Source organism: Phragmites australis, chromosome 10 (genome assembly GCF_958298935.1).
Source record: "Phragmites australis chromosome 10, lpPhrAust1.1, whole genome shotgun sequence".
NCBI classification, from domain to species: domain Eukaryota; kingdom Viridiplantae; phylum Streptophyta; class Magnoliopsida; order Poales; family Poaceae; genus Phragmites; species Phragmites australis.
The window spans coordinates 25,651,679-25,723,590 of record NC_084930.1 but is presented as its reverse complement, the minus strand read 5'-3'; the positions used below and the strand labels follow the sequence as shown (position 1 = coordinate 25,723,590).

Here is a 71,912-nt window from a genome sequence, read left to right as displayed (position 1 = left end):
ACATGATGACCCGTGGCAAGCACGGGTTCTGGCAGCCCGTAGATTGGATCAATCTGCATGTGGTTGCCCCCTCCCCTCTACCACGGACATACCATGACACCCTTAATGATGAGCATTGGCGTCTCGCCATGCAAGATGAGTTTGTTGCTTTGTGCAGAACAACACATGGGAGCTCGTTCCACGTCCGACAAGTGCTAACCTTGTCATCGACAAGTGGATTTTCTGACACAAGTTGAAGTCTGATGGCTCCTTGGATCGGTACAAGGCACACTAGGTGCTCCGTGGATTCTCTCAACGCCCATGCGTTGACTTCGACGAGACCTTCAGTCTGGTCGTCAAACCGGCCACCGTGCGCACCATGCTCACCATCACGCTATCAAACGGTTGGCCGGTTCACCGGCTAGACGTCAACAATGCCTTCCTTAACGACACTCTCGCCGAGACAGTCTACTGTTAACAACTATCCGGTTTCATCGACACCGAGTGCCCAACGCACGTCTGCTGCCTCAACAAGTGACTCTACAACCTCAAACAGGTGTCTCGCATCTAGTTTTGCCACATCTCCACCTTCCTCACATCCATCGGCTTCCTTGCCTCCAAGGTCGATCTGTCACTATTCATCTATCGACGAGGCACGGACATGGCGTACTTGCTCCTGTACGTTGATGACATTGTACTCACGGCCTCCTCCACAACTCTCCAACGCCAGGTTATCGAGTTCCTCTGCCATGAGTTCTCCCTCAAGGATCTCGTGACTTGCATTACTTTCTCGGCATCTCCGTCCAGCGTACCAACATCGTCCTCTTCTTCTTCCAGCGGTAGTACACCGGGGAGGTCCTTGCTCACGCTGGCATGCTCAACTGCAAGCCTTGCAGCATGCCCGTCGATATGTGTGCCAAACTCCCCTCCACCTGTGCACCCATCGACAATGCCATATACTACCGCAACATCACCAGTGCCCTCTAGTACCTGACGTTCACACGTTCGGACATCACCTATGCGGTTCAACAAGCATGTCTTCACATGTACGACCTACGCGAGCCTCACGCCAACCTTCTCAAGCACATTCTATGCTATCTGAAGGGCACCATCGACTACGTCTTGCAACAACACCACACCGCTTCATCGTCCCTCATGGCATACATGGACGCTGACCGGGCCAGCTTCCCCGACACTCGTAAGTCCACCTCGGGCTACGACATCTTCCTTGGTGGCAATCTCATCTCTTGTTCCTCCAAGAGGCAGCAGACAGTCTCATGTTCCAGCGCCAAAGTAGAGTATCGCGCTGTCACCAACGCCATTGCCGATACCTGTTGGCTCCAGAAACTCCTCACCGAGCTGCACTGCTTGCTCTAGAGCGCCACCATCGTCTTCTGCGATAACATTAGTGTGGTATATCTCTCGACAAACCCCATCTAGCATCAACAAACAAAACATGTCGAGATTGATCTGCACTTCATTCGCGAGCGTGTTGCGCTTGGCGAGGTCCACATTCTCCATGTCCTAATGACCTCGCAGTACGCTGACCTCTTCACCAAAGGGCTGCTCATCGCACTATTCAATGACTTCTATTCCAGTTTAAACGTCCGCCCCACTCCCGTTCCATCTATGAGGGTGTTAGAGGAACAATACCATGCTCGATCACATGCATGTGTACGTCGCGCTCTCGCTTGACTTCTCGAGGACTCTGCCGTCTGCAATCATGGCTAAAAGTGCATCTAGTCCTCCTATGTGGGTTTTGAATAATTGATGACAAACGATTAAGGGACTAATGAGTTTATTGAGATTATGAACATGTTTTAGTCCCATTAAAGTGTTGAAAGACGTTGGCATCCCTCAAAAAGAAAAGAGAAGCGCACATAGTTACTCAATAGATTTAAATTGATTTTATTTTTGAATTTGACTTTAGGTGTGTCGTACTATCAAGAGGGATGCGTATAAATTGACTTGAAGATGTCTCGGTGCTGAAAGTAATCTTTTAGACCAAAGATGAGAGACATAAGACTCCCCACGAACACCAGAAAGTTCTATGTTTTGAGTCTGTACCCAAATGTTCCGGGCTGACCTGGATACTCTGGGTTGCCGGAATCTCCGTGCTCAGCTCCAGGCAGGGGTGCTCGGTTTGGCGTTTTTAGTCCAACCCGTTGTTTTCGGGTTGGACCGGATACTCCGGGTTACGGGAGTATCCGGACTTAGCTCTGACAGAGGGTGCTCGGTTAAAGTGATGTTTTACCCGGAGTCTCCTGGTTAGACCAGATACTCTGAGATCTGGTGTTCTGTCTGGACTCTCCGAGTGGGGTTCTGACCGAGGCTTTCGGTTTCGCGTTCAAGTGCCAACCTGGAGTCTCCGAGTTGAACCCATATACTCCGGGTCAGTACAAAAGGTACCGTAACGACTAGTTTTTAGAGGATGAGTTTAAATACCCCCTCATCCCCTCCTTTATTTGTTGCTTAACCAATTTGAGAAAAAAGCATTCAAAGCCTCTTTAGAGCCCTTCCACTCCTCTGGTGTATTAAATCTTGCAAGGATTTGAGAGTTGAGTTGGGAAAGTGAGATCGAGTGCTAGTGAGCAAAATTTCATCCTTTGAGCACTTGAGTTCATCATCAAGCCATCGATTCGCGTTCATTACTCTTGGAGCTCCGAGCTCCTAGATGGTTAGGCATCACCTGGAGAGCACCCAAGCTTGTGGAGTGCGCCGGGAAGTTTGTGAAGGTCATCCTCACCTTTGCAAGGGAAGAGGAAAGTTGAGTATGCCTCGAGCTCAATCTTCGTGATCGCTTGGTGAGGATAAAGGTTGAAAGAGATTTGGCTCTTTGTGAGCACTTCAACGGAGAGGTAGGATCGTTGGATCCGAACTTCAGGAAACAAATTCGTGTCTTCTTTGCTTACTTTGTTGTTCTAGTTGATTTTGGATGATTTACCCTGATCTACATGATTGTGTGTTTCTAGTTGCAGGTGATCTGTTGAAAAGCTTACATACATTATTAAAAATCTATGGTAACCCTTGATTCGAGTAGACTTGCTTAGATTCTTTATAATTTTGCTTTTCCTGTGCCAACTGGACTATCCGGATGAGTTCGGAACCTCTAGGTCCTGGAGTCTCTGGTTTGATCCAGAGTATCCGGATTCTGTAATCCGCTGCAAAATTTTAATTTTTTAAAAATATCTTATTCACTCCTCTAAGAGACAACATGTACATTCAATGGCTCCGTAACAATTATAGGGGCTTGTTTCTATGTTTAGCTGATCTTCAGCATCTGTAATTGATTCGGTTACCAAACCGTCTCATCCCCTGTACCATATAAGCCTTTGGCTTCCTATCAATCAACATACGTGTGAGTTCAATCTGCTATCAGTTACTAGCTAGTTGCTCAAATAATTTGAGTAATGTGGATGTAATTTTTCCAAGGGAAATACTGCACCTTGTGCTGTAGTAGTTGAGGGGCGCCGTCAAGCTAACTAGCATCCAAAAACTAGAGTGGCTGCTCACGCGAATGGATTGGATGGTGGTATCTTTGCTTCGAATGCAAATCTTCTCAAGGTGACTTCAGCAATTGGGCAAGTGCCCTCTGAAGTATAATATTTTAGCTTCTACATTGATTGCACTAACATTTCCTGTCACAAATATCCAGGAGAAAGTTCATCCAATGATGCAATCAACTGTTTGGATTATGCGCTCTGTTTCTGCGATTTAACAAAAAAAATGAATCTCAATGAGATTGTGAAGCTGGAAATGTTCGTTTGTGAAATTGACGCCCGTGACATCGACGTTCAATCCGAAAAAGAAAAGGTTAAACTACATGGTCATGCATTTTGAGCTTGCTTCCCCAGAAAATACGAACATTTGAGCTTGTAAACTACATGCTTAAACAGACAAGACGCCATTATCAGAACCCTGTGCCACCAACTACATGCCAATGCACGAGCTGACACGGAATCGCGGTGATAAGGACACGCAGAACAACATACGACAACAAGCAACCAAGATAACAACTCTTAGATACCTCTCACAAGAAAAGAAGGGAAAAAGACTTTCCCTCACAAATTTCAGTTCCCGTTACCTGATCAGCCACACAGAAAAAAAGTCAAATGTGGAAACAGTCTCATTTTCTCATGAGCAAAGATAAGTTCATAAGTTGTTGGTCCATGCAAGTTTGCCTGAGCATTAGTTGTAAGTTGGGCTTTACCGATGGTTGTCTCTAATTAAGTGTATTTCAAACATTTCCGCTTTTATCTGCACCACAAAAGGCGCTATATAAAAACCAAAGAAAACATAGTAGAAAAAAAAACGTTCTCTTATCAAACAGATTCCTTCTTTTTCTTTGCGAGGTAAACGCATTCCTTCTTGACTAAACTTCTGCAGTTATCCCTACACTAAGACTGCATCTGCATGAATCGCCATTTTCAATGTCGCTTTCATTTTTCTTAACCCCATAAGTAAATACACATATTTATATCCTTACCTTTTTGTTGTATCGACAGACTTCGGCCCTCAAAAGTGTATCGTGGTAAGGGTGTCACTACTACCAAACTATTTATAGATGACGGTTTATCACTGTCAGTTGTGCAAGAACCGGTACTAAAAATGTATCATCGACGGTTCTTAATCTTCCGTGCCCAAATCATAATGGAGCAGCTAAGAACTGACACTGATAGTCGGTGAAGGGATCAGTGACGTGAGAGGGTGAATTAGGACATTTAGAGCTATTTCGACTTTAAAAATAACACAAGATAAATCTATATCAATTTCTATCTAAATGTGCTCTAGATTTATCTAGTGTGTCTACTCTACCGATCAAATCACTTGCAACTAAAAAGGTAAATTTGCAAGTAAATAAATACGGAAACGTAAATAAGGTAGAGAGAGCAAACTCGACACAAGAATTTTTTCCTATGGTATCGATGGTATGAATGCCACCTCTAGTCCACGTTAGAGCTCCACAAAGGATATGCTCCAGGACGGCACCCAGTCACAGCTCTTGAGCCACCAAGTCACAAAGACAAGGTATCTACCCGGATGAGCCATCAAGTCACCAAGGTAAGCTCTCACCACTACCCTCTCTTCCGGTTCCTTGCCGTCGTGATCACTTTGGAGCTTGAGCCACAAAGGCAAGGGTCTCCGCATCCCCGCACAATCGTCTTACTGTCACTCCACACCAAGTCAGAGGGTCAACAAGCTTGCCGGCGAGTCTCCAAGACTCTAAGGTGCTGGCGTACCAAGAGGTACACTGTTAGATCACTCCTTGAGCCACTCTCTAGGCAGCAATTACCTAGCAACACACTCTCTAAGCCTATAAGCACTAATCACTCTCTAATCTTGTGCTTAATTGCGTTGAATGATTACTTTAAGAACTTTGGTGGCTTGGATGTCTTCTCAGGTGTATTTAAACTTCTCTAGACTCCAGCACTCTCAAATGGCCAAGTAAGTGGGTATTTATAGCTCCAAACTCGCGCACTAGCCGTTAACCCAACAACTCAAAAAAGTTATTAACACCGGATGATCCGATGAGAACAATAGTATTAACACCGGATCATCCAGTGAGTACACTCTCACAAATTAACCGTTGGAACCCCACTCAAGCCTCTACAAATATCGGACACTTCGATGTATACTCCATCTTCATCACCGGACTTTCCGGTGAGTATACCTTAGCCATCCAAATCAACATCTTCTCTGAGTAAATTGGTCTAGTGTATTCTTCGGTGCACATCACTGGACCATCCAGTACGTTATCCTCAGCCAGCCAAGCCAATGCAGCCCTCTCTGGAAAATATGCTCTGGTGTACACATCTTCAGAGCACCGGACCTTCCGGTGAGGTCACTGCATTCTCCCCTTTGTCAACAATGCTCTGGTGCTTTCTTCCGGTGTGTTCAAATTAATCACTGAACTATCCGGCGAGGTCTTCTATTTCTTCTTCGTCTTTGCACTGTTCATTATCCGGTGCACTTCTCTTCATCACCGAACCTTTTAGTGTGTTGACCTTCGATCTTCGATGGCTGTAACCTTCTCTGGTGGAAATGCTCCGGTGTGTATCCTCCTCAAGGCACCAGACCATCCGGTGAGGTCAAATGCCTCTGGACACAATGCTCCGGTGTGTTCAACCATGTAAACACCGGACCATCCGGTGAAATCATTTTTCCTGAGACTTCTCCAATTCAACCAAACTTTTTTCTGACTTCGATGGCTTCTTCATGTATTGCATACAAGAGACCTACTAACATATATTCTTGACAAACATGTTAGTCCCATTGGCTATGTTGTCATTAATCACCAAAATCACAATAATAGCCTAATATGGCCATTTTTGCTACAATCTCTCCCTTTTTGTGATTGATGACAACACAACCAAAGCAAGTGTTAAATAACAAATGATTCTAAATTTAAAGATCATAAATGAGCGCAAAGTCTTACCATATTGCTTAGATGCATGTTCTTACCAATTAGTCCCCCTTTGTTGTGACTCTCCCTTTCTCCATTGCCACTATCTCCCTTGATCGACCTATGCAAGAGCTTCTCCTTTGTCGATCTAGTCACCTTATGTTGCTTCTAGCATCTTCTTCTTCTCTCCCTTTGTCAACTTTTGCATTCCTATACCATCTTGCTTGTTGCTACAATCTCCCTTACCTTGTTACTTGCTTCTTCCTTTGGTCGTTCAAATTCTCCCCCTTTGTCAATAATCCTAAAAAGGACTATATGCACATGTTGAACTCAAAGAGAAAAATATTAGAGCACATGGGAGAGAACTTCACAAATTATGATCCAATTGAAAGTATACCAATTGAATGGATATCACTACAAATGAATGATACCAATTGTAGGGTATGATACCAATTGTAAGCTATGAAAGCACATGGATCACAATTTATGAAACTCACATAATATAGTCTAAACTCCCCATATATGTGTGCATACATATGATGAGAATAAGCATATGCACAACTAAACTATATGTTAAGATAGTAAATTTAAACTATATTATGCATTGAGGTTTCTTAAATGAATAAAAAATTTAACAATGATACAATTGAAGTATTTAAGCATTATATACCTCCGGGGACATGTTGATTGCTCTATGAGCTACAAGAGATACAACTTTCAACACATATTAGTCTCAAAATCATAACCTATACGATATACTCCCCCTAAATATGTGTATACAAGTGTTGAATACTTGAGATATATACACTTGTTATTGATAACAATGGGGATTTATCCTATACATTGGATCATGGCACATAAAAGATACTAAATGAAAAGCCATGTAAGGGACCTACAACTAATAAACACAAGCAATCTACCGTATAAAAACCTACAGTAGGCATTGAAATAAATTGAAATAAGCACATGCAATCCTAGATGAGGTAAATGAGAATAATTTAGAGGTTTTTGCATGTAGCTCATTTATTTTAAATACATTTGGATGGGCATTTGGGTATGTGATTATTATGATCTTCGTCAATGCACCCATCTTATACACTTGGCTTCTTTGCTTGAATCTTCACTTCATCTTGTAAGCCAAGCCTCCAAATCCCTATAGCCGCCTTAGGCTTCAAGTCTTCTTTGGAACCCAAACTGATTGGGACCCTTTCATATTGGTGATGACTTCCTTGGGCACCCAAATGGGTTGGTTTCACTTCCGATCCTTCTTCCCAACCATGTATGCAACCACATTGCCATTTTCCTTCTTCTTGAGCTTGTAGTGGTTGCTCTTTATCTTGTTCTTGTAGTTGGGCTTGGTGTAGAGATTGGAAGTCTTATTGGAGAGGTTCGTTATCTTCTTTTTCTTGATCTCCTTCTTCACTTGCTTGCATTGGAAGGACTTGTGGCCTTCTTAATGGCATTTGAAGCATGTCACGGTTGACCCCTCCGCAAGCTTCTTCACCATGGTAGTATAGTTATCTTGAGGAGGTTGGACACGTTCTTTGCCCTTTAATCTCGTCAAGTCCTCCTTGAGCTTCTCCACTTCTTGATTGAGCTTATCATTCTCTTGAGCAATGAGGTTATTAAATGATTCTACAACAATATTCTCAACACAAATCTCATTGCAAAGGGGTTAGCTAGATAAAGCATTAAATCATCACAAGAAGTGGAAGCGCCTACCTTCGGATTAAAATTAAATAAAGAAGTAGATTGCTTCATAGGGACCTTAGTTTGTGATTCAATGCACTCAAATTTAGACTTTAAGCTCTTCATGCTCCTTGTTTAGGAAATTGAGTTTGCATAATAATCGTTCATATTAGAAACAAAGGTAGCATGGATATCATTAAGTGCATTGAATTTCTTAAGCTCTTTAAATTGTTTCTTAAGGGCACATTGTTGCTCATTGATCAAATGAAGGAGTTTATCATAGGAAGGATAATCCTCATCAAATTCGTCATCATTTACATTGCTATCCATACCTTTGGCCATAAGGCACTTGTGAGATGGTTTGTGAGACGATTTGTGTGATGATGACCTTGAGGAGGAGCTTTTCTTGGATGAGAGGATGGTGAAGTTTTCATCACTTGAGCTTGATTCTTTATCGTTGCTCACCCATATTTCTATGCTTGCAAACGCCTTGGCTCTTCCCCTTGTCTCCCTCTTGTTTTTGGTATTTTTCTTCTCCTTCTTGATATAATCAATTTTTTTGATCAAGTCCTTAATGGAGATTGGGTGATCAATCTTGACATTGATCTACTTGATATTCTTCTCCACTTGTGAGATGAGCTTGACGACTTCGGGATCCATCTCTTCATCGCTTGAGGTGCTTTGCTCATCTTCTTCATAGCTCTCTTCATAATCTTCACTTGAGCTTGACTCTTGCTCATCTTCTTCATATCTCTCTTCATCATCTCCACTTGAGCTTGACTCTTTCTCTTATCTTCTCATCCTTTCCTTCATGTGTTGACATTGAGCTTGCTTGCTTATGAGAGCAAGGTTCTTGGTGTCGGATGAGGAAGAACCTTCCACCCCCATGTTCATTATCATCTCATGGGCGGTGATCTTGCTGAGCACTTGACTTGGAGTCATCTTCTTGATGTCATTGTTGTCGTGATGGAGACGATGAACTTGTACTTTGGAAGAAAAGCTTAAAGTATTCTTCTCACCACTTGATATTTTTAATTTGCGTCAAACCTAACCCATTGATCTCATTGACAAAAATATTCAAACATGAGTACATGTCGTTAACACTTTCATAGAGTAGTTGCTTGATGCCATTAAGCTTAGTAACAAGCACATGATATTTCTCATTGCGCACATACTTTGTGCCTTCATGTATTTCAATGAGACTATTCCAAATATCATGTGCATTAGTGAGAGAATAAATACAATTGAATACATCACACATATAGATGATAAAAGGATACTCTTTGCCAGTGCATCTAATTACCTCTCCTTGTTGGTGATGCGTTGCCTCATTCCTTTCTCGGTGACTCTTCAAACATCTAAGCCTCTAGCTTGCAAATAACAAGACATTAGAATTTTCCAACGCGGAAAATTTGTGCCATCGAAAAGTGGAGCACTGTAGGAATCCATCCCAACCTCAGACGTTACAACTCTAGAATTTTAAGCCTATCAAGAGTACGAGGCTCTAATACTAATTGAAGGGATCGGTGACGTCCTAAGAGGGGGGGGGGGGTGAATTATGACACTTAGAGCTATTTCAGCTCCAAAAATAACACAAGATAAACCTATATTAATTTTCATCTAAATGTGCTCTAGGTTTATCTAGTGTGTCTACTCTACCAATCAAAGCACTTGCAACCTATCTAAGAATGTAAATTTGCAAATAAATAAATGCGCAAATGTAAATAAGGTAGAGAGATTAAACTCGATACAAGGATTTTTTTCTCTTATGGTATCGATAGCATGAATGCCACCCCTAGTCCACGTTAGAGCTCCACAAAGGATATGCTCCTAGACGGCATCCGGTCACAGCTCTTGAGCCACAAGTCACAAAGACAAGGCCTCCACCCGTATGAGCCACCAAGCCACCAAGGCAAGGTCTCACCACTATTCTCTCTTCTGGTTCCTTACCGCCATGATCACTTCGGAGCTTGAGCCACAAAGGTAAGGGTCTCCGCGTCTCCGCACAATCGCCTTGCCGCCGCTCCACACCAAGTCGGGGGGGGGGGGGCAAAAAGCTTACTGACGAGTCACCAAGACTCCAAGGTGCTAGCGTACCAAGAGGTACACTATTGGATCACTCCTTGATCCACTCTCTAGGCAGCAATCACTTAGCAACACACATTCTAGGCCTATAAACACTAATCATACTCTAATCTTGTGCTTAATTACCTTGGATGATCACTTTAAGCACTTTGGTGGCTTGGATGTCTTCTTAGGTGTATATGAACTTCTCTAGACTCCAGCACTCTCAAATGGCCGAGTGGGTGGGTATTTATAGCCCCAAACTTGTGTACTAGCCGTTAACCCAACGGCTCAAAAAAGTTATTAACACAGGATGATCCGGTGAGAACAATAGTACTAACACCGAATCATCCGATGACTACACTCTCACAAACTCGCCCTTGGAACCTCACTCAAACCTCTGTGAACAACGAACACTTCGGTGTATACTCCATCTTCATCACCGGACTTTCCGGTGAGTATACCTTAGCCATCCGAACCAACATCTTCTCTGAGTAAATTGCTCTGGTGTATTCTCCGGTGAACATCACTTCATCACTGGACCATCCAGTGCGTTATCCTCAGCCAGCCGAGCCAATGCAGCCCTCTCTGGAAAATATGCTCCGATGTACACATTTTCTGAGCACCGGACCTTCTGGTGAGGTCACTGCATTCTTCCCTTTGTCAACAATGCTCTGGTGCTTTCTTCCGAGTGTTCAAATTAATCACCGGACTATCTGGTGGGGTCTTCTACTTCTTCTTCATCTTTGCACTGTTCATTGTTCGGTGCACTTCTCTTCATCACCGGACCTTCCGTCGTGTTGGCCTTCGACCTTCAACAGCTGCAATCTTCTATAGTGAAAATGCTCCGGTGTGTATCCTCCTCAAGGTACCGGACCATCTGGTGAGGTCAAATGCCTCTAGACACAATACTCCTGTGTGTTCAACCATGTGAACACCAGGCCATCCGGTGAAGTCATTTTTCTTGAGACTTCTCTAATTCAACCAAACTTTTTCCCAGCTTCGGTATCTTCTTCATGTATTGCATCCATTAGACCTACTAACATATATTCTTGACAAACATGTTAGTCCCATTAACTATGTTGTCATTAATCACCAAAATCATAATCATGGTCTAATAGGGCCATTCTCGCTATAGTCGTTATCAGTGCCGGTTTGGCCATCAGTGTTGTTTTGATCGATTATAGTTTTGGCTCACCCTCACGTCTGGCTCCAGAGATTTTTTTCTTGGCTCTCCCATTGTCTTATCTCCTCTCTCTCTCTCTCTCTCTCTCTCTCTCTCTCTCTCGTTGGAGGCAGTACCAGAGGACATCCTCAATTCCCTTGGCTCGGAAGGTGCAAGACCTGACGGGGAGCTTGCGGAGGTTGGTGGCCGCAGTGGCGAGCATGACAACGCCGTTGTTGGTGACGATGTGGAGAGAGCGGAGCTTGAGGCGTAGTAGGCCTAGGCCAAGGCAGTTGGCGATGAGTGTGAGGGCCGGATCTCCCACGCTATAGGCATGGCGGTCACAATTGAGCATGAACTTGGATGGCGGGGAAGCACGCGAGGAGGTGGGGTAGCACGGCGGCATTGAGGAGAGGCGACTACGCATCGAGCACGAGGTGGAGGCGGCCTCAATGGCGAGCCAGCCGCGGTAGACGAGGGAGTAGTGCTTGCGGTCACTAAAGGCGAGGAGGCCGAAGACCAAGGCCAGGAGCTCCTCGAGGAGGTTAGCGGTGTGGTCCTCCACAGCCTCGCCTGTCTCGGCGATGGAAGCTAGGACCTGTGGAGGCGGAGGGAGGATGAGGATGGAGGCATGCTGTGGCAGAGGGTGGAGCCTATCTCCGCAAGCTGCATGTGGATGGAGCTAGGTGGGGAGGAGGCTGGTGGGGAGGTGTGTTCGACGAGGTCCACAACGGCGACCCAAGCTCCACGACAGTGAGCAGAGTGATGACGGGCTAGAGTGGTTTAAGCTCGAGCGGCTTCAGCTCGAGAGCCTGCTCAAGCTCAGATTTTTTTTTTGTTTCCGGAAAACAGCTTCACTGTCGGGTTCACACCCAGTAGTGATGGCGCTCGACTTTCACTGCCAAGTATTCATTATTGGAAGCAAAACCGGCAGTGAATGCCGATTTGCAACCAACAGTGTTAGCTTGATCTGTAATAGTGTGTAATGTCAAGCAACCTGCCATGACTACAATAACCGGAAAGCCTAAAAGTTTGAAACTATGAAAGACAAGAAAAAGACTCTTCTGTCACCAAATTTTTGTTCCCATTATACACCTCTCTTCTTCCAAATAAAATAGCCAACTTGATGGAAGTGGCCTCAATAATTTGTTCTCTTTTTTTGTAAATGAAAAAAGATGCTCAAATTTCTTGATCCATATAAGGTTTCTTAAATAAGACTTTGCTTGTGTTAATCAAGATATATATATATCTATATAAGGAAGTGTGAACAAATTGCAGGATCATGATCACTAGCAGAAAAACTAGCGGCAATGATCACAGAAGAAAAACACTCAAACCAGACTCAAGGGGCTTGCTTAAGGCCATAGAGAGAGTGATAGAGACAACAAATCATGCCCTAAGGAACAGAATACCCTGGCGGTGGGTGCTTGTAGACCCCCTCATGCAACTCACCATTATGAAAGGCATTCTTGACATCAAACTGGAAGATAGACCACTAACGCACAGAAGCAACAGCAAGAAGAGTGCACACTGTAGTCATGTAAGCCACTGGAGAGCAAAAGTCTCATCATAGTGTGATCACGCTCTTGTTGAAAACCACATATGACAAGACGAGCCTTATAGCGCTTAAGAGAACAATCGAACATGTCTTAAACTTATAAACTCACTTGCATGTGATAGGATGAACATGTGGGGGAAGAGGAACAAGCTCCCATGTGCCAGTGCACTTAAGAGAAGCAAGCTCCTCTACTATTGCATGCTGCCATTCCTGATGAACAATAACATCACTGTAAGAAGATGGCTTGCCAGGAACAGCACTAGCAAAGCCAAATCGATCAGGAGATCGAATCAAATGGCGATCAAGAAGAGAATAATGAGGAGAGGAAGGAGGAACTGATCATCATCAGAAGAAGAAGGCTCATCAGAAAGTGGCACAATAGGATATAAGTCAGCATGGGAATGATGAGTGTAGTGGAAATGAAAAGGCGCAATAAGACCAGAAGGAGGATGAGCATGTGAGGTAGAGGCCAAAGACATGGAGGGTACCGAAGAAGGCACAATAGGAGGAGGTGCCAATAGTGCCCGGGGAAGATAAGAAGAAATAATGATGAGTGTATCAAGAAAAGTGAGTAAAGATAGTTGCTCGACCAAGGAAGCTAAAGAAGTGGAAGGAGATGTCTGAGGATAGAAGGGATGAGACTCATCAAAATTAAAATTCCAAGAAATACGCATCTGGCAAGCTAAAAGATCCCAACACCTATAACCCTTATCCTCAACACTGTAACCAAGAAAGACACGAGCGATCAGTTTGGTACGTTCACGAGTGACAAGAAGAACGTAGCAAACAGATCCAAAAAGATGAAGAGATGAGTAGTCAGAAAGGCATTCACATAGACGCTCAAAAGGAATCCCACTCTTGATCGTAGAGAAGGGTTGTATATTGATCAACTATGTGGCAGTGGATACTGCCTCAGCTCAAAAATGAGGCGGAATAGAAGAGACAATCATAAGAACACAAGCTGTCTTAAGAAGATGACGATGCTTGCGCTCAGTAATATCATTCTTAGCATGAGCTTCAGGACAGAAGAACTGAGATAACGTACCTTGTTCAGCAAGAAAGGAACGAAGATGCACAAAAAGAAATTCGCCAGTAGAGTCAGCACAAAAAAACACGAATAGGAGTGTTAAACTGAGTGTGAATCATAGTGGCAAAGCACTTATATATAGAGAACACCTCGCTATGAGAGGACATGAAATAAATCCAAGTGTGATGAGAGAAATCATCTATAAATGTAATATAGTAGATATGACCCCCTTTCAAAACAAAGGGAGCCAGACCCCATACATCTGAGTGAATAATATCAAAAGGATCTGGAGACATTGGCTCACTATGAGGATAATGAAGCTGAATCTGTTTACCAATCTTACAACCTTGACAATCTAAGGACGCATCTCCTGAGACAGACCCTAAATGACCACGACAAACTAATGAAGATAGATGTGACCCACAAGCATGATCTAGACGATGATGCCACTGATGGAAGGAACCAGTAGTCGAGGAAATAGAGAAACTAGAGGCTGCAATAGAAGGAAGACGAAGCCAATAAAGCTCGCATAGACGTCGAGAATCATCGCACCGGGTGCCAGTACTAACTAGAGCACCCGTGTGATGATCCTGAACACAACAGGAGTCAGAATCTAAGATAACATGACAACCATGGTCATTAAGTTGACCAATTGATATGAGTTGTATGGTGAGTTAGGGAACATGAGCAACAGAAGGGACGCTAAAAGAAGAAGTGTTAATAGTGCTCGCACCAGAAACAGAAAGAGAAGTACCATCAGTAATAACGATATAAATAGGAGAAACAAGAGGATGAATCAAAGACAGACTGGAAGAATCAGAAGTAATATGAAAAGATACTCTTGAGTCAAGAATCCAAGGTGAAGTACCTGACCGCGTAGAAGGTGGTCTCTCAGTGATAGAAGAGAGAGTTGCAGAATCAGCAGAATCTATTGGTGCATTGCTAGAGGTAGCAACCAGGTGATGAAGCAGCATCACAATCTCCTGCTGAGTGTCAGTTGAAGAGGTAGTCGAGGAGATAGTCGAGGTAGAAGCACAAGAGGAACGTCGAAGATGCTTCTTCTTCCAGTAGCAGTTCGCGTCAACATGGCCCTCCTTGCTACAGTAGGTGCAGTGAGGGCGACCACCACCACTTGAAGAGGCCGCAAAAGGCGAAGGGGTCATACAAGGAGTAGACGACCATGTAGACAAAGACATAGATGCAGTAAGAGCACAAGTATCTAACATTGAAGGAACTAGCAGTAGGCCAGAACCACGTAGATGAGTTTCCTCTGAGCGTAGCTCCGTAAGAGCCTCCATAAGAGTGACACGAGGATGTCGTGTAACCAGCTAAGCCTGTCGCTGCTCAAACTCCGGACGAACGCGAGTCAGGAACTCATAGAGGCGTCAAAAGTCATGTTCAGCGCGTAGATCCAAGCAACGCTGACAAGAGTGGAAACTAGCAACACAAAGAGAGTCCAACTGATGCCACACATCTGACATCTGGGAATAGAACACTTCAACTGTGGCATCATCTTGCTGAAGAGACTGCTCCTGACGAACAACAAACAGATAGAGTGCATCCCAGATAGCTTATAGGTCTGACGAAGATAAATCCACATCTGAAAGGTAGTAGAGAACTCAACAATCTCAGAAGAAAATTTATGCTTAACACTAGCAATCAAAATAGACACTGCACAAGCATAACCATCCATCCACTAAGCACAGTCAGACAACCGATCACGGTACTTGTCCAAAACTTCCTGGTATGCGGAAACAACCTTCTCGTAAGTAGCAGTGGTGATGTCAATAGCAGTTTTGTCTCATTTGACAACAGTAAGCTCCATAGGCTCTGTTGCAGGCTCAAGGGAAGGCGGATAGGGAATGTCACCACAGAGAACATCCCAAAGATGAAGCCCGCGCATGTGAACATGCATATGCTATGCAAAGTCCCAGTAGTTGACACCATCAAAGATCATTGATCATCGAGGAACGGAAACAATGCTCGATGACATCCTGAAGAGGTGACGAACAATAGTGAGAGCGCAAAGAAAAAGCAGCGGTCAGCTACAAGAGCGTAAAGAAAGTGGCAAGCAATAGCAAGAGCGCAAAGGAAGCGACGAGTTGTTGCAATTTTTTTTAGCCTATTTTTTCTTTTTTCTTGTTTAACTACTCACGCATAGACTCATGGCCTGTGAGACAGTCTCTTCGGCGGTACTCGAGTAGGCACTTGCAGAAATTCTCCCTGCTGAGTAGAGTTAGGGGGCTACTATCGAATAGCTAACTATGGGGTATATATGTGTAAGGAGTATACCATATACGGACAGGGTATAACATGTGTATACTTAACAATTACAGATATTACGGAATTGAATTTGCGATACCTGATACTCCCGGAATCTAAAAGGTGTATACTACGAAAGCCTCGATTGCTTACTTAACTCAAGAAGACTAGTATACATAATAGATTTATCTACTTGGATGACAAGAATGACTCCCTATCGATTATGGATGGATAAGAGACGATACATCACCCATTTATAAGGCGGGGATCCAGATCCCCGGAGAGGCTCTTTCAGGCTACTCGAGACAAGCATCAGGACCTTGATGCAGGAGGAACTCGGTGACTTTAGCCCTATGTTAGATTAGATCTGAACTACTCCTTGTAATAGGTTAACCACATTGCCTATACTTGGGTGAATACATATACATAATCATCCACACATGATGTAGGGTATTACTCCAACCGGAGGCCCAAACATGTATACATCGCATGTGTCTCGCTTCTTGTTTGATCTCTGATCAACGAAGGTAACCTCGTTATTTTTTTTTGGACACATTGTCAGTATCAAATCCTCGACAGTTGGCGTGCCATGTAGGGTTCTTCTACCTTTCAGGATTGACTATGTCTTGAGTGCACATTGGCACCAGATTCTCCAACGTTAGCTTCTACGACCACTTCGGGTCAACAACGATCACCCTCGAATCGCCCCTAGCCAGGTCAGAGATCATGTTCGGAACTATAATCTTCCATTGGGACCATCAAGATGAACTGATCTGCACCGGTATTATCGAGTCCAGGCTATTGGCCGAATACCTCGACGTGGGACATCTCGAATGGGATCCCAATGAGCTCAATGTTCTCCAATGCATGGAAACCAGTAGCGATGAGGGTGGCGATGACGAATCCACCGCCAGCCAGAGCAGCTGAACAGATCGATTCATGTTCATGGCTATAGGAGTTGATACCCCACATGCTGACCCAATAGTGGTAGTTCCAAATGCCATCGTAAACAATGGCACGGAAATCCCCGAGGATCTAGTGGCTGTAGCCACCCCTCATGGTACCAGCATTGTCAGTGATATGCCACCGGAAACATCTACAGCTGGGGCCCTACATGTCCTTGACACAACTCTCCATTGACAAACCGTGGGAGATCAGATACCTCCTGGTCTTCAATGACGACTTCCGGTGGGCACACCTCCATCGCCAGCATTAAGGGATGAGCTCCCCTAGAATAGCAACCACGGAGCTACATCGTCTCGACCCTAGCCAAGTCTAGGCAGCAATGTTTTCATCACTCTAGATGCTAATGTCCAGGGAACCCATCTGATTCTGAGATCTCTTCCAGAGTTGGATCCGGCAAATCCTTTAACCCTTATGGTTAACCAGGTTAGAACCTTACTCGATACAGCCTAAATCCAAGCTGCTCGAGCAAACAATCCCAGCAACTCTAGGCGCCCTAGCCGGTAAGGCACCGACTCGAGGAGCCACATGCGAGTATCCCTGAGTCGAGGGATCCTAGGCAGGAAGCTTAGGTGATCGAGCCCGAGCACTACTTTGCAGGCCAAAGTGTAACTGTCCTATCCATAGGCGCAGGAACCAGGAAGACCCAAGGAATCGCATACCTCACAATCGGTATGATCTACATACAGTGATAGTCAACCGTCGTGAGGAACGTCACGAGGACAACCACCATCATTATGATCACACAAATCTCCAGGACGAGATGGTTGACATGACTATCCTGCTCGATGGAACATGCATGATAGTCCTCCCCCACCTCCTCCTAAAGAATTTGATGGTGTCTGTGAAGCTTTCATACACAAGCTTTGGTCGATATGGTGGCCCGAGAAGTTCAAGGCATGCCTAATCCAAAAGTATGACAGGAAGATCAACCCCAATAAGTGGTTACAGATCTATACCATTATTATTCGAGCTGGGGCTGATGATAGCAAGGTAATGGCCAATTATATGCTAATCACGCTCGATGGACCTGCTAGGTCCTAGTTGTTGAACCTGTCTCCTAACTCCATTTGATCGTGGGTAGAGTTGAAGGCTCAGTTCATAGCTAACTTCCTAGGCACATTCGAGCGTCCAGGAATGGAGAACGAATTCCATTAGCTGAACCAGGGTGAGGATGAGTGACTCCAAGATTTCATCCACCTGTTCAGCGACAGGCGTAAAACGATCCTAGGCATCTGTGACGAGTCAGTCATCATCGCCTTCAAGCGAGGCGTTCGGGACACGGATCTACTCAGGAAGACAGCTACTCGAAAGATCCACATGGTCAAAAAGCTCTTCGAGTTGGCCGACAAGTGTGCAAAGCGAGCGAAAGCCAAGGTACCCACCAAAAATCCTCAATCTAGCAAGACAAGTCTGAGTCCTTGAAGAACAAGGGGAGAACTCATAACAGGGGGAAGAAGAATAAAATTAGTGACAAGCACAAGGGTTCAGATACAACCATAGTTGCAGTTGACAGGAGCAAGTCGCACAACACTGGGGACAACAAAGGCTTGAGCCGAGGTGGTGGGAAGTGGTGTCCCGTTCATCGGACCAGCCAACATGACTTTGATGAATGCCATGTCATAAAAAAGAAGGTCGATGAAAAGTTCAAGGCTGTTGTTGTTGAGCATAACAACAAACAAGCCAAGCCAAACATTAACAGTGACGAGCATGAATTCCACGAGGCCGATCAAAGTCTAGCGCATATCATTGGAGGATCTGCCGCATATGAATCTAAAAGGCATTACAACGCAATCAAACGAGATGTCAATTTGGTTCTAACTGGGCCTACTTGGTACCTCAAATGGTTGGAGGTTCTGATCACCTTCAATCAAGTGGATCATCTAGCTACAGTTCCACACTGGTCGATACCTGGTTGTGGTCCAACCAACTATCCTCAACATCAAAGTCTCATGAACTTTGGTCGACAGGGGTAGTTCACTTAACCTCATCTTCGCAAAGACACTAGACAAGATGGTAGTTCAGGGGTTGGAGCTTAAGGCAAGAGTAGAGCCTTTCCATGACATAACCCCTAACTTATCGACCATGCCCCTAGGCCAGATTGAGTTGTCGGTCATGTTTGGCGCACCCGACAACTTTTGTACAGAGAAGCTTACCTTTGATTTTGCGAACTTTGTGTCAGCGTACAATGTGATCCTGGGCTTCCCAATGCTGGGCAATTTTATGGCAGTGGTGCACTATGCATACCAGACACTCAAGATCCCGGGTCCCAAAGGGGTCAAAACTGTCAGGGGAGATTAACGTGCAGTGGTCAAATGCGACAAGCAGAGCCTAGATATGGTTGAACACCTCAGTCGAGCGCAACTCTTCTAAAGGTGCAGTTTCCTAGCATTAGAAGCATCAAGCCACCATTGGGATTAAGGAATCTAAGCTTGTAAGTTTTGTTGACACCTACAATTCCAACGATGCCACCAAGGGTGAAAGTGCATCTAGCCCCTATGTGTGATTTTGGTAATTAATGACAATACCTATGGACTAACAATGGTGTTGAGTTTGTTAGTAGGTTGTTCCATAGGTGATGCATGGATAAGAGATATGCATGAGCTCTAGGTGAATGGGGAGATTGAAAATGCATCAAGATGCATGAGCTCTAGGTGATGACAATGCCTATGGACTAATAATCATATTGAGAATTGCTATTAGGTTATTCCATAGGAGATGCATTATGATGAAGCATGGATTATTTGAGAAATGCCATGAGTTCAAAGAATTGCATCAAAAGTCATTGAGACTTTAGTAATGCTCATAAGAAGAAGAAGAAACTCAATAAGATTAGCAATAAGCTTGAAGGCTAAATTACTTGTGGAGATCAAGTAACTAAAGGTATGACTTGTCAATAGAGTTTTATGGACTAACCCGTGTGCTATGTGTTTAAGAATGAGTGGGGTTAGGTTCTATATGAAGATTGACAATATGCATGAAGGCTAATAAGTTACTTGTGGAGATCGAGTAACTTAAGGTATAAATGTTGTCATTTAGGTTTTATGGACTAACCCATGTGTTTTGTGCTTGAGAGTGAGTTGGGGTTAGGATCCATAAGAAGGCATAAGTTGAATTGAAATCATATATGCCAAGAGTGAAGAACAAGAGTGGACTCCATATATGAAAAAGTGAATTCCTTGAAGATGTCGAATACAAAGTGGTTTTCTATGGCAAGACGGTGAAGGGCAAGCAAGACTCAGCTGCGATGAACCATCCGTGGTGAAGGGCAAGCAAATAGCTTGGCGCCGAAGGACCAAGGCGGTGGTGAAGAGCGAGTGAAGGCTTTGCTCCGATGGACCGTGCGAGGCTATGGGAAGCTATGGATGATTCACATCAATCATATGAAGAATCAATAAGAGATGGAGTGAAGAATATATGGAAGTTGGCAACCCTCAAGGTTTGAAAGAAAAAGAAGCGGTACTTGAAAGTTTTCAAATGCTCAAAGTGGTTCAAACGAGTTTTATCTTTGAATTTGAGTATAGGTATGCCGCACTATTAAGAGGGATGCAATGTGAGCTAATTGTCGCGTCTCAGTGCTCAAGAGTTCCCAACCAAACCCAAAGTGAGAGTTTATTGTTAAGAGTCCGGAGCGAAAAGTGTGGAAGTGTCCAAAATGGGTTTTGGAGTGTTTCTAGTTTGATCCTATGTGTTTTAGGTCATGAATTCAGTTGGGATGTGTAGCCCTCTGAATAAGCTTTCCATAGAGTCCAAAATCGTCGAAATCGGACTTCGGGATCAAAAGTTATCACCGTTTTTCGGAGGTCAGCTGTGCTGTGGCCGGAGACTCCGGTGTAGGCCGGATTCTCCGGTACTTGGAAAGGCCGGAGACTCCGGTGAAGTCCGGATACTCCGGTACCTGGAGTGGCCGGAGACTCCGGGAAGTCTCCGGGGCTGTTTTCTGGGTTAAGTGCCGACCGGAGACTCCGGTGTAGGCCGGATACTCCGGTAAAAGTCCAGAAAAGAGCATAACGGCTAGTTCTGACACATTCTGTGACCGTTCTGACGCCGTATTTGGTTTTAGGGCCGGATACTCCGGTGTTCACCGGATACTCCGGTGTTCACCGGATACTCCGGTCAGTTCTGACAAAAAAACAGTAACGGCTAGTTGTTTGGAGTGGGCTATTTATACCCCACTCATCCCATTCTTTGGGGCTGCTGGAAGGGCACGAAAAGAACACATTTCTAGAGCCAAAAGAACCTCTCCCACTCCATTCTAGTGTGTGATTTGAGAAGAAAAGTGAGTTGGGTTGAGAGATTGGAAGATTGAGTGCAAGTGAGCTAAATCCATTCTTGAGCACTCGAGTTCATCGGCAAGAAGTTCGATTGCGTTTGTTACTGTTGGAGGTGAAGCCTCCTAGCCGGCTAGGTGTTGCCCGGTGAGCTCCCGCGCGTGTGGTGAGCCGCGGGAAAGTTTGCGAAGGTCGATCTCGCCTCCGAAAGGGAAGAGATAAAGCTAGTGGATCGAGGAAAGCGGTTGAAAGAGACCCGGCTCATTGGAGCTTCCTCAACGGAGACGTAGGATTCACGGTGGTGAATCCGAACTTCGGGAAACAAATCTTTGTGTCTCCTCTCTTGTTTTCCTTACTTTTATGTTCTTGCTCAAATCTTTGTGCATATTGCTCGATCTACTTGTTTGTGTGTATTTGAGTATAGGTTCTTCGTGAATCTACTTGGAATCATCTCCGGGAACACACGACATCACTTGGTTTGAGCTAGAACTCTTTACTCATTAATTTTATTCAGTTTCGGGCTCAGTTCTGTACAGAACCTGGAGAATCCGGCCTTTACCGGAGTTTCCGGACCTGTACACACCGGAGTATCCGGACTACACCGAAGTCTCTGGTGAACAGTAATTTCAGCCATATGAACAATGTTTTCAGCCTTTTTCAATTTAAGTTTTATTGCATATCTCTTGCTAGAATTGAATAATTTTAGTCACCTTAGGATTATAATTTCCACACTTATTTAGGGTGATTGTGCACTAGTTGAGCCTAGCATATTTAGGTTTTTCTCTTGTGAAAAACTCGTTAGTTTATATTCCGCTGCAAGTTTAGGCCAACGGTAGAAAGGGTTGAATTTTTGTAAAAACGCCTATTCACCCCTCCTCTAGGCGACATCATTGTCCTTTCAAAGGGTGAGATCTATGATGGTGCTAGCAACAAAAAGACTGATGGTGGCATCAAGGCAATGCCCCTCGACCTGTCTGAACCAGCCAAGATGGTTAAAGTTAGGGCTAACCTTGACCCCAAATAGGAATTCGAGCTCATCACTTTCCTCCGAGCAAACCAAGACGTGTTCGTATGGCAACCGTCTGACATGCCTAGAGTCCCTAGGGAGGTGATTGAATATCGACTAGCTGTTAAGTCCGACTGCAAACCTATGATGCAGAAGCAATGAAGATTTGCAGAGGATAGGAAGCAAGTCATCCAAGAGGAGGTCGATAAACTCCTTAAGGCGGGCTTTATTCGAGAAGTTTTTCACCCCACATGGCTCGCAAATCCCGTCCTCATCAAGAAAGCTAATGGTACATGGATAATATGCGTCAACTTCACTGACCCCAACAAAGCCTATCCAAAAGATCTTTTCCTCTTCCACGTATCGACCTAATCATCGACTCTATAGTGGGTTGTATATTGCTGAGTTTTCTATATGCCAATTTGGGGTATCACCAAATTAGCATGGGAATAGAGGATGAGGAGAAAGCTGCTTTTACTACTCCTTTCGATGTATTTTGCTACGTCAAGATGCCCTTCGGTTTAAAGAACATTGGTGCTACTTATGAATTGTGTATTTGAAACTATCTACAACCCCAAATTGGGCACAATGTGGAAGCTTATGTCGTTGATATTGTAGTCAAGACAAGAACTGGGGATGCATCGATTGACGATCTCAAGGGGACGTTTGATAACCTCATGAAGTATCGTATGATGCTCAATTCAGAGAAGTACATGCTCGACGTTCTGTTCGGCAAGCTTTTCAGCTTCCTGGTGTCGAGTCGAGGTGTCAAGGCCAATCCACGCAAAATTGAGGCTCTTGACTAAATACGGTCACCTCGAACACTAAAGGAGGTTCAAAAATTAACATGATGCATTGAAACTCTTAGTCAATTTATTTCCAAGATGGGCGAGCGTGGGATGCCTTCCTTCAAGTTGCTAAAAAAGCATGACTGGTTCGAGTGGACGGAAGAAGCGAAGCACACTTTTCAAGATTTAAAAAGGTTTTTATCATCTTCGCTAATTCTTACACTGCCTAACAAAAAAGAGGAGCTCTTTTTGTACATTGTAGCTACCCCACAAGTTGTAAGCACGGTCCTGATGGCCGAATGGGAATGTCCTGAGAAGAAGACCAAGGTTAAGAGACATGTTTACTATGTGAGCGAAGTCCTACACGATGCCAAGTTACGTTACCCGCAAGTGCAGAAGTTGCTATATGCAGTCTTGATGTCTTCCTGGAAGCTACAATACTATTTCCAAGTGCACATGATCATCGTCGTGTCGATGTACCTACTGAAGGATGTCATACGCAATAGGGAGGCCACTAGCCGAATCATGCAATGGGTAGTCAAGCTCAATGAATTCGACGTCGGATATGTACCACATATAAGCATGAAGTCGGGGATACTAGTGAAATTCATCGCCGAATGGACAAGCGTTGAAGGAAAAAGGCCAAGTGTGGTCAAGGACCACTGGACGCTTTTCTTCGATAGATCGCTCATGCTTCAGAGCTCGGGGGCTGGCATTGTGCTCAAATCTCCAATGAGCGATGAACTCAGGTACGTTGTTCAATTAGATTTTAAAGCTTCCAACAATGCTGCAGAATACGAAGGACTGGTAAACGGGCTCCACATAGCTGCATCACTTGAAATCAGATGACTTCTCATGAAAGGGGACTAACAGCTAATCATAATCCAAGTTCAAAAAGAGTTAGTGCTCGGACGACAACATGGCGGCTTACTTGAGTGAGGTGTGAAAGCTCTATGAAAAGTTCGAAGGGCTAGAAGTAATGCACATCAGGAGGAGTGACAACTCTGGTGCGGATGAACTTTCTAGATTCGTTTCTTCCCGAGCTCAGGTACCTATAGGAGTTTTCATTGAGAAAATCCTCAAACCATCTTTCCTGACATTTTGGCGAACAGATGGCATTAAAACATGTTTCGCCTCAGTAGCTCACCCTCAAAGTAATGGTCAGGTTGAGCGAGCCAATGGTATAGTCTTGCAGAGTATCGAAACTCAGGTCTTCGATAGACTAAAGGTTTAATCAAAATACTGGGTAAAAGAACTTCCCTCAGTACCATGTGCCGTTCGTACTTCGACTAACAGGGCCACCGGTGAAATTCCCTTCTTCTTAGTTTATGGAGCAAAGGTTGTGCTCCCGACTGAGTTGCTGTTTGAATTACCGCGAGTTGCAAGTTACTCAGAGGGGCAAGAGCAGTTACGAGCGAATGACATTAATTTACTCAAGGAGTATTGCAATCAAGCGTCTATTCGAGTAGCTAAGTATCAGCAAGTATTGTGTAGATACCATAGTCAAAAAATCCAGCCCAGGTAACTCGCTGCTAGAGATCTTGTCCTAAGAAAGGTGTAAAAATAGGCTCGGTGCCATAAGTTATCACCTATGTGGGAAGGATCCTACATAGTAGTTGAAGTTACTCGACCAAGATCAGTATGATTATCTACTCCAAATGGTGAGATACTCAAGCACTCGTGAAACATCGACCAACTCTGACAGTTTCATTCATATAAAAGGTAAAATACAGGTAGGTTAATTACATTTGAGTCGATTACACACATTTTCTTTTTCTTCTAACCTGCGTGGCTAGTGCAAAGTTGATGTAAAGGATCCGCCTAGCTCTTGCAAACAGTGCATGCTCTACTTCCCCTTGAACGAGTCGAGGGATCTTCTATACTCATCCCTGATTGCGGCTGATTGCGCCAGGGACCGGGAGTTGGCCAACATAAGGGCCAGTGAGAGTGGTGAAGACCCTGCTAGAGCTACTGACTGATGCAGACGATGCCAAGTAGTCCTTCGCAGGACGCAAAGACAATCTGGCCGTTGTCAACGGAGAAAGCGACTGCGTTCTCTCTACCCCTGGAGGTTCAGGGGCTTTATCACTAAAGACCTCGTTGGCGACCTGGTCGATGATCTCATCAAGATCACCACCATCTTCATCTACCACCTGCATGACTCGCGTCGCATGCTCTTGAGTTGATCATTCCATGGCGTCAACGTCAAGGAGGCGCTGGAGGTGGCAGGTAAAGGGTTGGTGACCTCCGACAAACATTATGCTCTTTCTCCTCTTAGGCCTCTTGATCGATCTCTCCTCATCGAAAGAAACAATGATGACTCCTGGAGGAACCATGATTAGGGGCCTTAGGGTGAGAGATCCTATCTCTTCACTTTCTAGATCGGGCTTGAGAGATGATGATGGAGTGGAGGTCATGGCTTCAATTTCTATGAGTTCTACTGGGCGTGTACGGAGAAAGGAGGAAGACGAGGTGAAAAACAAATGGCCTCAAGTACCCTCTATTTATAGCGGCAATAATGGGTCGCAGTGTACACACGAAGCCATCAAGATCCAATATCGCTGGGCATGATAGCGAGGCTACCTCGTTCGAGTGGCATGTATGGCGAAAATCAAGGTGTCGCTGTGGAATTATGACCTGTTTAATCTCTATAAAGAGGAGTGCATAGTCATGATGATGCGTCAAATCAAGGGTTGTAGTGAAAACGATCATGAGAGGGAGTGGATTTTCAATGCTCACCTACCCGTTGGTTCGACTTCACTCGATGACCGTGGAATAGTCACAGCTGTGTGCTCGGGGACTAGAGCTCTTGAGCATGTGGTTGAGATTAATGTGTCACACCCTTTTTTCTGTCTTGATTATCATATTGACCAGAAAGCCGAGGGCTATATTGCGCATTTTTAGATGCTTATGCTCTACTCTCCACTCAATTCATTCATCGAGTAGAGAGCCGAGGGCTACATAATATAATTTCGATTCGATGCTTATGCTCTACTCTCCACTCAATTTCTTCATCGAATAGAGAGCCAGGGGCTACATCATATATTTCAATTCGATGCTTTTGCTTTACTCTTTGTCTCTTGTTATCGCACCATTCAAAGAGCCGGAAGTCACGTTGTGTGAATACTTATGCTCTGTTTTATACTTGAATTCAGTCATTGAGCAAAGAGACAGGGGCCACGTCGAGTATATTTTGATGCTACAACTTTACTCTCTTCTTTGATTATCACATCAAGCAGAGAGTCAGGGGCTACATCGCACTTTCAATACTATGGCTTTATTCTTCACTCGATTCCGTCATCGAGTAGATAGTTGAGAGCTATAACAACATATATCTTCAATGGTACAGGTATGTCCTTTTTCCACTCTTAGATCAAATAATCTTCTCATCGACCATAGAGTTGGGGGTTACATAATAATACCATACTTTTCGTAAATTTTATATATGGTTTTTTGCAAAAGTTTATTTGGCTTTGCATCGACTGCTTTGGATAAGAGATAGTAGAGGTATATGTCGGGTTGATGATGGACAACTACACCTAATAAAGCATAATGGCATAAGAGATTATCAAATATTTCACGCCTAATGGCTAAAAAAAGTTCTTAAGTTCTAGTTGATCCGATGTGTGTCCTCTGTCAAGTTCATGTCCGAACGTTGGTTAAACACGCAAGTTAGTGAAAGTTTGCAAAAGACCATCATGTTTTTCTGTTTCTAGTTTTACACTAGTCTTTTCATTATTATTACAGTCTCCTCGAGTAGTAACTTAAGAGCCATATATCTAACAATTTGTCTAGTTGAGTTTTAGATATCAATGGAGATTCGATAAATAAGTCTTAAAGGTGGTCTACATGCCTACAGATCATGATTGCATATACTCATGCTAACTCTGTTTCCTTGATAAGGAAATAGTGACAATAGCATGTTAGATAGGCAAAATATCAGCGAAGTTTTATGGCAATCATCAGACAAAGCCGTACCAAAAAGCTTACCGCTCGACTAAGGAGAAAGTTTTAGTGATATCCATTTACAACAATGCTATTTGAAATTCCCCTCAAGGGTTTTTATGGTCCTGGAAACATCATCATGATAAGAAACTTCAAACATTACATAATCATCTCGGTCGTAAGCTGAGTTCATTCGGCAGAAGCTAAGAATTCGACCGGGGTTGGTAACTCCGGGTACTAACGATACAGCTTCGGAGGTCATGCCCAGCAGAATTGATCTTTCTTTCGCCCAAGGAACATCCTCCCATTCTAGTGTCTCCCAAATATCATTGCCAAATGCATGGAGGGAGACCGGTGTCAATACATTGTGTTTGGCTGGATCATCAATTTGTTCGCCAACCTTCAGGAAAAACGTGTGAGATTTGACCAGGAGCAATCGATAATGATTCAGACCAGATTGCCAGATCTCAAACTCGGCTATTGATCGTTCCAATGTCGCCACAGCTCCCGATGGATCCTCTGAAGCCACTCCATCCAAAAAATTCTAAATATGTCACCAAAACCTGCCACTAGATATCGGAAACCACCGTGGTGGTCCGTTGATAAGATAAACGTGCACTCTCTTCATTATCTGAAGGTGAAAGCACGACATCCTATGCACAATGATGATGAATAATTTCCCATCCTTGTGCATTGCAAACCTCTCCAGGTTCACCAGAACATATCATAGGAAAGCGATGGAAGATCACAGAACCATCTGATCACCGGGTTAGTTACCCTACCTTTGATCTGACGCCCTCGCTCGATGACGATCAAGAGCCCGTTCGAGGCTCCGATCATCTCCTAGCTATCACCGACTAAACCCCAAAAATGAAGATTAAAAACTGCTTCACTTCCCAGGCGATGGACCTCCACCAAGCCATCCTCGTGCACGAACGGCCCTTTTAGGTTCCATGGAGCGAATTCCGTCGTCCTACACGCTTCACGCTATGATGTACAGACACAACGGAAGAAGGCGAAATCTTCTAGATGTCGTAGCTTGTTGGAGATAGTGTCAAACATTCCAAAAGGCAAAGTCGCCCGATCGAGGGTTTTCACCATAAGATCAAAGGAGAAAGGTGAAGTTCTTTAGTAGAATAAAAACAATGGTGGATGAGTTCGAAGGGCGAAAGTGTAGAAGAGGCAACGGGGATAAAACAATGGAGCTCTCACCTAAGATAATTAAATAGGTCTTGCCTCAAGGTGAGACTCAGAAACTATTTCCGCTTCGGATGAAAATTGTGATGCTTAGATCGGTGTGAAAGATAGGATGATAGCGTAGTGTGAATCTACATGCCTGTCTGATCACATTTAATGCACCTATACCTATTGTTTCGAATTTCAGAGATCTTTTTAACTCTACTCAGAGATGGACGTCGAGAAGTCGATATTGCTAGCCCTTATCGAGTCTCAAGTGCGGATAACAATAGGGCACTCGGCCTAAAAGTGTTTCCACTTGATACTCGGAAGAGAGCATCTTCTTATTCTATTCTTTCAACTATAAGTTCGATCTACCTTACTCGACCAGGTTTGGACTTGGTGGTACTCGAGTAGCCGCTTGCAGAAATCCTCCCAGCTGAGTAGATTTAGGGGGCTACTGTCAAATAGCTGACTATATGGTATATATGTATAAGGAGTATACCATATACGGACAGGGTATACCATGTGCATACTTAACTACTTCGGATATTATGGAATCGAATCTGCGGTACCTAATACTCACATAATCTAAAAGGCGTATATTATGAAAGCCTCGATTACTTACCCAACTCGAGAAGACTAGTATTCATAACAGATTTATTTACTTTGATGATAAGAAGGACTCTTTATCAATTACGGATGGATAGGAGGTGATACATCACCCCTTTATAAGGTGGAGACCCAGATCCCCCGGAGAGACTCTTTTATCTAGCTACTGAAGACAAGCATCATGACCTTGACGCAGGAGGAACTTGACGACTTTATCTCTAGGTTAGATTAGATCTGATCTACTCCTTATAATAAGTTAACCACATTGTCTGTACTCGGATAAATACATATACATAATCATCCATATAAGACGTAGGGTATTACTCCAACCGGAGATCCAAACCTATATACATCATGTGTGTCTCGTTTTATGTTCGATCTCTAATCCACAAATGTAACACTATTATTTTCCGAACATATTATCAGATATAAATTCTCGACACCAATATATATACATATATACATATTAAAACTTCTACCTAGGGATACTATACAGAGAGATATAACAAACACCACCTTTAAGAGCCTATTCCAATCCTTTCTTCTCTCCTGTACCAAAGAAGTGCTTTTCAAAAATCATAATGAAAACACATAAAGAAAAACTTTCTAATGGCATTGCCTCGAGCATATCATGCGGAGGGAACTGAAACAGGTGTTTTACGGTGTATCGCAACAACAAAGCAAGTAGCATCATTTCACTTCAATTTACTAGAAATTCTCCTTTATAAAGTTACATAAGATATCTATTTCTAAGTCAAAAGACTACAGGACCACATTATCAACCTTGCATATTATCCATGATAGCTAAAACCACGAAACAACCCCACGTTCTAGAGACACGGATAGTATATTCAGGCTAGCACTCGATCATCAACAAGCGCGCAAATCCCCCTTCCGCCCTCCCACCTCGCGGCCGGACACGCAAGTCAAACCGGGCGTGCCACCCGCACGCCGTCGTCCTCCACACCCGAAGCCGTCGTCGGGACTCGGGGGACGAACCAGTAATATACCAAACCCAAGCCAAGAAACAAACCAAGAAGGCAAGAAACGATTGTCTCGCAGGCAGCTCGCGTTGCGTTGCCTTGTCTTCCACGACCAGCTCTCACCTGGCCGTAGTGGTATGGACAACTCGCCGGAGCCGTCGGGGCGCTCGGGGGAAGGGGACCAGCCGTGTTCCCCCCACGGCACCGTCGTGATCGTCCTCCCGGACGATATCGGCGGGTTGCCCACCTCCGTGTCCGTGGCCGAGGAGGCGGTCGCGCTCTTGCACCGCGCGGGGGCGGTCGGTGGCGACGCGGCCGCCTCTAACGCCGAAGACGCGGGGCGGAGGGAGGAGGAGGAGCGGCCGCGTCCGCGGTTCTCGCTGTGGCGGGCGGCGGGGGCGGCGCTGGCGCTCGCGGCGCTGGCCGTGGCCGGGTACGTCTGCCTGTACGCGGATGGGCATGCGGGCGCCGCCTGGCGGTTCTTGGCGTTGCGGGAGGAGGAGTGGGGGGACCGCAGGTCGTTCTTGCTGCCGCTGTACCCGAAGGCGCGCGCCGGAGGCGTCAGGGCGGGGGGCAGCGACGGCGCACCGCAGAATCTGACGGCCGCCATTTTCCCCCTCAGTGACCATGTGTTCCCCGACGGGTGCGTGCAACCGGTGCAAGAATTCGATTTCGTAATTCTGTCGAACAGTTTTGTGTTTGCTCCATTTCTGATAACATTCTGGAACAAGCTGGTTTCCTGGAAGGGGAAATGGGTTCCTTTTGTTGGTTTTGTGGGGAAAGGCTTGCGTTCTTGTTCTTGACGATCGAATGCGGCTTAGTGTGCATTCGTTCTTGGGGTTTATCGGCTCATAATCGCGGAAATTTCTGTAAAATTTTCGATGATTTTGAGTTTATCTTGATATTCCTTTTTTCCTGTTTGGTTTGCATGGTTTAGAAGGATCCAGCAATTAAATGTTAACTAAACAAGTAATAACTTTGCTGTATGTATTCGGGAGTAGTTGACATTATGATTTATTTAGTACTAGTTGCGTAGTTGTACTTTCGTCGTGCCTGGTAGAATTGGAAATTTGACCATCATACGGAACTGCAACTCTTTCAATCATTTGATATTGCAGAGTCTAGCACTCTCAAACTAGTCTATATTTGGATACAATTGTGTTTAATATTTTGGTTAACAATTAATTAATGAATAAATTATAGGAGGAAGACTGCTGTGCTGGCTTTGAGGTCAATTCTTTTGCTAAGTGTACATGCCTATTTGATGTTTTAGACTGACTTTTCTGTTTATATGTCGAATCATCGATAGGCCATGTCCTCTGCTATTGTTAACACGGCATTGTTGTCCTTCTTAATACTCTGGCCTTACTCTGCAGGCAATACTACACAACTATGTCTATTGGCAACCCACCAAGGTCTTATTTTCTTGATGTGGATACTGGGAGCGACTTCACATGGATCCAGTGCGATGCGCCATGCAGAAACTGCGCAAAGGTATGCACCATTTCATCTGCATGCTTTCTTTCTGGTTCATTTGGAGATCCCAGCTTCACTACGATGTTGTTGCCTTGTTGATATGGATATAGTAGTTCCACTGTTTCATGGTGAGCCTAATTGGGGACATCCATGTGGCCTAGTCGCTGAGGATTTGAGGTCATGGGTTCGAAGTCCCCATTCTCCTTTGAATCAAAACTAGATAGTTCCTCCTGTGTATTCTTCTTTTTTAATGATGTGATGTATTGTCCCAAGTGATCAAGTTCATTGTATTGTTGTCATAAAACATTCATTGTTGTTACAGGGACCTCATCCTTTATACAAGCCTGCACGAGGGAATATAATTCCTTCCAGCGATTCATTTTGTCAAGAATTTCCTGGCAACCTAAAACCTGGTGGCACTTCCAACCAGTGCGACTATGATCTCACATATGCCGATGGAAGCTCCTCTATGGGCGTCCTTGCAAGAGATAGTATGCAACTCATCAGTGAAGATGGTGAAAGGGAAAATCTAGACATTGTGTTTGGGTATGAGTCAACTTTTCACTAGCTAATCTCATGACATGTATAATGAAGGTTGCTGTTAGCATAGTGACGAAGTAACTAACTGCCATTTGTCTACCATATATAGGTGTGGATATGATCAGCAAGGAAACCTTCTGGCTTCACTGACAAATACTGATGGAGCCCTAGGACTGAGCAGCGCGGCAATAAGCCTTCCTACACAGCTAGCCAGACAAGGGACTATCTCCAATGTTTTTGGTCATTGTATGACCACAGATCCCAGTGGTGTTGGTTATTTGTTTCTTGGCGATGATTACATTCCCAGATGGGGCATGACATGGGTTCCTATCAGAAATGGTCCCAAGTAAGTTCCCCCTCTTTTATAAAAGAGTTAATTCAGTATGTGGCTATCATTTTTCCCTTGGATGTCATGCATCATTTTTAGTCAATACGTTTATTATCTGTTTGTAACATATCTTCAGCAATCTTAACCAATTCCTGTCACTCTCAAGACCCAAACTACAAAGACAAAACTGCTCAACTGCTCTTCTATAACGATATAATCCTTTTTATTATTTCCTTGATGCAACAATTAAGTGATGTTCTTTTCACTACTAATGGTAATCACTGCCATCATACACCAATAAATGACATGAAACTGCTCTGCATGACTGCATCTTAGCTTTCTTCTATAACCACAGAATATTTAGATGCAAAAGACGGGTTGTGGAACGTCTATTTTTAGATTTCTCATCATGAAAATTAGGTGCATATGGAACTGAAACTTTGCCCTTTGTGAGTTTCAGTAATATATACAGCACAGAAGTCGAGAAAGTAAACTACGGAGATCAGCATCGCAGTGTGAGAGGACTGTCAGAGAAGTTGACTCGAGTGATCTTTGACAGTGGGAGCACATATATGTATTTCCCACGAGAAGCTTATACAAACCTGATTGCTGTGGTGAGTGTTATTTCTTCTGTAGAAGGAATCATGGAACAGTTCAATTCCGTGTTACTTATGTTTTCTTGTAACTTAACAGCTGAAAGATGCCTCCCCGAGATTTGTACAAGACGACTCAGATAAAACACTACCTTTCTGCATGAAAGCTGATTTTCCAGTGAGGTAACATGATGAAACTATATTAGTAGATGTTTTTTTACCAAATTATCAGCTACAAGGTACAATTGGCAAGTATCCATTCTAGATAAATAAACCTCTGTCCTTTTCTTGGACAACCTTTTGCATTTTCAGGTCTGTGGATGATGTGAAACAGTTATTCAAGCCCTTGATTCTGCAATTCAAGAAAAGCTTGTTTATCTTCACCAGAACCTTCACTATGTCTCCTGAGGACTACTTGATCATTACTGTAAATTTCCATGCAATATTTCTTATATACTTTCACTCTGCTGCGTATCTTATTAACGTCTAAAACCCCATTTCCTCTTTGAAGTCTATCGTCATGTTTTTCCCTGGGTTTTCAGGATAAGGGCAATGTCTGCCTTGGGGTGCTCGATGGAACAGAAGTCGGTTTTGGTTCGGCAATAGTACTCGGAGGTATCCACTGGCCATTTTCTTGACACATTTCCATTGCCCAATCCATTGTTCCTACCAAATTTATCCTTCCCTCCCTTTTCTTGCAGATGTTTCTCTTCGTGGAAAGTTAATTGTGTATGACAATGATGAGAATAAGATCGCATGGGTTCAGTCAGACTGCACCAACCCGCACAAGCAAAGCAGGCTTCCTTTCTTCCTCCGGAAAGCATTGCGCAACCAATTTCTGTAAATGTTGCACAGAGACTACCACGAGATCGCCTGACCAATACAAAAAAAAGGTTACTACATTCATTCGTATAATTATGAATATAGTTAATAGATACAAAAAAAGGTTACGAGATAGGGAGGAAAAAAGGAAGGTAGGTAGGAATGGCTACCAGGTGGTACTTTTGCTCTGTTGTATATGCTCAAAGAAGAATAATTCTGTATAGTACGTTGTAGAGTACTCATTCATTTTGTAAGACTAAAGTGACGAAGCATATCAATGGAAAATCAAAAGTAATTACGACATTTCTGTAAAACAAACCCAGTGGTTTGTGATTGATGGAATGTTGTGACAACTGACGAGACTGGCAGGAATCCTAATCGAGTCTCATCTCCATACGGCTTGCATCAATATACATAAAAAAGCAAGATCACAACGTTGAGCAAAGTACAAGAAAGATCAAATTTCAGGGGAAGTGCAACAAAGCATGATCACAACTTATGAGCAAAGTAGAACAACACAACTTCCTTTCCAAAAGTATGGCAAGGACAAAACACAATTCGCAAAATATACATATGTGCAACTAGCCAGGTGTAATATTATTTACAGGGTGATGAAAACACAATTGAGACTGCAGTAGATGCATAGATCAAAATTTTACCATAGTGGATCACTTCTGTGGCTGTAAACTGAGCTCCATCAGCAATACAGCTGGCAATCATCTGATTGCAGTCACAAGTTTAGTTTTATACACATTTCATAGTCCATAATTAAAAAAAAAAAGGAAACTGGGTGACAAAACATGATGCAAGGTTTCAGATGGAAGAACCTTGCAGGGTCATCATCAGTGTCGACTCTGCAATCCTACCAATTTACATATTTTATCCAAAAACCCACCATCATTTGTGGTAAGTGTAGCAGGTTCCTCCACAGACTCCTTGAAGTTAGCCTTATCACTCAACTCTTCAAATGCATTAACAACATTCTGTAGTCGGGCAACAAACTCGATCAGAAGCGATGCAAATGTGGCCAAGGACAAAGAACTTGCACTTTCATATATTTTGGACTCCTCATCTTCAAGTGGCAAGTTCGGATGGAATGATCTTTGAGCCGGCCAAGACAGAAGTGGCTTAAAACCGTCCATTGTTGATGCTGAATCAAATCTGCTCATAAATGAATTATCAAGAAAGCTTTTTGATTGATGCACTAAAGTTTGATCAACAATGGTAGGTTCCACCACTTCATTCTTGTTTTCTTTGTCCTTGTTCTCCTTTTCCACAACACTGGTGCCATTCATGGCTTCTTTGATTCCTTGAGCTTGCTTGCTAGCATCCCATCTTTCAGTGTTCACCAGAAGATATGACTTTGCATCAATCTTTTTTTGCAACTCTTCAGCTGCCATGTGGACTTCTAATAGAATATCTGAAGAACTCAACTTGGTCATTGTCTTGACTCTGTTTCCAAGCTCCCGCAACACTTTAGCACCTTCTTGTCCCACTCTCTGAATCTCTGCACCAAAAACCCTTCTGCTTTCTGGTGGTGCCTAAATCAATAATATATTTGTTAGGAAAATAGATGCAAAATGTCAACAGTTTGTTGTTGATATTAGATGAACAAACCTGAATTTCTGAAAGAATGCAACCATGCAATGCCATGACTGCAAAGGAACAGTGCCTTAATGTTCCACCAACTTTAGTGAAATTCCTCCAAGGATAGTTCCGCATTTTGTAAGGGCCATGGGGTGGCTCCCATATAGCAAAACCAAGCTGCAAACACATAGAAAGGACCTAATTAAAATTCACCGAAATAATCTTGGTAGAACTGCTGAATTTAGAGCAAGCACAAACCAAGGTTTCCTCCTGTGCTGATGCCTCAACAGATGCCCTGTACCCACTATATAAAGGATCATCAGATGCTTGATACACAAGTATTTTTGAAGGAATCCTTTCATATTCCATGCATTTCAGATATCCATCAACACAACCTAAGCAAACAGCCAACAACGGTATCAAGCATACAAGGATTTGATATCATTAGTTTGGCATGAAATCAACAAATCAGATGCATCTATAGTCTATAGCCGTTGACCATTTCAATGACACCACAAATAACATTTTAAATTTTCTAGCAACACATAAAAGTATAATAAGGCAGCACGCAAAATACTGTGGATTTTATGGGGTGAAAGGCCATACCTTCCAGGGATTTTGCAACACCAGCGAAATTCTTTGCTATCAAATTGTGCAAATCCTCTCCTGCCCAGATTGGGTAAATACCTATATTGATTCCAAGACTGACAGCAGCACCAATAGCAATCAATATAAATCTACTTGTAGCTGTGTCAGTGAACTTCCCAGTGTTGTATCCAGAGACCATGACATAGCAGAACGTCAACAAGAATACACGGAATCCATACTCATATGCCTTCATCTTTGGATGCAGCTTCGTCAAGGTTGTGAAAAAGGCTACCAATATAAAACATCAAGACAAACTGCACGTTAGATATACTCATAGGTCACCCTTGAGGAAACAAATGATTGCTCTCAGAATGCCTCAGTACTCACCAACAATAAAGATGCTCGTTATAAGAATCACTTCCTCCAATTTTCCCAGGTGTTTAGACAATTCTGCAACCACTAGAGCAAAAGCTCCTGCAGTTAGTGTTCCCAATCCCCGATTAAACCCTTTACTTAAGGTTGCACCTGCATTTACGCTGATCCAAATCAACTGCGGGACATGTACAAATGAATTTACAGGTGTACAGATCATCAAATTTAGTATTTTATAAGTAACCAGAGGTATATTTATGTAAATTCCATGAACAAAAAGTAACATTTCTTTAAGTTTGGTACTTTCTTGCATCACAGAAATAACAGCCTCCTCCAGTTGTCAAAAAAAAAAAAAAAAAAAAGACAGCCTCCTCCAGTTGCCAGTTGAGAGCCAATTTTAGTTTTTCTTCCAAACAACATTCAGTTCTTTAGTCAATGTGCATGGCCACTGTATTGCGAGGTCTTACATTTGAACCTAGAACGATGGGGTCCAAAGTAGATTTAGAAATACTACTTTCAAGCAATTATAGATAGATTGATGACTTCCCCAAAAACAACTGTCTTAAATTTTAAGATGCAGTGGTCCATAACCGCTTTAAATGTCTCTAAAGTTGAACACATCCCAGGGTACCCGGATTGAAATTAAATCTAGTAGCGAACACTGTAAACTATACTACAAGCACCAGTTTCTTAATCCATCTACAACCGGGTCTTCTCCAATGTCAAAAGCTGCACGACACGTTCTCCCTGCAATAACAGTGGAAGCTCAACAGATGAACCTAATGGAAGACAAGGTATCCCTTCTCCCCCTGAATAAATATATTACTTTTTTTCAATGCTGTCGTTTTGCACACGGAAGAGCCAATTCAGTTCCTCAACTGATAGAAGATCCGTGTGGCACACTGCTGGGAGTACAAGCCTAACATCCCTAGAATCATTGCCGGAAAAAAGAGGATCTCATAATAACACTTTAAGCTGTCATGCCCGCGTGTTTTTAACTGTAACGGCAGCCGCTGAACTGCAGAAGTGAAGATCAGATGAACATTGCATCGAAATGTTTATTTGCCGCTAATTAACCTGGCCATTCTCCACGAACTGATATGTTTTTTTTTTCCGAGGTGAAAAACTGATATGTCGGGACAGAGAAAAAGGAAAAAAAAAAAAGCTAGTAACTTCAGCACAAGAATCCCAAGTGGAGATCAAGGCACAAAAGAAATTGGAGGGATCGAAACACTTTACCCCAAATCACCGAACCAAGAACACAGCAGCAGACTAATCATAGCAAAGCTGACACATTTAACCCGCCGGAACAGAGACACGGGAGGGGTAGCAGAGAAAGGAGCGGGCAGCGCGCACCGATGCTGAACTCGAAGACGACAACGACGGTGAGGATGGCCCAGATGGAGTGGCTGACGATGTCGCGCGGCTCCCGGAGGAAGACGAGCAGCGAGATGAGCGCCAGCGCCAGCCCCACCTTGCCCGCGAACACGGCCTTCCGCGGGTCCGCCCGGGCGAACGCCCACATCTCCGCGACCCCCGCGCACACGGCTCCCCACCACCCCGCCACCGCCGCACCCGCGCGCCGGAGCAGCCCCTCCTTGGGCCGCTCACCATCCTCGCCGTCGGCGTGGGAGGTGGTCGGCAGGGTCCACGCCGAGGAGAGCAGCGGGACCGCCGCCCGGCGCTGGTCCTCCAGCGTCGACCACAGCGACCCGAGCCGCGGCGGCGGAGACGGCGGCGGCCGCGCGGCCGAGGCGGCCATGGGGTGGTGCGGATCGGCGGGAGGTTCTGGAAGCTTACTCCGGAATCGGCCGGTGGGTCCTGCGCGGATCGCAGTAGGATTGGTCGCTCGCTTTTGCTCTGGACGCGCGCTCGCGTTGACCGCGCCTGCCGTCCTGTCCGGATGTCCTGCTGCTGTAGGGCTGGCATAACCGGGCGGACCGGGTTCGTTTTAGACCCATAGGGCGGGGTGGGTTCCAAATTAGCCCTACAGAGGTTACTCAGGACCCAATTACTCTTTGTGTGGGATAACTTTTCGTCTGCGGACGTAGTCGGACGTCGCGGGCAAGCCACCGACCTAGATGTCTAGGTTGGCCCAGCCAACCCAACCGCCCCACCTAACCTACCTCGTATGCCTCGACGCCTGCTACTCTTAATCGTAGTTCGCACCGTTCCTCCTGCCCTTAACGTCATCGCCTGCTGCTCCCGCCTGACTGCCCGCCGTCGCCCTCCGCTCCCGCAGCACCGTCACACCACCGCCTGCTACTCCTGCCCACCCACCGCCGCCCTCCTCTCCTGCCCGCCAGTCATCCGCGCCCGTCTCAACTCCAGCCAGCTCGCCGCTCGCGCCCGCCTCCACTTTCCCCCCATGGTTGCCCACCGGCACCCTCCGCTCTTGCCCGCCCACCTCGCGCTCGCCTCTACTCCCGCCCCGTGACTTCCCACTGCGCCGCTGAGCCACCACTCAAGCCCGCCCGCAGTCGGGTTCACGGTCAATGACGATTTTTTACCCGTTAAAGGTTTCGGGGCAAGTCGGGTTTCACGATTCGAGTTTCAGATCAGGTACGCTCTTGCTGCATCGGTCCCGACCTCGACCTGCTCCTTTGTCAGACCTATGCAACTGTTGCTCTCTCTCTGCTCATCATGCTAATCGCACTTACTGTGATTAGACACTGTACAATAAAATTTGCCGTTTTATTTTATATTGTACAGTTCGTATTTTTATCTAAATTTTTTTAAAGCTAGATCATAACATCTTTAATAAAAATTAGAATTTTTTATAACAATTTTAATAATATTTTGAATTATGAGAGCATTGAAACGTTATATTTTTATTTTTAATGGGCACAAGTTTATTTTTTAGTGTGCCATTTTTAAAAATAGACATGTATTTTTATAATTTTCTAATTTAAGAAATATAAAAATAAAAAAGTCCGCACATACCATACGTGGAGTGATGGGCCCGGTGGATCCGGTAAAGACGGCTTAGGCTTGGATGGTTGGAATTATGGCCCATCTCACTATGATTTTGCAGGCCGAAGAGTTAGGCCATTTTTGGAATGTTCACTGGTTGACTGTGTGGACTGAGCATTATATATATTTTTTTTTACATTTTGCTTCGAGAGCAACTTTTGCTAGTATTAGTAACCATGTACGTGCGATATACATGTGTAATTTTTATACATATATAATTTTTTATATAGTTTAGAGTATCAAGAATAAAAATAAATGATACAACAAGTAACATATGGTTAAATAGATAATCACATGTAATTATAATACTCCCTCCGATTTCATATTAGTTATCATTTTAGATAAGATTTAAGATACTAAGATGGTTTAAATAAGAGTATTTTTTACTATTTAATCTATCATAACTCAATTACCTGATAGTCATTCAATATATCAACAAATACAATCTAACAAGGTAGTGTGCACCTAGCTCCTCTTTCTAGAGGTTCGGGGTTCGAGTACTGGTTGCAGCAATCATTTTTTTTTCTTCTGATTTCCTTTCTCCCTGATGTGACTCTTTATCTACCTAGTGTGGCGTGATTTTTTTTAACCCTTTTCAATTTGCTGCAAGTTGGCACCAAAAAGAGCTTGCTTTTCCCTTGAGCTTAATGTCCCTTCATCTCTATATAGGCAAAAAAATAGAAGTAGTACTATTGCTAGAACTCACACCATGAATGGAGTTAATGGTGCATACAAGGCTGGCTGGCTTTGAGAAGAGGAAGTAACAATTAAATGAAGTTAATGGTGCATGTAAGACTGAAGTAACTGCAAGGGTGAAATAGGCTAGATGAGCTTAAAATCCTGAAACAATAGCTTTTCAAGAACCCTACCCAAAACTCTCCAACAACACCTAATATGCGATGCGCGTTTACCCAATCTTCCGAATGTAATATGATAAGTCGATTGGTGGAGTTTCGACGTTGATGATCCAAAGGCTCCGACCAGAACAGATCGAGAACCCTCGCAACCACTACACTACTACTCTGTGGTTATCAACCGTGCCAAGACGCGGTTGACCTCGCTAAGAAGGCTTTTCATGCGAGCGACTCGAGAACACAAGCAAGAACAGGTAAATGCAATCTGAATATTGCTAATTACCAATGAAGTACTCGAGTTTGGGGTTCAACAAACCGATAAAAGGCGAAACTGTCTAAAACAGAATAATCTAAGCTAAATTCGAGCCTAAACTACAACGGCTACCATATATTTATAGGGGGACATGAGGGGGTCAACCTATGGTTATGCAGCCGTAGAAAGAGGAGTGCACATCCTGGACATGAGGTTGTATTTATGAATAATGATCCTCCTGATGATTAATTAAAATACTGTTTGGACGGTTCCCCACAGCATGGTATTAGAGCCTGGTTTAATGAAGTAGTCTAAAAACACTTAAAACGTTGTTTAGTAAGGATGTCAACCTCACTAAGCAAAACACTAAAGTTTATTTGTGCCTCTTCCTGCAAATATGTATGAACCTACTATATTATGCCCCTAAGTATAAACCGTGGATACGAGCGATGCTTAAGTAGTTTGTTTTTGCATTATGATGCACTAGAGGAAGAAACGGTAAATAGGAATCGAGCATGCATTCGTTGTTCACCATTGGTCATATGCATACATGTTTCCATATATAAGGTATTAAGGATCCAAGCAAACGATATCTGGCGAATGCTTTTAGGCTCTGTCGGAGTTTGACTTTCCCCTCTGTGTCTTGTCGTTACAATAGGATGAGAACCCGCCATAGTCTCAGGGACCTTCCCGAGGGTTCCAACGAGAATAATCCTCCGCCACCTCCACCGCCGAGTATGGCGGATGTGCTTATGCAAATTGAACAAAACCGTCAAGCTCAGACGACACTCCTCGAAACTCTCGTGCGTAACACGGCCCCTCAAGGAGGAGGTGGAGCCGAATGCTGAGACGACTTCTCAGATTTCCTTAGGACTCAGCCACCCACCTTCACGTGTGCTGAGGATCCTCTCGATGCAGACCATTGGCTTAGGACTATCGAGCAGAAGTTCGCTCTCCTCAGATGTGAAGACCACGAGAAGGCGTTGTTCGCCACCCATCAACTTCAAGGTGCGACGGGCGCGTGGTGGTCCAACTATTTGGCCATGCACCCCGCCAACCACCGGGTGTCTTGGGCAGAGTTCCGCCAGGCATTCTGTGATTATCATATTCCCAAGGGGATAATGGAAATAAAGAAGCGGGAGTTCCTGGATCTTCAACAACGGGGTAGATCTGTTATAGAGTATGTGCAGGTGTTCAACCACCTTGCACAATATGCGCCAGACGAGGTCAACACTGACGAGCGAAAGCAATACCGCTTTGTGAACGGCCTCTCTCTCAAGATGTAAGACCGCTTGTCGACTCATGAGTTCACCTACTTCAACAGGTTGGTGAGCACCTCCCTCACCGTTGAGTTCAAGATGAAGTACCATCAAGAGGAGAAGAAACGCAAGAGGGTTTCGTCGCCTTCTGTGGGCGGGACCTCTCAACGTACCCGCATGGACAGTCAACCTCCACCATCTCACATGTCAGCCTTGACTGCTCCATGACCGATGTGGATAGTACGACACCTGTCTCCCTCCGCTCCGCAAGGACAACCTCCAAGACCCACAGGATCCCAAGTGAGTGTGACAGGTGGCCCTGGCGGCTCGTGCTACAACTGTGGGCGCGTTGGGTACTATGCACGTGATTACCCTTACCCCAAGCCGGGAGCCGTGGTGACTGCTCCAAGACCACTACCCTCTCAATCTACTCCACAAGTCTCCCAAGCTACACACGTCCCCAAGTGTGGCTGAGTGCGCCACGTCACCAATGAAGGGGCTCAGGAGGACGACAGCGTGCTCGTCAGTACGCTACTCGTGAATTCTCATCCCGTAGTTGTTCTTTTTTATTCTGGTGCATCTCATTCATTCATCAAGGAGGGTTATGCTTTGAGACACCATATAGTTATTGAGACCCTGCCTTCTGCCTACCATATCGATGCACCCGGAACTAAGTTAATAACCAATCGGGTTGTTCCTAAGGCCAAGATTCTCATTGAGGGAGTTCAATTTTCTACAAATTTGATCTTGCTGGATACTAGAGGAATGGACGTAATTTTAGGAATGAATTGGTTAGTGCAATATAGTGCTCGACTTGATTGTACTAAGAGAGTCATGTTTCTCAAAAGTCCAAGGGGTGAACGGGTGTCTCTTCACCTTGGAGAGGGAGGCTTCCACCTATATGTTATGAAGGTAGCCACAGCCACGGATCTTCTGAATATTCCTATGGTTAGTGAATTTCCTAATGTCTTCCCAGAAGAACTGCCAGAAATGCCACCCGACAGAGCAGTAGAATTCTATATTGATCTTGTCCCCGATACGGCCCCAATTTCGAAAAGGTCATATAAGATGCTGCCAAAAGAGTTGGCGGAATTGAAGAAGAAAATTCAGGAATTGCTTGCGAAGGGCTTCATTTATCCGAGCTCCTCACCCTGGGGATGCCCGGCGCTCTTTGTCAAGAAGAAGAATGGCACTTTGCGGATGTGTGTGGATTATCGTCCTCTGAATGAGGTCACTGTCAAGAATAAGTATCCACTTCCTAGAATCGATATTCTATTCGATCAGTTGGCCGGTGCCCGAGTCTTCTCTAAGATTGACTTGAGATTAGGCTACCATCAAATAAAGGTCCGACCGAAGGATATTCCGAAGACGGCTTTCTCCTTCCGCTACGGGCTTTACGAGTTCACTGTCATGTCCTTCGGCTTGACCAATGCACCGGCATTCTTCATGTATTTGATGAACACGGTGTTCATCAAGGAACTGGATAGGTTTGTCGTGGTTTTCATCGACGACATCCTTATATACTCCAAGACTGAGGAAGAGCATTCAGAACACCTTTATATTGTTCTTAGCCGACTTCAAGATCACTAATTCTATGCCAAGTTCAGTAAATGTGAGTTCTAGCTTAAGAAAGTCGCTTTTCTGGGTCATGTGCTGTTAGAGAATGGAGTTGCAGTTGACCCGAGCAAGGTACAAGATGTACTCAATTGGGTTCAGCCCAAGAATGTCACTGACATCCGGAGTTTTCTCGGACTCGCGGGCTATTACCGTCGGTTCATCGAGAATTTCTCCAAGATTGCCAAGCCCATGACGGAGCTGTTGAAGCAAGGCAGCATTTTCAAGTGGTCCAGTGGATGTGAGTCAGCTTTCCAAACCTTGAAGGAATTGCTCACGACCGTTCCCATTCTCATTCAGCCTGAAGTGAACAAGGGTTTCGATGTCTATTGTGATGCTTCCTGCATAGGCCTCGGATGTGTCCTCATGCAAGAAGGCTAAGTTGTCGCTTATGCCTCACGACAATTGAAGCGTCATGAGGAGAACTACCCAACCCATGATTTAGAGCCCACGGCAGTTGTCCATGCCTAGAAGATCTGACACCATTATCTGTTGGGAAATCTCTGTCGTATCTATACGGATCATAAAAGTTTGAAGTACATTATCATCCCGGTAAAGCGAATGTGGTCGCCGATGCCTTAAGTCGAAAGACTCATTGTCATTGTCTTATGGTCTCGCCCAAGGATTCCACCCTCTGTGATGATTTTCGAAGACTTGGTCTTGAGATGGTTTCGGAGGGTTACCTTTCTAACTCGGAGGTGAAATCCGTTCTCATCGACCAAATTAAGGAAGCTCAGAAGAAGGACAAGGGAATGGGAAGGATTCATGATAAGATCAAGGAGGGGCAAGCCAAGTGCTTTACCCTGGACGACAAGGGTGTCTTGTGGTTTGAGAAGAGATTAGTGGTCCTTAAAGTTCTGGAGTTGAGAAAGAAGATCCTGGATGAAACTCATGATTCCTTGCTATCCATTCATCCAGGGAGTACCAAGATGTACTAGGATATCAAGCCCAGATTTTGGTGGACTCACATGAAGCGAGAAATCGCTCGATATGTAGTTGAGTGTGACGTCTGTCGAAGAGTGAAGGCCGAGCATCTTAAGCCGGCAGGTACGCTTGAGCCCTTGCCCATTCCATCCTGTAAGTGGGAGGAGATCGGTATGGATTTTATTACCGGATTGCAGAAGACCTCTCATGGGTATGACTCAATTTGGGTCATTGTGGACCGGTTGACGAAGTTCGCTCATTTCTTGCCCGTCAAGACCACCTTTTCGATCAAGCAATACGCGGAGCTGTACCTCATTCGGATTGTTTGCCTCCATGGGATTCCGAAGAAAATCATTTCTGATCGAGGCACTCAATTCACTTCCCATTTCTGGAAGGGCCTTTATGAAGCTATGGGAACTGAGCTTTTCCATAGTACTGCATATCATCCTCAGACCAACGGTCAAACCGAGAGGGTGAATCAAGTCTTAGAAGATATGTTGAGGGCTTGTGTCCTCACATATGGAAAGAAGTGGGAAATCTGCTTGTCATTTGTGGAGTTCTCCTACAATAACAGTTACCAAGCGAGCATTGAGATGTCACCGTTTGAAGCTTTGTATGGCCGACGATGCCGAACGCCGTTGAATTGGTCCGAATCCGATGAAAGGGCTTTTCTCGACCCAGATTTGGTCAAGGAGGCAGAAGAACATGTTCGGACGGTTCACAAGAGTCTCCTCACGGCTCAATCCCGACAAAAGAGCTATGCGGATCGCCGCAGACGAAATCTTGTGTTTGAGATTGGGGATTCTGTCTATCTTAAGGTGTCACCTCTCAAAGGGGTTCGACGCTTTCAAGTCAGAGGGAAGCTAGCACATCGCTATGTTGGTCCATTCCAAATCGTTGCTCAGCATGGAGAGGTGGCCTATCAGTTAGACTTGCCTCCATCCCTCTCCGCCGTGCACAACGTCTTCCATGTCTCTCAATTGAAGAAATATCTTCGAGTCCCAACTGAAGTCATTGAAGTTGCAAACCAAGAATTGCAGCTGGATCTCTCCTATTCCAAACATCCGCTTCATATTCTTGAGGAAGCCGAACGAAAGACGCGGCACAAGTCAATTAAGTTTCTCAAGGTTCAGTGGAGTAATCACTCCGAAAGCGAAGCGATGTGGGAACGTGAGGATCGACTTCGTGCCGATTATCCCGAGTTTTTCTCCAAATTGTGAGGGTTGCACTAGTTTCTATTCCTCACCGCATGTAGATGGTGCTATGATAATGAAGACGTCATGAAACACCCTGCATGATGTTGAGATACTTTCACCTTTGTGTAGATGGAAGTTCCGTCGTTCTACCCACACCACCCGTGGATTAGTAGGAATCTGGTATTCCTGTTTTCCTTATATATGTACACAATCACCATGAAGTCACCAAGGAGACCACCCTTACCTTTGTTCTCTCATGAATATAAATACAAGTTGTAACTTTGTCATGTTAGTGAACTGAGATAAGAAAGGATGATGACACCAACGTCACTCACCTGCCATCCGTCTTGTTATCTTGTAATATCCTTGTTATAAGATTAACTTGTCTAGGTGAATATGGCACTCAAAAACCAGGGACTTTTCCGAGGTCTGGGAAATATGAAATGTAGAGCTACCGTACCACCTAGTGATACCGTTGTAGACCCAGTCTTGGGAACCCCTTTTCCCCTGTTCTCTTTCCCGCACTTCACCCGAATCTCGGGACGAGATTCTTTTAAGGGGGGAGTTTTGTGACAGCCCAAATGGTTTGAGCATGTTATTAAGCATCATTAGCATCATGTTTAATCGTTTTGAGCAATTATTAACTTGCAATTTCAATTAAACATAAATTATGAAAATCGATGTTATTTGGTGCATTGTTAAGCAACTCAAAATATTGCTATACAACATAGGGTTGGAAACAATTTTAGAAATTATTCCATGCAATATGAAGAATATAAATGAATTTTCCCAAATTTTTGGGGATGTTTTTGAAGGCATAAAAATTACCACAAGTTAGAAAATGTTGCATGTTTGGGGAATTTTAATTTCAATTTGGCTTAGACTTTTTAGGTCAAACGAGTTAAAATGGATTTCACATGAATTATAGAATCTGGAAAAATTGATCCTCAAATTTTATGATGACTTTTGGACCACTAGAGAAATTCGAGAAAACAAATGAGAAAATGAATACACTAGTACAAACTAACACCAAAAGTTATCTAGCTTCTTCTATGTTGCTGTTCGGCTCTCTCTCTCTCTCATATTTCCTTCACAGCAGAGCAGGCCGGCGCAGCCATTCTTGACCTTGAGCAAAGCTGCCATCTCTTGCTCTCTCTCACTCGCTCATCTGGACAGCGCACAGATCAGAGCTGGCTGCCGTTTTTCTTGACTAAGTGAGGCAATCACCCATCCTTATCTCCTGCCACCTCAAGCTCTCCCAGTCCTTCCTCACGGGAGTAGCAAAAATGCATACCACCTCTTCCGCATAAATACAGCAGCAGCAGCAGCCATAGCTCACTCTCTTGTGCTCTCACTCTCTCAGCCAAAGGGGCAGCAACCAGAGCATAGCACGAGCAGCTCCTGTCGGCTCTCTCTCCCCTTCTCCACTGAGCCCAGCAGAGCAACCGAGCAGCATGGCCATAGCAGCACCTCGAAGCCCCACCAAGCAACTCCGCCGACCAAATCCACTGCTCGGCCAGCGTCGCTGGACCTCTCCGGAGCTTTGTGCGTGTGACTTGACTTAGGCCCATGGCCGGCATGTCTGTCCACGGAGCTCTAACCGTAGTCGCGTCGGGCGCTCGTCACCGGACCTTTCCGGCCGGGCCCGTCAGCCGAGCTATGCTCAGACCGGTTCCCCGCGACCGTTAGAAGCTTTTGCGCGTGCTTGTTGGCCCTCGGCCCGACGCTGGCACGATCGCCCGCATGCACCTTGCGCCGTCGTGCCTCTCCGCTCGCCGCCGACCGTCTTTCAACCGAGCCCACCGGTCGAGTGCCACCCAAAGGAGTTCCCAGTGGTGGACTGTTGCCGCTGCCACCCTCCACCGATCGTTTGGCACCGTCATTCACCGGTGGCAACGTCACGCCGTCCCTTCTTCTTTAGCTCCGGCGCCGAGCTCCGAGATTCCACCGCCAACCCACTGCTCTAAGTCGCCTCCGTCCAAGCCGAACCGCTGGTGAGCTTCCCACGCCATTTCCTTGCTTTTGCACGCGGTCGTTTTAAGTTTGCCCGTCGCCGGCCCGGGTTTCCACGGCGACCGAGCGCCGCCGACTGTGGCCTCTCACCGCTGGCCATGCTTCGGTCAGGCCCTTCGGCCGGCTATGCCTCGAATGAGTTCTTCGTTGTTTGCTGGTGCTGCTATTGTCCTTTCCCGGTCGAGTCGCCGTGTCGCTCGCTGCCGGTGAGCTTGCCCAGCGCCGACTATGGCGTTTGCCTGTACAGGTTGTTCTATACAGAGCATGGCCTAGCCATGTTGACCAAAGTCAACTAAGCCGACCTCACTTTTCGGTGCTTTTGGTTAGCTGTGGATGGGTGGAAAAGTGTGCAAGCATTATTTAATTCGAGAAAAAGGAGAAATGGGTTTTTGTACAACACATAAATCGGCTGAAACCTTCTAAAATGTGAAGGGAAATGTATATTGATCCACAAATGATGAAACCAATTTTGTTAGGTTTATATGATCATTATCTATATGTTAAAAATACTGGGAGCTATGAAATGTGTATTTAAATTGCATGGGTTAATAAAATAGGTTTGAGCTTCGTTAATCCATAATTAAATATTAGTAACTCCAAAATTGACGAAATCAATTTGGTAAATCTTATTAATTGATTCCCTACTCATTAAAAATAATCACCCTCATGTTAGACATGATTAAATTCCTATTTAGGGTTAAGCTTTGTGTTAAGCTTAATTAATCCAAGAAAGATTAAGTGTTTGTAAATAATCTGAAATAAGAAAACCTTGAGGCTCTAAACTCATGTCATGATGTATTGCATCTCCACCTTGTCATGCACTATGGAACATCCGTCATTGCATGTCATTCATGCTCATCATTGCATGCGTTCTTCAGTAGTGAACGAAGAATCGAAGCGTGACGCGAGTGTGATCGAGGGTGGCAACGAGGCATACCACTTCTGCGAGTTTTGTTCAGGAAGTATCAGGCAAACCCCAGAGCAGAAAGGCAAGCATCTAAGCATACTGCACCCTTTGTCTAAATTAAATGGAGTCTAAAATTGATAAATTATGCTTTATGTATGTTTGCATGTGTTGAGTCCAGTGTCGGGCTGATATGGGTAGAACCTATGGTGATGCATTATCTCTGCCTTGACTTATTAAAGAATCCTTATCCTTGTAGCCTTGATGATATAGTTAGTGTCTAGCTTTAAGGTTTATTCGAAATGCTTAGGTCCTCGATAGAAGTCGAGCGATAGTGCTGTCGTTGTTCGCGAGCCTAGGGCTTAATCGTTGTTCCTAGATACAAAGATGAGGTTGAGATGAATGGTTGAGATGTGAGATTGAGGCGAGATATGGGCGGTGTTAGGGGTATCTTCTGTCCAGGAGGAGTCCTCTGGGTAGTTCGGGAGAGGAGCCCGGATGCCATAGACTGCTTGCATCGTTTAAGGCCGTTCGTCAGTATAGTTGGCTCTAGCACTTACCGTACTCACCACATGCTGATCTAATGGTAAGGTAAGCCAATTATCTTATGCCGTGCCGACACTTGTCTTGCGGCTTTATGACGCGTAAGAGAAAAAGAAAAGGAGAAGCAAGGTGGCGGGGAGCTGGAGGTGTCCGGGACACGCTCGCAGTAAGCCTGGTGCCATAGGGGTATTGCAAGTGGGTGGTTCCGGGTATGAGAAAGGTTGACACGAGTACCCCCTTGTGTGTACTTTCGTGAGTAGCGTAAGCCGAATGGTTCTCGAGTCGTGTGGGTAAAGTTGTACCCCCTGCAGGGTGTAAGAATAATTCGAATTGCTGCGCTCTCGGTCATGAGCATGCTATTGTTTCATTTGTATCGGTCGTAAAGTTTACGAATGTGGGATAAGGTTATGGTGTGATGGTTTTGGTTGATGGTTTGTTGATGAGGTACTATGGTTACTACATACATGTTCAAGTTGTGATTTAAAGGGTAGAAAGGTAGTTGTTTTTTTAGTTAAGTGTAGATACTCACACATATGTGTCTAGGTTGCTTACCGCATATGTTTTACTTAACCTTATAGCCTACTCTTGCTAACAGCTCAATGCATAATCCTTGGAGTCGAGCTACGTATATGTGCTCTATATAGATTAAGTCTTGCGAGTACCTTCATACTCATGCCTGCGCTTTCAGGTTCTGCTGGTGAGGGTGATGCGGTGTTTGGCTACTTCGTGCCCGCCGATGCAAGTGGTGGGCAAGAGTAGTGCATCCTACTCTGGTGAGGCGTAGCTTTTGGTGTTGTTAAGGTTTTATTTTTCCGCATATGGTTCCACTCTCCTTTTGTTGTTGTTAAGGTTTTATTTTTCCGCTGCATAGTTCCTCTTTGTGTAAACTGTTGCAAATGGTTGCATGCTTAAGAACTTATAATATAACTTTAATTACTCGCTCTTTCTTAAGCTATGTTGTGATGTACATATTGGAAATGCGTGTGTTCCGATCTTGGGTACAAAACACGTACCGGGACTACCGGAATAGTATTCTGGTTAATCATTGAAGTTGTATTTATGAATAATGATCATCCTGATGATTAATTAGAATACTGTTTGGACGGTTCCTCACAGCGGAGGAGTTAGAGATCTTCTATGTGGAGGCGATTCAGGGGTCGAAGATCTTCTGAGTAAAAGGGAGGTATCCATGTGAGTCCATCTTCTCTTACCGACTGTCCTAATAGGTTACTAAGAGCAGGTCAATCTTGGATTGTTACAAACAACATTGAGCGTAGGGTGAAGTTCTCATGTTTATACTTATCCCATACTTATACACCATCGTTCCACATTATAAGAAGATATTCAACCAATGGTTTGAGGTACACATCGATATCATTTCTAGGTTGACTAGACCCTTCGATTAGTAACGACATCATAAGATATTTTCGCTTCATACACATATAAGGTGGAAGGTTGTAGATACAGAGTCACATGCCAAGTGACTCTATGTTTCTGAAAGGATTAATCCCATCTTTACTCAATCCGAACCTTATATTCCTCATGTCATGTGCGAATGTTTTGTGTTTTCCATCGATGTTCCTCCATTGTATGCCATCAGCAAGGTGTCTTAGCATTCTGTCTTTTTTGCGCTCTTCGGCATGACATCGCATTAACTATGCCTTTTGTTTGCAAAAAATTGCTTCAAACGGGAATATAGAGAAATACCACACTACCTTAGTGGGGGGTCTTTTTTTTCTTACGGTTCACCCCACGTCATCATCATTGTTGCGCAACTTGTACCATGATGCTCCGCAACTGGATATGCATTCAATTCTACAAAATCTTTGTGATACAGTATGCAATCGTTTAGACATGCATATATTTTCTCTACATCCAATCCCAACGGACATACAACCTGGTACGTGGTTTCAGGCAACACGTTCTCCTCTGGTAGCAAGTCATACAAGAAACGTAACAAGAAGGTGAAACTCTTATCTAACTAACCATTGACAACCTTCAATTGTAGCAGTGTCAGCAAAGTATGTAGTTTTGTGTGCTCATCCTTACGGTTCGGGAACAAGAGTGTTTTAAAGGCCTCTATCATATGCTAGAATTTTTTATGTTGTCTCTCACTAGTGAAGTCCCCATCCCTATCATGCAACATCTGATCTATGCCATATTCATCGTCGCAGACCAAAGTATCTTCGAACATCGGCATATCGTTGTCTTCATCAGCCATCATATTGTTGCCTCTGTCTTCTTCGACAGTGGGTTTCCCTTCATGTTCAAACTCCTCATCTTCATCATGTTTGGTCCAACAGGTATAACCAGGCTTGAAACCTCTCTGAAGCAAGTGTGCACTGATTTACTCTATACCTGAAAATTGCTTCTCATTTTTACAATCAGTGCATGGACAACATATATAATCATCATAATTATTTGACTTATACGCCACGACAACACTAAAGAAAGCTTACATATCGTTAAAAACTCTAGGCCGCTACAGTTAGCATCGTGCGACAACACTAAAGAAAGCTTACATACCGTTAAAAACTCTAGGCCGCTACGGTTCGCATCGTGCATCCATATTCAGTCTATATGTAATTTTATCAATTATTATAAATCTATTGAATTAATATGAAATAACTATCAATTTAGTTAATTATTATCAACAAAATATAATAAAATGCTAAATAATGATAAATAAATTCATACCTAGAATTTGAAAACCTAAAATCGATTATCTTAAATTCAGCAAGTCAATTGGAGCTCTAGCTCATTCAAAATTCATCATCATGGAACAGCAAGTCAATTGGAGCTCTAGCTCATTCAAAATTCATCATCATGGAACAAACCCCTATTTTTAAAATATAGAGCAATCTAGAAATTAAATCTAAGTACAAATAAAATATAGATGAACTTACTAACCTAGATAATGTATACTAAAATCGATTATCTTAAATTCACTAAGTTAATTGGAGCTCTAGCTCCTTTAAAATTTATCATCATGGAACAAAGTTAAAATTTTAAAATCAAGATTAAATCTAAGTATAAATGAAATGTAGATGAACTTACTAACCTTGGAGCACTTAGATCACGTGGATTCTACCAAATTTTAAAGTCTCACCACACAAGCTCGCCATAAAGAGCTGTCGCGCGCCGAGCAGAACAGAGCTCCTCCGTTCTACTCGGTCTTAGGTGCAAAAAAAATGACTATATATTGTGACACATCACTGTCGGTTTTAGAAATCAAACGGCAGTGATACTTCTTTATCACTGTTAATCTATGACAGCAACCGACAGTAATTCATCACTGTTAATTCTTAGAAACAACCAGTACTGATAACACAAGTATCACTATCGGTCCATTACACTTACCGGTAGTATTGTATCATTGACCGTTTGTAATAAAAACCATCAGTGATAATATATATCACTACTGATTCTTAATGGCTCAATGATGCATCGATTAATGATCCTTATGAATCTACAGTAATACTTATCACTGTCATTTATTTTTAAACCCGCAATGAAGACCCATACTAGGGACGAAACGCACCAAAAATTCTGCACCTAACGTCAGCTACTCAGCTCCATCTCACAGAAATACGTCACCTACCTTCAGGAAAAGAACTTCTATACGTCACACGGAACAAACACAACAAAGACGGCAAGACACCATAGAAACATGAACAGTTAGCAAAGCCATTTTTTCCCACGTGGCTGCATATGTACCTATTTGTGTTTGTACACATGTATATGCACTCAAAAGAACCACATATACGTAGAGAACTAGAAACGACGCGCATCCTTGTCGTGCTTCTCATGGTTTTGCCAGATGTTAGATACCCCTGTTTGATTATTTTATTGTTAACAAATAGTAGAACCAAATGATAACGTAATTTCTAATTTTCATGGCAACGATAAAAGTAGAACTGACTATTGTGGGAGAAATGTGTTGTAAAACACATTAACATCATGATTGTACAGTAAGCTGCATTGTACATATTCAAATGGACAATAAAATATATGAAATTAATCTTTTTTTGTTAGATCTTGTAATCTACGAGGACCGTGGTTTATTGTTGTTGGTATTGACAGATGTTTACACCGTGCAGCTCTGCATAGATTTGTTTTTGAACCTATGTTGAAATAATGTTAATTCTGCACAAACTATGAGTTTCTCGAGGGCTTATTTGGTAAATTACATGGTGGATGCAATTTACATGAAGTATAAAGTCATGTATGCAAAAATATAGTGCCATTGTGTAATTTTGAGGGGTGTAACTACAAAAATATGGATTGCGTTTAATTTGAATGAAATGCAAGGTGTGTTATACATATGAAATGTAAATTTACGATTTAATTTTGCTAGATGTTTACACAATTTTGCAGAAATTCAGGGTTTTTTTCTATAAAATACTTGCCACTATTTGCTGAGACTACCAAAAATAGAAGCGAGCATCCTGAAAATTTTGGTGCTTGTCGACCTAGGAAATCAAAATGATTCAATTATAAATCATGATCCAAATCAAGAAATTGATATTTTTTTTATGCCATATTACATGATCACATAGCAAATACGGAGCCAAATAATAACATAAGAAACCATACCATTATATGGTCGATTTCACCAGACACCTTTAATTGTTTTTCAGGGTGGGGCTGACGAACATTCTCTTGGATAAATTTTTTATCTTTCGATGGAAGTCTAGCACCATCACTGAGAAATTTAAGACAAAGATAAAATTAAGCATAGAATAAGATAGCTGTTGCACATGGCATTGTTTCATGTAAAACATCATGCCACACTTTTCATTGTTCAAAGAAACTTTAAAAGCTTATTGTAGACCATGAAACACACAAAATTAACAAAAACTATGAACTAATTTAGCATGCTTCACAGAAGACATCTAATTTTCTCCTCAGTTACTATCACCTCTATTTGGTTCCATTTTAACACCCTTATCAGACCAAGCATTTTGTTCCCAACTCGAGTTCATTATTGTGCCATTTTCCCATGCCTTTTGAATACTTGCTCTTTGAAATTATCCTCAAAGGTGAGCTTACAAGGGTTATATATCCAGCTCAGAAGATAAGCACACTTCATCTACCGCATTCTTCTACAAGGTAGTCATTATCATCTAAGAACGTGTATCATCTTTTCTTGATCAATCATGACCAATGCTAATGAATCAGACAACCCATCACTATATTTCTTGTTGCTTTGTCAGCCGCAACAAAGGAATCAAAATATAGAAGTGCAATTCTATATTTGATTTATTAATTTTATGATTTTTGATGAATTATTAGTGAAGGAAACGATTATATAAGAGTTACGATGGTGGAGATATGGCTTGGAAAGGGTGAAAGAAAGGCGTAGGAATCTTCTTAGGATTTTCTAGAGGCTCCTGATATTTTTTGTGAATTTCTAGGATTTTCTAGCATATTTTAGGAATTAAAAAAGATTTTTCTAAATTAAAGAAACACTAAAAAGAATTTAAACAGATTATTAAAATTTATTTTACGACTCAAAATCTTATTTTCTAATTTATCATAATTATTTCCTATTTTTCTAGATCTAAAAACATTATGTAAAACCTAAGCCTTAAAACTATTATTTCAGATTTATTAAAACATTTATTTTATTAAGGAAACGATATTTAATGAAATAGAATTATTAAAATATTTTTCAATTTTATGAATTATTTTTACTGAAAAAGGGAATTATGATGTCAGCGTGACGTCAGCAACATAAATAAAAGAAAAGGAGCAAACGAGGGGCTGATGTGGCATGCCACATTGGATTATGGTGCTGATGTGGCTACATCACATGGCTGGCTGAATGAACTGGTACGAGAGATCTAATCTTGGTTGTTAACAGTTGATTGTACGGCTTGGTGGGGTTCTTCTGGAGACAGGTGGGGAGGGTGGCGATGACGGTCTTGAGGAGTCGTCGGAGTTGATCTCCGGCAGACGATCTTCAATGGTGAGCGACAGAACATGGTGAGGAGACAACGGCAAAACCCGTTTGAGATACGGGTTGGCGTTGGAGGGTGGTGGGGCGTCCGAGCAATGATGAGGAGTGACAGTGGAAGCTCGGTGACTGCTCTAGAGCTCTCGGGTGGTGCTCGCGCACAGGAGAGCAAGGGGAAACTATGCAGGTGGCTTGGCGATGCTAGGAGGGGGGTTTAGGAGGGTATTTATATCAGAAATGTGGCAAAGCCTGGAGACGCAGGAGGCTGGGAGTGGGAAATACGGGAGGAGCGTCTTGTTGTAGTCATCCCCGCGGGAGGCGAGCCCCACGAGGAGGACGAGCGGGAGGAGGACCCGACACAGTGACCTTGTTATCGATAGCGGCAGGCATGAGGTGGTGAGAATGGGCAGCGCAAAGAAGGAGGTGGGGTTTGGATTTGGCTCACGAGAAGTCTCATCGGCGGTGATGGGCAAGAGGTGGGGAGAATAGGTAGCTCGGATAGGGAGGTTGGGTTTGGGTCTGGCTCAGGGAAAGTCTCAGGAAGTCTACCAGCTCATCATCTGACTGTTGAATCAAGATCTATGTCTCTAGATGCTCAACCAATCAGGGAGTGAGAAACCCTGCGTGCTTTATATATAGAAAGATGTTAACGGTTTATGAAAACCTAGTTCAACAACTTTTAAGAATCGGCAACATTTCTGAACCTAGTTAAAAAAAAATTAAACCTGTAAACAACATACAAAACCTAATTCAACATTTTTCTTCGAAACTTGGCAATAATTTCTAAACCTAGTTCAACAATTCCAGACCTGAATTTTATTTAAAACCTGGCAACGATTTTCTAGTGAGGGTTCACTATATAAGGATCCAACGAACGTTCACTTGCTAGCAATCTCAAAGAAAAAAAAAGATAAGACCATGCATTTCCGTTCCATTTTATTTTTTTGATGGATTTCCGTTCCATTTTCTATTAAATAGGTAATCTATTTTTTTGTCACGTCCCTGCGAATTAGCCATATAAAGGTTGGAGGGTAAAATTCCACTAGCATTTGGGCTATTAATATCGTTTATTTATATTGAGATTTATGTTCGAGAGTTAGATGAAGAATCCATAAGATATTGAATAGAATTAATGAATAAATAAATATTATGTGAGAAGATACACAAATAAAATAACCTATATATCCATACCACCATGTAGAGTTACCTATGCTTTAAAGGACTCTTCTTTTGTGGCCGGAGATTTTGATGCCGCTAACATATGAAGTAGGGTTGTTAAAAAAGATTGAGCCTAGCGAGCTATTCGAACTCGACTCGCTATAAATTTGATTCGAACTCAGCTTGAGACCCTAACAAACTAAGCTCAACTTTAGCCACAAACTCACGAGCTTGTAAAAGCTCAAGCTTGAATAGCTCATTAAAAACTTGGTGAATTTTAACTGCTTTCCATCGAGACAAAATCATGTCTATTTATTTTAGTTAAATTTATTTTTTAACCTCATAATCCAATCTAAAATTCAATCACCCAATATATATATATAATAGGGACTCACGAGTTTAAGTTTGGTCATAGACTCGACTAATCTTTAATCTGAATCGATCTCAGCTAGAATTTTTATGTAGCTTGGCGATGAGTTTGCTCGAGCCCAACTAATTGATAGCCCTAATTTTCGGAGGCCCAATGGTTCTGATATTTTCCGTGTCTTCCCCACCAAATACCGTACCAACAGGCTTATCCTCCTTCTAGAACCTTCGTCTCCGGCGAGACGTTCCTCCCGAAGCTTCCAACCCCTCCCCGCCCATGGCACCCTTGCCTTCTAGAAATCCATCCCCCTCGCCAAAGCTCTCTGCCCTTACGGAGACGACGGCACCGCCTAGCGCCATCCGCCGCCGCCGCCTCCTCCGGCTCCCATTCAAAGGATTACCCACTCCCTCCCGCGAAGCCATCTTCGTCGAAGAAGGCGCCGGGTGAGATCGGTAGGTGGAAGGCAGTGCCGCCCGGGATGCGCGAGTCCGCTATCCCCGATCCCGAGGAACCGCCGCCGCCGCCGCCCCTGTGGTCGGCGAGGCGGAGGGCGCGCGCTGCGTGGCGAAAGGTGGCTTCTTGGGTGCCCAGAAAGGCCAGGAGCGTCGTCCTTCTCAACCTGCTCACCCTCATTTTTGGTACGGACGTACGGCGCCTAGCCTTGCTGAGATGTTCTGGTTGCAGTTCATCTGTTCGATGTTAGGACTGATAAAAATGGTGAGGTGGGTTAGGGGGGAGGGGCGTTGTTTGTTAGGTGCTCAAATTCTCCTGAATTGAGAGGGTTTGAGCTAGTGCTGAATTGGCACGCTCGTGGTGGATAAAATACGTAAACGTTAGGAGTGATTGATTTGCTCTGTGGATGGCTTCTTTATTTTATTTCTATCAAATTTGCCTATATGAATGATGAACCTTGTAGATGCTTAAGTTATGTGAGGACTTCCGCAATAGGTTTATTTTGGTCAGATTGAGCATGCCACCTTTTGATGAATGGAGCATCCACCCTTTTCGTTTTCATTTCATCTGTTAAGTGTGTCAATATGAAAGCCCACGCTTATTGTGTTCTACATCTCTTTTATGTAAGATTAATTGAACGATGCATTTTAGTAGTTTCAAGCGAAAAACGCTTGTATATATTTTTAAGAATGATAGTAGTCAACGTGCAACACTTGCTTTATCTCTTTATCTCATCATCTGCTTTGTATTTGATGAGTTCTAGTAATAATTACTCCAATTCTTGGATTCCTCCCACATATTCAGCTAAGGTTTAGTTTTCTTTCTTCCAGCAAGCAACATTTCTGTTGTGAAAGAGGCAGAGATTTTGTTGGATCCTGATCTTTTCAATATGTTGAGGTTCACTATATCAGCCATCCCTTTTGCGCCATTGTTGCTAAAATCACTGAGAGACATGCAAATCTTTGTTGGAGGACTAGAGTTGGGTGTTTGGGTAAGCTTGGCTCAGGCTATTGCGTTAGTTACAACTGATGCTGGCTGTTCATCTTTCATTTCTGCACTCACTGTAAGAACTCTTTTCTAATGTGATGTATATGTGATGTATCGATGTTCTTTGTTCAAACATTTACAGGTGATCATTGCCCCTTTTTTGGATGGTCTTCTTGGAGCAGAAGTACCTGCCTACACATGGTTTAGAGCATTTTTATCTCTTGTTGGTATTGCTATGCTGGAGTTAAGTAGTTCTCCTCCATGTGTAAGTCGGATTATCTACATGGATAGGTTAACAAGTTTGTCTGGACCTTTTGTCTGCTGCTCTTATGGCCAATGATACTGCGCTCTGTCAAGATTACTGTTGTCTTCACAATTTTGGCTCCTTGCATCGCTGCTTTAGCAATTTTTATATTTTGAATGGTTTGAGAACAACTCTATATCTTGCATTCTTCATTTTGATTGATCTTTTTTCATACTGTCATTAGGTCGGTGGTCTTCTAAACCTCCTCAGCGCCTTTTCTTTTGCAATTCATATGCTCAGAACTGAGCACATTTCAAGAAATATGAAGAAAGAGAATTTCTTAACTCTTGTTGGATGTGAGGTTGGTATTCCGACTAAGCCTTGATGGTGTGAATTATTTTCTGCTCCTATTGACAAGGTTTTCAAATAAGTGGTGTACAACCAGGTATTTGTTGTAGCTTTCATATCAACAGCCTCATTCATTTTTAAATGCTTCACCCGGAATGTGCAACACTGGAATTTGAAAGCATGGCCACCAACGGAGTTATTTGGTATTGTGGCGTCAGTTCCTTGGCTGGCAATCCTATACACAGGTATATTCTCAACTCCTTTTAAAGCATGGCCACCAACGGAGTTATTTGGTATGGTGGCATCAGTTCCTTGGCTGGCAATCCTATACACAGGTATATTCTCAACTCCTTTTTGTTTATGGGCAGAGGTTAGTTTTGTTGTCATCGCGCAAGTTCTCTTCAGCTGAGGTCATTTTATCAGCTCTTTTTGTGGCTTCTCCTTGCCTTCAGGTGTCTGCTATGCGTGATGTATCAGCTACAGAAACTGCAATAATTTATGGTCTGGAACCAGTATGGGGTGCTGCTTTTGCATGGGCAATGGTTGGTGAGAGATGGGGTGTAACGGGATTTTTTGGAGCTATCTTCATCATAGGTAAATTTACTCATCACATTCTCAGTGACATCTGACATCTCAGACTACAAAATATTCACAAACAATGATTTTAATGATGATTTAAAGTTCAAGAAATCAATGATCCTTCATCAGAGACATTATCAAAGTTTTGACATTGTTTTTGCTCTCTTTCTGAGTTGGTAGCTTGATGGCTCAGATAATAGGATCAATCTCAAATGTATCTAAGGGTGACAATTATCAGATGAACAGCTAAATACGTACATTGCAGAAGCATAAAACCGCCTGCTTATGAATAACTCGGCAAATTATAATTGCCTAATCGGCAATGAAGCTATTTTTCATACGGTAGCTGTTGCGACCTAATAAGGTAGCTGGCATTACAGCATAAAGAGATCTAATGATAGTAATGACCAGTAGCACAACGAAGCAATGCTCATTGGCTTGACAAAGTTGGAGGTGTCATGAGAGTGCCAGGACAACTCACGTCCAGAAATTCTAGTTCAATTTACTACCATGTGACGACCAACTGTACACATCTATGTTTAGTGGGTGGTGTGGATCACTTCATTCTACCAGGTTAAGAAGAGATATATTTTACATTTTCAATTAACTGTTTCCCATTGTAAATTCAAGCAGATGATAGAAAAGCAGCAGTGAGTAATATAATGTTGTTTCCCATGGGCATGTTTTCATGCTGATTCTGCATCCAGGGATGAAAATGGAATGGAAAATTTCTGGACTGACCGATATCGTTTTCCAATTTGTTTTGATCGTTTTTTTTCCAATTTGTTCTGATCATTTTCTGCTTTATTTGGTTCTAATTCGGATGTGATCGGTATTCGGTTGGAAGTATTCGAAATCGATATCAGAAATAGTCTGGCTGTTTTACTGATTGATACTCAGAATACCGGTTTTGGTCGGAAATTTCCGAAAACATTTCCGATTGACATCTGACATGGGCCCTGACACTCTGGCGCTCGGCAGTCCATCAACGACTTAGCGTTCAGTGGCCAACGGCCAGTAGCCCACACAGCCGTCCACTCGGGTCCTGGATTCAGTATCTTATATGGTTAAGCTAATACCTATTCGAATACTCAAGTTAAGACTTGTGTCGTTGTATGGACGAGTTTTAAGTTATGTTGTTGTATGCTCGAGTTAAGATTTAAACATATCTCGTCGGTTATATGGAGACATGCCGTTTGAGTCATGTTGTACGGAGCGGTGATTCCGATCTAAACTATTGGTTCCCAACCGTAATCGATTTGTTTCCGTTCCAATAGCTCGAAGTTCCCGATATCGTAATTGTTTCCGACATTATCGTTTCCGATTTCGATTCCGAGAACAAATGTGAGAGTGAAAGTGATTTAGAACATTTTCCAATCATTACTGTTTTCACCCCTATCTGCATCAAACTTGTGTTGAAGTGTTAGAAACATTTTCACAGCGTAAATTGACATTTCTGTCGTTAGATAATCTTCCTTCTCTCAATGTTTGGAAGTGAGATTCAATTTGATTTTCATCCAGTTTGGGACCATGCTTTCATATGCTTGCCCATGAGGCTAGTTCTGGCCAAATGGGCCGTGCCTATTAGCCCGGTCCGAGGCACAATATTGTAGGCACATCTTAGGCATAACACGACCTGAGGTGAGACGGGTCAGGCCAGCATGGCATAGCTAGCCGGGCCGTGCCTGGGCCAACGCCTCGGCATGACGTGTCGATTAGGCCTGGCCTGGCTTAGACGGGTCGGCACGGGCGCAGCCCGCCTTGACCGCCCCGCCACGGTTACACCTCCTGGCCGCCTCTATAACGGTTGGTTGATAGTAAAAAGTCATTATGCACTGTCAACGCCCGGCCATGCCACACCCTGTCGCCGTTCCGCCGCGCCCCCACCTCGTCTGGTCACGCTGCCCCGCCTAACCCCTGCCACGCTCAGTCACGCCGCCCTCACCCTGCTGCCCTGCCCAACCGCACCGCCCCTCTGCCCTACCCAGCTGCCTGGCCCTGCCCTCGCGCCGCCACCCCACCGTTGTTCAGCACCGCCTTGCTGCCGTGTTGCTGCCTAGTACCACCATTGCGCTGTGCCCGCTAGGCCATCAGGCCAACCATGCCGCAACAGTCCAACACACTCCCTTCCATAGCTACCAGTTCAGGGTCAGGGTCCGGGTCCAACAAGGGTAAGGGCAAGATGGACTCTTACGAGTAATGACGCGACATCCTTGATAGATTCAAGCGTGAGGATGAAGAGCGAAAGAGAAATGAAGACCCTGAGCAGAAGAAGAGGGAGATCGAGCTGGAGATAGAAGCGCACGAGGCACGCATGCGGTAAAATAGCATGCCTGCAACCATTCCCGCTTGTCATGGTTGCTTGGTTCCGATGCGGGGTAAGTGTGCATGACATCCTATTGTGCTACGAATTTCATCTAATTCACTTGCTTCCTTCCAATAGTATGACAAGTTCAGGTGTAAGTACGAATGGTACACGGACAAAGAAGAGTACACGAATATCAACTACGGCTACGATGAGACTGAGGCAATGAGACGCGCGAACGTTGAACAGCGGAAGATGAGGCTACAGTAACTCAATGAAGAGTGGTGGGATAAGTACCTCACTACATACGGTAACATGTAGGTTCCTCTACAATGCGTGTGCAGCTTTCCGGCTGTGCTGGAGCCTATGGCACATGAACTGGCACAAGGGTGCGTGTGCAGCAAGTCCTACCCCTATAGATGCAACTTTCAAGAGATCTGCTAGGAATATTTAGATGAAAAACCTATCTTTTCCACCAATCCAGTAGATATTTTCTTGCACACAGTAATCTATCTTTCCATAAGTCATGCTTCATTTAGCGAGGTAGTACTACATGCCATTGTATCTTGTCGAAGATTGTGTACGAGTAGGGTATAAGTCGGTGCATATTGTCTTACGTATTGTAGCCACAGACAGACAATAAATACTTATGATGACCCTTTATATGCGAGTCCTAGGACATATCCTACACATATAGCCTACGCTTCTTCATTTGTGCCAACTACTAGTACGACAAGTCTCGATATGGACCGTATGAGTACTGACCGGTATAGCGATATAGACCACTCATGTGGCACTTTTTATACGATTTCATGCATTGTCTTACTAATCTCCCCTCTTGCTTCATTTGTCCAGTCTTCACCTATCTGTGATTTCATAAAATGGCTCAATATATAGCAAAATAAGCATTAGAAGCAGTGGATCGACATGAGCATGCGGTGGAGAAGGAAAGTGTACGAATGCCGGGAGTACAAACAACAACATGAGGAACTACGACTGAAGTGTCAGGAGGAGGAGCGCATGAGGAAGGCAGCGGCTGAGCACGTCGCGGTTGAAGCACGCGAAGCAGAGAGGGAAATAAAGCGAGAGAGGGCCCGTCGTGCTAGGGCGGCGGGCACCGATGCCCTGAGAAAGGGCAAATATCCTAGGTGCACTCAGCAGAGAGCATCTATTGTAATCCGACATATTTTTTTCCTTAAGACATGTTAGGTTTAGCAGCGGTATGTTATTAAGTTACTCTTTAGACGTATCGTACATATCAATGTTTGTTTTTCGTCAGCTCTTTATGGTTAGAGTCTATTCGCGCTACGACGAAAAACCCTATGTTACATGTAATGTTCATCAACGTATGTAACATCTATACTAGCTTCTATGCTACTTATGCTTTACAACTACTATTGTAGTCTCCCATGTAATTTTTATCAGCTACGTCCCATTGTCGGACAAGCGATTCTACGATTTATTTTACATCTTTCCATTCCGTATAAGAAATGAGTTCAATCACAAAATAAAAAACGATATAATATTTTGTAGAGAGAAGAAAAATTTTCGGCCATTCCGACGTAGGAGATAGGGTTCACACTGAGCTCACGGGCCGACGCAGGAGATAGGGTTCACGTTGAGCTCACGGGGATTTTTCGTTCAACCGTTTGGTGAAAACAAGTTTTCCGTCGACGGTTTGGCGACAATTAATTTTCCATGTACTGTTTGGCGACAATTAGTTTTCGTCCAATGATTTGGCGAAAATAGCTTCGAAGCTGCCATCAGGGACCTCTAAACCGTCGCCGGGGACACGTCACCTATTTTCGCATACGGTTTGGCAAAAATAGTATTTTCGCCGTACGGTAGGGCGAAAACTTGTTTTCGCCGGACCGTTGGACGAATAGGTATTATTTTTGGAATTTCTTCATTTTCGGTATTATTTTTGTAATATCTGTACAAAAAGTAATATTAAAAAAATTCAAATCTTGTTCGGTACATTGTTTGCTCAATAAATCTGTTTCAGATTTGAACTTGGACACAGCTCCAAAGTGTGGTCATCGCATAAGTGAAGTCACCTTCTTGACCTGTAGATAAGCCATGTTGGTAAGACAATTTCCATTTTCCTTAATCCTATATCCGCACTCCGGTCCTATTTCTCTGCATGGTATGCTATCAGCTACTACTTAAAAGATGGACAAATAAGCAAGGTATACACAATGTATTTGGAAAAAAAATCATTCACTTTTGCAGTATTTGACAAAATTCACCTGTCAAAATGATCCTTTATGTACTAGCTGCTATATACATCTCATTTTAATGGTTCCGTAGATCGAAGGAAAGAATTTTGCTTTTACCGGCGTGCTACCTAACATCTTATATTGTTTACATGTCAGCAAATAGCATTTTAATCCGTTACACTCCTATGGGTGTTACCATGTTTTTTAGCTTCATATGTGCTTGCAGTGCCTTTTTATTTGAAAAACACCAGTTTTCATAACTGATTCTTATCACCAATAAATAATGTTGTACATGCACTAATCTGCTGGAATAAACTACAGCATTACTTTGGTTCCATTAATCATTTGTCTGATAATGTGCTCTTGAACTGTCGTTGTGGGCCTCATTGGCTGTTTTACTTCTACTATATGTTCCTGCTGTCTTATAAGGATTTGAGGCAGTTTCTCTACAACAATGCAGATTTGACTGGGAGGACATCTTTGCATACTAAGGCCATCTCCAGCAGATATTTTAAAAATTCGTCCCCTATAATACTATTACAGCATCCTCTAATACTATTACAGTATCCTTTATTTTTTTATATCTCTAGCAGCTATCCTATTTTCTACCTTTCATTACTCTCTTTCTCTTTACGGACCCACATGCATACTCTATGAACAGTAATACGGGAGCTGTCGAGCTCCCGCAAATTTGTTGCTCCCGTCCCGTAAAAAAGTTGTGCCTGTATCGGTAGAAAAAGTCTCCGCTGGAGTAGTGCACAGTAATACGGAAACCTCAAATTCAGTCGCTACAGTGCAGCACAGGGAAATCGCTTTTTGAGGGCTCAGCTGGAGCTGGCCTAAGGGAGGAAAAACACAGGCAAATACAACATGTTGTAATGTGAAGAAATTTTACAGGTACATATCCCATATGATGTTGAGGAGCAAAGAATGATCTTTTCCTCTTCGGTTTCTGTGTACCCTTTGCTTATCTATGGTGTCTTTTCTGTCTGTCTTGAACCTCTCTGGTCTTGGACTTGTCATGCAGCATAGAGCCCCTCAATTACATGGTCCTGAGGGCTGACATCTGATGTCAGTGGTTGATTCCTCTGTTGAAACAAGTTCTGAATTTGCTCTGATCGGAGTGGATGGTTTGAATCAGTAGAAATTCTTCATGGTGTTAATGCAGGGTTAATCAGTAGTCCTGGACTTGCTCTGAATTTCTGTAAACTTTGTGCAGGCTCGTTCTGAATTTCTGTAGTTCTGAATTTATGATGAATGGGATGCATGTCATGAATCAATATATATTCTTGTTAATGCAGGGTTAATCAATAGTCCTGAGCTTGCTCTGAAATTATGTAAACGTTGTGCAGGCTCATTCTGAATTTCTGTAGTTATGAATTTATGATGAATGGGATGCATGTCATGAATCAGTATATATTCTTGATGATGCGTGCAGAGTTTCATTTGTCAGGTCATTTTTCCTTTGTTTCGTTTGCAGTAAATTGCGTTGGTTGGGCTTGTTATTGGAAATGCAATTTGTATGTTTTCTGGGCAGTTGGGGCTTAACTGAAGAAGTAACTGGATGAGATTTTGTATTGATATCTACGTGCTGTCTGGGTTGCAATTTGTGTGAACTTTTTGTGGGTGTAGAGAAAACCAGCTACTGGCCAAGCTGTTTTTTTTTTTTTTTGCCCCGTGTACACCTATCATGACCGGCTTGTAATTAGGAATCACTCCAATGCATGAGTGCCAGATTTATGATCTATTGTAACGCACAGGCACAGTATTAGTATTCAGGAAAAATAGAGTGCTCTGTGGCAGTGTAGTAGCAGATTGCACCTGCGCTACATGCAGTGAGCAGTTCAGCTCGGCTCGCAGGATTTGCCTGGCCTATCGGCATGTGTGAACTGAGAGCTTCGCAGCGGCCCACCATTTGTGCTATCAAGGAGAATATGTATCACCAGCCTGGGTTGAATTAATGAATTAGATCGTCTCACCAATAGAAGGAGATTATATACTTCAACACTCCTCTCATATAGGCTACAGCAGACTCGCTACGTGGGCTAAAAGTATTTCTCAAATTGTATTGGATAGACATGTATTAGAAGTTTTCTCAAAATCGCGTTGATAAAGCCTATTAGCTCTGGTACCATATTCAGTTCCGTGCATAATTTAACTCGCCCAAAATCTCAAGACATTGAGATAAAGTGGCTACATGCTTCAACGTGAGAGGTCATAAGTTCTCATCCACTTCGATCTGGCTATCTCTGCTGCTGCCTGATCAAACAACTCAAGAGGTCTGCACTCTGCAGGGCACACTTCGATGCAGCCATCGCAATTCCCAAATATAAGACTGTAGGAATGCAAGAAATAACCATAGCAGGTAGTGAAGCCAATGAACAGCAATCTATGTGAGTCAAATATATACAGCATGAAATTCTTAAGAAATATATGATCAGGATGTACTTTCGAAACGCAGTTTTTCGATTGCACAAGTCGAAACAGGACATTACTACATCTACTTCCTCCACTTTCTTCTTCTTCTTTTTTTGTCACAGTCAATGTGGAGGATCACAATTAAGAAAACAAGCGGCAAGTCTAATCATGTAACTAAGATGAAGGAACTAAAATATCAAAGGTTGGCTGTTCAATAGTTGTTGTTATTGCTGCTGTTGTAGCCGATGTAATTGTTGCGGTACCTCATCCCGTACTGCTCATAGAACGTGTCTCCATAGTTCACAGCTTTAATTTCCACCATACGCCGCTTGCTGTCCACCTCCTGGACCGCGCCAAAGACGATCTCGTTTGTCGCCTCACGGCTCTGCTCGTAGAAAGTTCGCGGGCCGGAAGAGTGCTGCCTGTGCTGCTGCAGGTGCTGTTGGTAGTGGTACATTTGCTGCTCCGGCTGCTGCTGCGGGTGGTGTCCATCCCAGCCGTTGAAATAAGGCCGCCCATGGCGGACGTGGTGTGTCTTTTCAGGCTCCTTTGTCATGAGGGCGTAGTTCTTCTGAGGGGTTGGTGCTCTTGTGTCCAGAGGTGGAGGCGTCTCGTCATGCGGGATGGCATAGCTTTCTTGCACTGGCCAAGGGTTAGCTCTTCGCTGCTGGTGATGGTACTGGCTGCTCAGGCGCTTCTTTTTGGAAAAGATCTCTGATACGGACGATTTTGCCCCTCCAATGAGTTTGCCGACTGAGGTGAAGAACCCCTCTTCGCCTTCCTGTTTCACAGCTTCATCTTCCCTTGGGATTAGTGGGGGACGAACATAAGGCTTTAAAGGCTTCTGATATGGAGGGATACTTGCAATGCTGGCTCTGGGAGGAGTTTTAGGTTCCTGTATGGTGAAATTTGTATTTTAAAGATGTAACTGTGAAATTAATACATGAAAAGGGCGAGCAAAGATAATACGTTTGGTCATCATCTAATCATCTCAACTTTAGCAATGGTCTGGAATAGAGGGATAACAAAGCAAATTGTATCAATTATTTTGTATGCTCTCTTTTACAGATATTTCAGTCCATTACGCTTATTCAAATGACTTCAACACTGCATTGCCTAAAATTAGTTATCTGGAGCTGTAATGTCATCTACTTGAATCATTTATTTAGATGATCAAGAAGGTTTGCGAGGATCGGTGTGATTGAACAGGCTGGAGCCAAAGGATGATTGAATACTAGCCAGTGTTCTCGTAGACGGTTGTTTAGCGTGTCTAGACGATGACTAGACGCTAGTCAAGGGCTTGGCGTCCAGTCTAGACACGTTTAGATGACGAACTAGACGCTAGTTACAGGATGACCGTCTGCTTACGTCTAGTGTCTAGGTGAACATTGATACTAGCTCTCAGGTAAGCAAAGGCAGATGATAAAATATACTATAGTCCTTATTCTAGTTGCCAACTCTACCATACTGCTAGCAAATGTTCATGATTTTTTTTAATCTTTTCAGAACAATAGAAACAGCAGGAAGAACTTACATTTGTTGTTGATGCCATCCCTAAAACCCGGCGTTGGAGCAATGCAAGCATATAACCAAAAAAACCAGCAGCACAAAGCAATGCAACTCCTGTAAGCATTCGAACTCAAAGTAATTAGTGTTCATAGTTTTAACAGACCTTTTCAACACATTTGTTATGTCATTTGAGCACTGAATTCAATGACAATATGTCTGGATTCACGGAGCAGCAGTATTATTTTGTCAAGTAGTACTAATGGAAAGCTTAAATGAAATATACCTAGAGGAAAACCAGCCTCGCCCTGATATGCACAGTCATCATCGTGGAGTGGAATCTCCCGAATTGCTTGGTTTCCCCTATCAATGACCAAGAGGGAGCAGCTACTGCTGATGTACCGGACATCAAAATCAGTTGAAAGTTTTGCATCATCACTGGGCCCATCTATGTGCCTGCTTCTAATTGGTTTCCCCCCAGCAATGGTCGTAACCCCTAAATATTAGAACACAATTTGTCAAGAACTTCATTTACAAGGCAGTAAATAAGGAATTTACAATAGATGGCTCCAGAAAAAGATTCAAACAAACTTCACCTAAAGCCAGACTCAATTAGCAGAAATATTTGTAATCCTTTCCGAAGAAAGTAAATTAATTAGTCCATTACTAAGGTAAGTTAATAAGTTACAAGAAAAACACTAATGTGCTAAAAGAAGTTGAACATAAAAGAACAAACAATAAAGCTCAAATTTACTGTACAAATATACGACGCCTATGTGCATGCAACCTTGGTATAGCTTATGCAGTCACAAGACATTCAATCTCAATAAGAAATTATAACATCATGGAATTCTAATCAAGAGTCAAGACAGAATGCTGGTTAGATTTCTTTTTACCCCAATCTCCTCTAGGGATCACACTCTAAACCCTGACAGCTTACCTCGTTCCAGATGCAATTTCTGGACACAAGTGCTAGATAAGTGCTGGAGAAGCTCTACGAAAATCAAAGAACAAACTAGGATGCTTGGGGACCAGAAAATGTCATGTGGGCTACCCCAGAATGGGACATTTTAGCTTACCTGTATCGCTGATCTTTCTTATTGCCATGTTCATAACGTCTGCAACATAAATGTTGCCCCTATCGTCTACGGTGAATCCCTTAGGATGGTTCATCCTCGCTTCTCGTAGCCTCCCATCGACATGACCGGATAAACCTTCTGGTGAGCCAGCAAGAAGTTTTGGTCTACTATCTGCATTGTTTGATCCATTTTCATAAGATATATGAGAATCGGATACATTCTGGAAGGTGTCGCTGAATAAAATAATAAATCTGGATGACAATGTAGCAATCTAAAATGTAAATAGTCTTGTTTCTATGGAAGGGAAACAATCTACACTATTTTCGTGAACAATTTTTTGGTGAATATCCCAAGCTCTATCTAAATGTGAGACCAAGAAGCTGAACGAAGACTGCATAAACATGGAAAGTGAAAGTGACCAGGTTGCAAAGAATTATCATGTCACATATCCATAATAGCAATCAATAAACCAACAAATATTTCTTAATCTAGGAATGGCCCTTACCGAAATCTAGCATGCAACCATCACCCATCAACCCCCCTACCAACCACTCAAAAGCCTCAGTCACATCGCTGTTAACCACGATACATAGCAGAGTCCCACGAAGACTAATTAACCAAACCTGAAGAAGACACGAAGTGGTTCGAAGCAGAGCGTGCTCACATCGGGACAACGGCAGCTGGACCCTGCAGATGTTGCTGTTGATGGAGTCGAGCACGAGCAGCTCGCCGGCGGGGGTGATCTCCACGGCGTGCGGCTCGATCCCCAACTTGCTGCCGTCGAACACCGTCTCCACCGCGTACCCGCCCTCGTACCGCACCATGGACCGCCCCGCCGCCGCCGCTGCCGACACCAAGAAAACCGGAGCAAGCAAACCCGGTCAAGAAAACCGAACTTGTAAACCAATAACCGGAGAGGGAGCAACGGTGAGACCGCCGGCGATTACCGGTCTTAGTGGCGGCCGATTTGAGCGACCACAACTGCTTCGCCACCGCCGACGCCGTGGTGGACACGAGCCTGCTCGCAATCCCTGCCATCCAACACGGATCAATCAGCGCTGGGAACGAACCAAACCGAACCAAACGGCGACGCCAAGAAGGGAGCTCACTTGCTGGGTACGAGGACGCGGCGGACGCGGAGGCGAAAAGGGCGTTGAGCAGGAGCGCGGCGGCCAGAAGCGCCGGCAGGCCCGTCGTTCTCCCCGCCGCCCTGGTCCCCATTGCTTTCTCTGCCTCCGCGCAGTGCAAGAACCAAGAAGAAAGGGAGAAACTTGCAGTGGAGGGAAGGGGAGCTAGCTAGGGGAGAAGTGAAGAGGAGAAGATGGTCATTAGAGGACAAGTAAAGAAGGTTCAGAAAGCATCAAGAATCCGGCCTCTTTTGGGGCCCTGCAGTTCTCGCTCTCCGGTAAAAAAGGGGCGGGCGGGGGCAGAGAGAGAGAGAGAGAGAGAGTAAAGCGAGGACGGAGCGTGAAAGAGACAAGAGAGGAGATGAAGGTGTTGAACTGGTGGCGCTCTCGCCGCTGCCGCTGGCCGCTGCTGTTACTACTCGCCGTCTTGCCCGTTAGCTCCTCTCTCCGGCTTCCGCCTTCCGGGGTTGAAGTGAAGTCACTCTAACCTCTTGGGTCGTAGATAGATAGGGTTCTACCATACAATATTTTGTAAACAGTATATTTGTTACAGTACCTTACATACAGTAGTATTGTTACCGCGTCCGATTGCAAAATACTGTTCATCTTCTTTTTACTGTTTTATCACTGGGATAAAGTCAAAGGAAGCGAGGCTAGGAGCAGGTTAAAAATGCGTCGGTTACCGTTCGAAATGCGCGGTAACCTACTGTTCCGGTCCGGCTCGGTTTCATAATACGATCGGTAACCAAATTTAAATTAAAAATTCAAATTAATTTTGAAAAAGCTCAAAAAAATCAGAAAAAATTCTATTAGAAAACCCAGAGGTAATTCTAAGATTATCTGTGAAAAGATTTTTTTAAAAAAATATCGTTTGCATCACTAAATAGCTGCTCAAACATTGGTAGTTGGTAAAAGGTCGAAACGGGTCGAATGCATAGTGAAATCGGCCCGTTTCGGCTCAGCTGAAATGGATAAGGGTAGCCGGCGTTCTGCTCGCGTCGGTGCACAGTGCACTTTCCCCTCGCGTTTCTCTACACCAAAAAGCGAAGAAGCATCGCCCGGCTGGCCAAATCCGCGGTAGTTCGGCGGAAATCCGGCGTTGAAGCTTCGGTTATAGAGTGATTAGCGTGGGTAATCGACCGCATCTGAGCGGTTATCGTCCACCTTCGAAGAGCAGCGCGGAGCGCTTGACGCTGAGCGATTTTCGAAGACCACTGTTCGGTAACCGCCCATTTACTAGCGATTTTTTATGTAATTCGTTCGGTAATCATGCTTAGGTGGTCAATAGTTCGTTGTGTGGTCGATTAGGATGATTTAGTGCTTGATTCGCTCGGTTATCGACCATTTATTAGCGATATTTCATGTAATTCGTTCGATAATTGTTGTTAGGAGGTTGATAGTTTATTGTGTGGTCGATTAGGACGATTTAGAGGTTGATTCGCTTAGTTATTGACCCTATTACGTCGGTTTTTAGCCCAATACGCACAATTGTTACCTTGTATTGGCAAGGGTTGTTAATATTGGTCAAGTTAATTGTTTCTTGAGACATTTATGCATGACTAGCAACATGACAGCACATGTTTATCAATTTAACATGTATGGACATAATTATTAGTAGGTTAACCATTGAGCTTTCTTCTTCCAACAGAGACAATACAAACTAATCGATGGCGGATAGAAATGTGGTGTGGCAGTATAGGGACAATTTGGCTCCGGGGTTTAGGTGCAATTACTGCAATAAGGAAAAGAAAGGCAGTGGTGCCACAAGATAGTGGGAGCTATTCCAGCAACTACGGTATGGAGAGTAGTTCTGGATCGTATTCGTACCACTATCCTATCCCCGATGCTCAGTCAGAACATCCTATTCAATGGGTCTATGAGTGACAAGATCTTGAGTTTTATGCCATATTGCAAGGACAATAGTCAATCACTTCTGTATGGACGGGGTAAACTTAGGCAGAGTTGCTATCTACATGATGGATAATACTCATATCCACCGAGGAGTACAATACAGCTGAATTTAATCACCCTAAGCTGGTGGTTTTGAAGGTGATGATAATTTATTTTCTGCAACTACTTTATTTCCATACCATGGTATTATACTAATTTTTCCATCTCGTAGGTTGCACGTGGCGTGGATACTATGCAAGCTACATTTTAAGCATCTACCATCACTTTGGTAAGTACTGATGGATGGTATGTGATTATGTTTTTAGCTTTTGTATAAATAATTCAACATATTTATTAATTTGAAGTGTTACATATGTAATGTATGTATATATTCGATGAAACAATTATATAGTCATGCTCGTATTGCTATTAGTATCTATTTGTTTCCTTGAAAATGTCCAAAATATAGAAAAGGTCATGCCAAATTTTTTTTTATTAAACAAAACATAGCAAATCTCATGCCATATTTGTTACTATTTTTTC

At 43.6% G+C, this 71,912-nt stretch overlaps 4 protein-coding genes across 4 annotated transcripts; 2 read left to right on the top strand and 2 right to left on the bottom strand.

Annotated features, from left to right (window-relative positions):
• Nucleotides 1-29,809: 29,809 nt before the first annotated feature.
• Nucleotides 29,810-33,801, top strand: LOC133930468 (aspartyl protease APCB1-like). The gene is made up of 9 exons (XM_062377123.1): nt 29,810-30,534; nt 31,268-31,385; nt 31,690-31,913; nt 32,017-32,253; nt 32,696-32,849; nt 32,929-33,011; nt 33,141-33,255; nt 33,371-33,443; nt 33,530-33,801. Exons 1-9 carry the CDS (start codon nt 30,029-30,031, stop codon nt 33,670-33,672), a joined length of 1,653 nt encoding a protein of 550 aa, XP_062233107.1. The 5' UTR covers nt 29,810-30,028; the 3' UTR covers nt 33,673-33,801.
• Nucleotides 33,802-34,291: 490 nt separating this feature from the next.
• LOC133930467 (aluminum-activated malate transporter 5-like) lies at nt 34,292-38,122 on the bottom strand. Its single transcript, XM_062377122.1, has 6 exons — nt 37,554-38,122; nt 36,213-36,350; nt 35,844-36,113; nt 35,496-35,632; nt 35,268-35,414; nt 34,292-35,191 (listed from the first exon to the last, which is right to left on the bottom strand). The coding sequence occupies exons 1-6, from the start codon at nt 37,957-37,959 to the stop codon at nt 34,493-34,495; spliced, it is 1,797 nt and encodes a 598-aa protein (XP_062233106.1). The 5' UTR covers nt 37,960-38,122; the 3' UTR covers nt 34,292-34,492.
• Nucleotides 38,123-56,380: 18,258 nt separating this feature from the next.
• LOC133930188 (uncharacterized) lies at nt 56,381-59,526 on the top strand (the record flags this gene model as incomplete). Its single annotated transcript, XM_062376864.1, has 6 exons — nt 56,381-56,852; nt 57,498-57,658; nt 57,797-57,919; nt 58,143-58,259; nt 58,344-58,581; nt 58,699-59,526. Coding segments are annotated over 6 exons (1,128 nt in total), but the record flags the coding sequence as incomplete, so codon positions are not given.
• A 6,346-nt stretch (nt 59,527-65,872) lies between these two features.
• On the bottom strand, nt 65,873-69,928 carry LOC133930466 (uncharacterized). Its single transcript, XM_062377121.1, has 7 exons — nt 69,462-69,928; nt 69,300-69,383; nt 69,017-69,196; nt 68,353-68,523; nt 67,560-67,769; nt 67,302-67,390; nt 65,873-66,662 (listed from the first exon to the last, which is right to left on the bottom strand). Exons 1-7 carry the CDS (start codon nt 69,571-69,573, stop codon nt 65,979-65,981), a joined length of 1,530 nt encoding a protein of 509 aa, XP_062233105.1. The 5' UTR covers nt 69,574-69,928; the 3' UTR covers nt 65,873-65,978.
• Nucleotides 69,929-71,912: the final 1,984 nt, after the last annotated feature.

Excerpts from the sequence above, each read along its gene's own strand:
- LOC133930468 (XM_062377123.1), top strand. The coding sequence starts at position 30,029 with ATGGACAACTCGCCGGAGCCGTCGGGGCGCTCGGGGGAAGGGGACCAG. Across the intron at positions 32,850-32,928 it reads ATACAAACCTGATTGCTGTG|CTGAAAGATGCCTCCCCGAG; the intron begins GTGAGTGTTATT and ends GTAACTTAACAG. Across the intron at positions 33,444-33,529 it reads TTCGGCAATAGTACTCGGAG|ATGTTTCTCTTCGTGGAAAG; the intron begins GTATCCACTGGC and ends CTTTTCTTGCAG.
- LOC133930467 (XM_062377122.1), bottom strand. The coding sequence starts at position 37,959 with ATGGCCGCCTCGGCCGCGCGGCCGCCGCCGTCTCCGCCGCCGCGGCTC. Across the intron at positions 36,114-36,212 it reads AACGAGCATCTTTATTGTTG|CCTTTTTCACAACCTTGACG; the intron begins GTGAGTACTGAG and ends TTATATTGGTAG. Across the intron at positions 35,633-35,843 it reads TGTTGCAAAATCCCTGGAAG|GTTGTGTTGATGGATATCTG; the intron begins GTATGGCCTTTC and ends CTGTTTGCTTAG.
- LOC133930466 (XM_062377121.1), bottom strand. The coding sequence starts at position 69,573 with ATGGGGACCAGGGCGGCGGGGAGAACGACGGGCCTGCCGGCGCTTCTG. Across the intron at positions 69,384-69,461 it reads CGCGTCCTCGTACCCAGCAA|GGATTGCGAGCAGGCTCGTG; the intron begins GTGAGCTCCCTT and ends GTTGGATGGCAG. Across the intron at positions 67,391-67,559 it reads CGAGGCTGGTTTTCCTCTAG|GAGTTGCATTGCTTTGTGCT; the intron begins GTATATTTCATT and ends GAATGCTTACAG.